The sequence below is a fragment of the Elaeis guineensis genome, chromosome 4, assembly GCF_000442705.2.
Source record: "Elaeis guineensis isolate ETL-2024a chromosome 4, EG11, whole genome shotgun sequence".
Lineage (NCBI taxonomy): Eukaryota > Viridiplantae > Streptophyta > Magnoliopsida > Arecales > Arecaceae > Elaeis > Elaeis guineensis.
In genome coordinates, this window is record NC_025996.2 from 52921035 (window position 1) to 52993123 (window position 72089).

Sequence of the window (72089 nt, forward strand, 5' to 3'; positions counted from 1 at the left end):
ACAGATTGTACATTAAAGTGATGGATGAAATCTGCAAAGGAGTTATTGGTATGGCATATAGGGTAGGTGAACTTATAGAGGACACGATGTCGAGAACTATAAAATTTAATAGGCTATGAAAAAAAATTTAAAATTAGCATGCAATGATTGTACCTATTGTGAAATATATGATATTATCATGAACGATATGGAGCCTATCATCGAAAAAGTAAGCACATTGAAAAAGAACCTACTTAAAGAACAAAGTGTTACTAACAAAAGTTGTACTTAGTTTTCAGTAGCTATGATGCAATGTAGCAAATCAGAAAAAAATAAGTGCTAATAGTGTTATACTTAAAGATCCCCTAATTTCAAATTATAAAAATCAAAAGAAATTGAGAAGGTTCAAGCACCTGATGGAGGTTGTATCAAAGAAATGGCGGATATGTAAGAAATATCATCAAAAGAGTCATAATATTTAAACAAACAGGGCTAATGTAAGTAAAAGCTATATATTTTTAAATAATTAATATTATACTTGGATGGAATCCTTTTCTTATGCTTATAGTGTTATTATATTTTTATGTAAATCAATGATTTGGAAGCATACATCAATGGTGATTCATATGAGGAAGAGCAATTCGATAAGCATGTAGGTTCACCAGTGTTTTAGATCATATATCTGTAATTCTATCATGATGGGCACTATTTTGACTTGAATAGATATTGTATGTAAGTGATGTATATAATATGTTCACTCATTAAGATGTAAAGAAATATGATAGTATATAGTTAGAAAAGAAATTTGATTGCACGTAGTTGTGAATGAATGCATTATATGTACACCATAATATGATTTATTCCATTTGATCTGTATGTTTAATATTACATTGACAATTTTGAGCTTCAAATAATTAGTCTAAGTATTTTTTGCAAGTGGTTCAGCATAAAATTTGTATGTTAAACACTATTTTCCAAAATAAATATAAATTCACCGGAATAAACCCAAACTTCTAGTGAAATAGATAGAAACCCCATGAAAATAAATACAAACTCGCTAGGATAAACACAAATGGGAAGAGGATAAACACAAACTTCCCTTATTGCTCTCTATTGTATAGGATCCCACAAAGGAATAAACATAAACTTTATTAATAAATACAAACTCCATATAATAAATATAAATTCCATATGATAAACACAATTTTCAGATAATAAACATAAATTTTATGGCGATAAACATAAATTTATTAGAATAAACAAAAACTCATGCCTCTAAATTTAGGTCACCTAAAGGTCCTTTCATGATAAACAACAAGAGCGAAGGATAAACATAAACTTTTGGTGAAATAAACACAAACACCTTGAAAATAAACACTAACTAGTCAGAATAAACACAATTAGAAGGAGGATAAACACAAATTTCTCTTGTTATTCTCTATCCCGTAGACTCCCATGCAGGAATAAAAACAAACTCTATACAATAAATACAAATTTCAAATAATAAATACAATCTATAGCCATAAACACAAACTTGTCAAATAAATAGAAACTCAACCCCTAAAATTTTGGTCATCCAAAGGTTCTTTTCATGATAAATAACAAGAGATAAGGATAAACACAAACTTCTGATAGAATAAATGCAAATCTTATAAAAATAAATATAAACTCATCAAAATAAACACAAATGGGAGAAAGATAAACACTGACTATGTTTTTTGATTTTTAAAAGTTTTTAGCAACCAAATATTGTCTTTTTGTGACTACTTTTTTGGTTGCTAATTGCATTATTTGTTGTAGTGTGTCCTGTGGGCTCCCATGTAGGAATAAATATAAATTAATATAATAAATATAAACTCCATATAATAAATATACATCCAGATAATAAACATAAATTCTATGATGATAAACATAAAATCATTAGAATATACATAAAGTCATCCCCCAAAATTTAGATCATCTAAGCGTTCTTTGATAATAAACAATAAGAGAGAGGATAAATACAAACTTCAAATAGAATAAATATAAATACCTCAAAAATAAATACAAACTTATCAGAATAAACACAAATGAGAGGAGGATAAACACAAACATAAGGGAAGTTTGTGTTTATCCTCCTCCCATTTGTGTTTATTCTAACAAGTTTATGTTTATTTTTAAGGTGTTTGTATTTATTCCACCAAATGTTTGTATTTATCCTCCTCTTTTATTGTTTATTATGGAAGGACCCTTGGATGATCTAAATTTTAGGGGATGAGTTTTTGTTTATTTTGGCAAGTTTGTGTTTATTCTCACATGGGAGCCCATAGGACAGAAAGCAATAAGAGAAATTTGTGTTTATCTCTCTCATTTATATTTATTCTAATAAATTTATTTTTATTTTTGGGGTGCTTATGTTTGTTCCATCAAAAGTTTGTGTTTATCCTCCTCTTTTATTGTTTATCATAGAAGGATCTTTGGATGACCTAAATTTTAGGGGATGAGTTTTGTTTATTTTGGCGAGTTTGTATTTATCACTATAAAGTTTATGTTTATTATCTAGAGTTCATATTTATTATATAGGATTTGAGTTTATTATATAGAGTTTATATTTATTTTTATGGGGTTTTTATTTATTCCATTGGAAGTTGTGTTTATTCTTCTCTCTTGTAGTTTATCATGAGAGGATAAATTCATCTATTGAATAAACATAAATTTACCTGCCGAGAGTGAAGATTGATCCATTTGACTTATTTGACCTACAGCTGACAATACCTCATGCATGTAGGAGTGGATACCGATCTTCGACCCATCCAAGCCATCCAACTCAAAGCGGACAATACCTTACGCACGCCAAAGTGGAGACCGATCCATCTGATCCATCTGAGCCATTTGAGCCCTTGACTATAACAGAGATAATAACCTAAACTCAATAAATATATAATCACACCAACTATAGAATAGAAAAATCAAATGGTTTGTCGATGAACATAGTTGTAGCAATGTGTCAACAAGTTCAAAGCACCATAGATAACAAACTCAAATATCATCAAATCCATTACAACGGTCAGAAGATGAGACAATCGATTCACCTACTCCAAAATATATTCATACATTGAAATAATAGTTTCATTGCAGCAATAACATTTTCGTAACAACAAAAAAAGGTTCGCACCAGTTTATTCATAATACAACTCAAATGTTTGATAGAATACAAATATATTACAAATGTACACAAATGAAGGGTGGAGCCAACACATATATGCTCACAAAGCTGACATAAAGTAAACTAAGATGATGATACCGCTTTGCAACCCTTCATGGTCTCCTACGCAGTATCTCTAATACACAACTCTGGCACACAAGCATCCATAATCATGATTCGGGCTTCCATCATTATATTCTCCATAAAATGTATGATATAGATGGCACAATCAATCTTACAAAATAGCATATGCCACAATCCAAAAAAATAAATAAATAGTATGGTGCATTAGCAAGCATGATGTATAGTTTGGCACGGACCATTATTTGATACGGTGCATTAGTGGCATGAATCAATTTTGGCATGAACCAAGTTTGGCATGAACCAATTTTTTAGCATGAATCAAATTTGGCAGGAACCAATTTTGGCACGGACTATTAGTTTGCATGGTATGTTAGTTGGCATGGATATTATTTGGTATAAAACATTACTTGACACAAAATAGCTTAGTTGACACATACAATTTCATTATTTGGCACATTTCATTATAATGAAAATAAGCATGCCATTTATATGCATCATGCCTTTTATGTGTATCATATAAAGACATTGGCAAATATAATTATAGTACTTACCCATATCTTGCTATGGGTAGTCAATAAAATGGAGCAGCCAACTACCCATATCAATAGAGTCTCACATCTCATGCTATCTCAGTCAACCAAGTCACCTACAAATATAAGATTGCAAATCAATCATATTGTTTGCAATGCATTAATATACACAACATTTCATAAACATGGTTTATTATTCACAAATATTCTAGTGACTGCTCTATACTTTGCACCAGTCATAGATATATAGTGCCTGAAACATGTGCCCTCTAGATCTACGATAAGCAAGTGCTTGTGTACTGATGGGCATATAGGTATAAACATCTGCTTGATTTCAGCCAATGAATGAGACATGAAGTCTCACATAACTTTATCAAAAATCTTCCACGTGCCTAGCATCCTGCTCTAAAAGGGAAAAAATAAAACATATGTTAGAGGACACAAAGTTAGACCAAATCATGGCATTGCATGAAGAATGCAAAATAATTATTGTAAAAAAAAAGTCATAACATAAAGCATGACTACAAATGCATTGATGGATTGGTCAATGCAAGCTGCTGTAGGGGAGACCAAAAAATATCTATAACCAATATAGTCCATTGTAAAAAATAGGAATTAACTTGTATATATCTTATTTTATTCAAATTAATATATAATCCTTACATCATCATTGATTAATTGCCGGATAGGATGTCATGAACCTGCAGTTGATTGATGACACTAATACCATCACTCCAAACTAATGGCCTAGATAGGGAAATTAGTGGGAAAACTAGAGAATCTTAGTTTGAAAGACATTGAAGTAAACTTAAATTTTCATAACTGATGACTACATACCAATCAATTTTTTGTCTTAGAAAATCTAGGACATGCCTACATTCCCCATTATTCAAAAGCTACAAGCCAAGAAAGTCACGACTCGTCTCAAAAAATTCATGTATATCTCATGAGTATGTTGGATGTGAATGAAGTATGAATGTTGTAGTAAATTACAACTCTACTTACCACAACATCATCCTTTCTACAGATTGAATTCTTTCTGGGCTTCCTTGTAGGAGCTGGAGTCTTTGAGGGTAGTGGGATGAAGAAATCGCACGGGAGATGGGAGCCCCTAAGTACTCATTGTGTAACTTGTCTCTCAATGGTTGTGGGTCTGCATGCTTTTAGGGTATTGTTAGACTATCCTCACTCCCACATTTAATAGGCAACACATCTGCCTTAACCTTATGAGTGCTTCTCTTTGCATCCTTTCCCCCTCCTTGCTCTTCAATGCTACCTGCAGCTCAAAAATCAATCTCTATTGGTCAGCAACAATCCTCCAAAGCTCTATCTTCTCATCATCCTCTCGAGCCCTCCTCCTCTTGACCTCCATACAGACACACCAGTATTTATGCACGAGCTGCAACTAAGGATAAATAGATAGATTAGAGATAAATTATAAAAAAAATAATGCGAGAGGTAAATATCACGATAGTGCTGCCTGCATTCTCAAATATACTCCTCTTCTTAGCTGTCCTACTACTCGTTCTACCTGTATTCCTCTCTATCTGGTAGCTGGAAGTAGGAGTGGCAATTAGGTCGGGTTGGATCATATATGGATCAGATCAATGTGGGTCGGATCAGAAAATCGTCAACCCAAACTCCGATCTATTTATTAAACAGATCAGAAATTCAAACCTGAACCCAACTTATTTATTAAACAAGTAATCCAACCCGATCCATTTAATCTATTTATTAAATAGATCAAATTAGGTTAAATAGGTTAAATAGGTTGGATTAAATAGATCAGAAATAGATTAAGTAGGTTTTAAACAGGTTAAATATGTCTGAAATAGATTAAATAGGTCCGATTATATGGGTCAGAAATAGCTTAAATAGGTTTTAAACAAATTAAATGGGTTATCTGACTCAATCCGATCAAAATATTAAATGGGTAAAATGGGTCAAATACCTAAAATCCAAATCTAATCAAATATTAAATAGATTAAATGGGTCGGTCTGTTTATGATTCAAACCTATTTAGCCTCAATCCAAACCTATTTATGGTGGGTCGAATGTAGGTCGGATTGGTGGATCGGGTCATATTTTGCTGGCTCTAGCTCGAAGGTCCCATCTCAACGAGTAACACCTTATCCTATATTGCTCGTAGTGTGTCTCCAATTTGAAAATGAAGACAAAACCATTAGTCCCCCAATCTTGCAAAAAAAATAAACAATACCAAACATCAAAAGTAATAATACATCTTTCTCTTTTAGGTCCTTCAAAATCTCTCCACAATGGGTCCATTTCTTGAACTAGGTTTCCTCTAGTTGAGGATTCGAGGAAGCCGATCGAAAGTAGTTGGTTTGACTATATCGATTCTCTCAAAAAGTCAAACTTAAAAAAAAAATAATCAATTATTGGATGACATAATCAATAATTACGTATATAAATTCAAAATGATAATCCTCATAAAATAAGTAGATAAAGAAATAACTTAATATTTTTCTTACCATCAAAACTGTAATGCAACCATTAATGTAACTGGTGCTCTCCTTCACACCTCTCTCCCTTCTCTTTACCTTTTCAACAACCTCCATAACGAATTGCATCAGATGCTCATGGACTACTATGGCCCATGCATACCAGTCAATCTCCTTTATAAGGTCGATAGAGGAGAAGATTCATGATGTAATGCTAAGATTCAATAAAGAAAAAAAAATTATATCTAAATGGTACGTAATAAGCAAGTGCACTGTCAATCGGATGCCAGTAGAAGATGAATCAGATAATAATATCTGGATCCTATCTTTCAATGCATCCCTCCTGACTATCGACACTATAAAATGTATAGTCCTAACCACACTTTAGGGAGCCTTCTTCATATCAATGGCTACCCCATTTAAAGGTAGCTCCAAAATGTGGGCGACATCCTTAGGATGGAAGATTAGCATCCGCCCTCCCAAATAGAAACCCCTTATACTCTCATCCCAGTAATGGAGAAGTTGGTCTATAACTGCCCATTCTTATTAGGAGTTATATCCTAAAATCAATCGTTTGACGATTGAGCTAATTATAAATGTATATGAATTGATTAATAATAAAAATTATTTGGTATTTTTCATTACAAGATTACATTTTCTAACGAGCTCCTATATTGTGATGAAATCTTTAGGATTATTTTGACCAAATAAAGAAAGAATTATTGTGTAGTCCTTAAACTGGTTCGTGACCAAATGATACACTATTATTAAGACGATAGCGATATCAAGTGTAGGTCATTGTGTGCCTTATGTATTGGTTGTTCTCATAATCAAATGGTATGGAGATACTGGAATAGTATGCAGGTGAGATGTAGGAGTATATCGTCACTGAACGTGACCAACTGTGGAGTACTCTGTTGTTAAGAATAGCTTACGAAGGATATGGATATAAGTATCCCTCTGACTTGAGATCACCACGGTGATTTGCAAGCAACACACTATATTTTGGTACTGGACTATCTGAATTTTTAATTCAGTGATGGAAGATTTTTAGGTACAGTCAAGTACTAGTCAAGTTAGTGCATGAGTCAAGATGGGATTGATCCCTCCAAATTAGTAGGAGTTAATGGATCAATGTATTTCAATTTAGTAAAACCTGAGTCTGGATAATCTCTGTGATGGATTTAAAAGGTTGAAATACAATGTGGATGACTTATTTAGGGTTGACAGTTAAACCCTAGGTCTCCTTAAGCATTAGGATCAAAGGAATAAATTATACGGTAACCATACACCAGTAGGTTCTTGAATATTGCTTCGCCATCATTCGACCTATCCAGACGTCGGTTCCCATTGCTATATGGTTACATCGATTGGTTCATAAATCTATTTCTGTGCTATCGACATAAGTTTGAACCTATGGAGTCATACTCAAAAGAAATTTTTGACTGATTATGTGGCTGATCAATGATTTAGAATCGTTCAGGGGTTTAATCATCAATTCGATTGATGGTTAACCTTATGCAAAAGTTACAATGAATTTATTCACTGGGTGTTAGTGAATTAATGATAGATTAATTAGCAATTAGATTGTCAATTAGTATAATTTGATTGAGCAACGAGGATTAAATAAAATCTAATTGAATTAGATTCAATTAGGTTTGACCCAAATAGGTTATGAGATGGCCTAATCGCTAAGGAAGAATTATCTCTGATTTGATCATAATTTTGGTTCAATCAATTCTTAATTTGATTAGAATTTGATAAAAAATTTATGAACCTAATTAGATTGAGTTTTATCTATTTATTTGGGCTTAACCAAATATGATTTGGTTTGAAGTCAAATAAGGAAACCAAGAGTCCATAAAAGATTGGACTCTTCTTTCCTTGCACCACCCTATTCTTGACGCCATTTTTTTCTCCATGCTAAAAGGTTTTTGGGTGAGATTTTTCTATACCAATAACATTTGATGTTGCTTCTTTCTCAATGCCAAATATGGTTGGGTTTTGATAAAAGGAAAGGTTTGAAATTTGATTTCAAAAATATTCCTTATCAAGAAGAGTTTGTTTTCATCCAAACCACTCCACACGTCATACCTTGTTTTCTCTTTATTTTGTGTGATATTTTGAGAGGAATTTTTGGTGGGGAAAATCAAATGGAGATCTGATTTACCATGAAAAATATTTGGTTGGGGCATCCAATATTTATTTTTAGCATGGAATTGAAAGAAGGAGCGACAACCCATGTAAAGTCCAAACATTGTTGGACTCTTTAACCCTAACAACTTGATGCCAAAATAAAAGGGGTTTTATTCTCTTTTGTGTGTGTAAGAGAGAAGAGAAAGTGGTCTTCACATGAAAAATAGAGGAGAGTCCTCTCCTCTTTGGGTGAGGGAAAAACCTAGAATTCTAGGATTTGTTCCTAAGAGTTTGGGAAGAGAAAAAAAGAAGAGAGAAGAGCATCTCCTCTCCATACTTCTTTTTCATCATCATCTCCTCCAGAAGTCCTTCTTCAACCTCTAAAAAGATTCAAGAGATTTGAATAAAAGATTCAGATCAGTCGACAAGATGGTCTTTATACGAGCTAGTACTCCCGAGGAGATCGATCAGATTGGAGTTTTGAGTGGATTTTCGTAGAGGCCGAACATGTGTGCAGTTGTAAGCAACCAATGAAAATCTTCTTTATCATATCTCTCAGCAATGATGATCGTCAATCCACACTCAGGTATTGAGTTCTGAACTCAAATTATATATAGATTTGATCTACTACTTACATCCATGCATGCAGATTTTATCTTCTGATTTTTTCAGATTTTATTTACAACATATCATGTCATAGATCTTAGAGTAGATTGATTTGATGATTAGATCATATATATATTAGATTAATATGATTAATCTAGTTATTTTTTACTGTAATTTATTTAAAAAAATTTCGAAATACATGCATATAATGGCCTACATTTTTTAATAGTGATATCAGAGCCTAGATTCATGATGACTTGTTATATGTGCATATTAGATCTAAAGTTAAATTTTATTTAGATCTAATATGTGATATCTTAGATTTAAATTTAATTAATGATAGATCGCATAAACTGAAATAAGATTGTCCTGCTGTAGGATTTATCCATTACAGTAAAAAGATTATCCTAGTTTGTTTTGATCTTTGATAAAATCTAATTTTATATATTACATATGATGTTTATGATCTGATTTAAATATGATCTAAGATTATGATCAGATCTAATTAGATCTAAATTCAAGCATGTATGATATGTGATTAGATTAGATGATCCGATTAGCAAATACTTGGATTGGATTGATCGCCAGGCCATCGGGTCATAGGAGCAAGAAGGATTTAAAGGCTCACTCTTCTCATTCGATAGGATGCTCTTATGGTATGTAGGGGTGCCATATGATTAAATCCTATAAAGAAGAATATGAAAGGAAGAACTTACTTTTCTGCAAAATTTTAGATCTTGAAATCTTAGGTTTGTTGCGTGTGATACAAAGTTGTATAAAAAATAAAATATTTAATCTATATGATTAAAATTATTTAATCATGAGAAAATAAAATTTGGAATCATAAAAGGTTTAGATACGATCTAAAAGGGTGTTTATGATTGATTTTATTTTAGGATTATACAAGATTTTTCAGATCTGAAACTTTTTGAAAAGTACTCACATAATTATTGAGCTGACCCAGTTTTGAACTGAATTGGCTCGGTCTCCTTGTGTAGCTGGCTCAGTATTGATTGAGTCGATCCAGTTTCAAAAATCTTTGCATAAAATTTATTATACTTTATTTACAAAATAAAAAGTTGAAATTGTTCAAAACTTAATCTAAACCCATGTTGATGTGGAAACTTAATTAAAAAATAGTGTAGAATCAATTAAATTTAGAATTATAATTTAAGATCTAATGATATTGCATAAAATATAAAAAAATAGGTTAGTTTAAATTAGATCCTCTTAATTAGATTGGATCTAATGTTAGAATCAAAGAGTTAACAGACTATGTAGAGAAATTGATTAAATCTAATCAAAATATGAATTAGATTAAATCAAAATTTCTCTAGAACCAATACAATAGTTGTAGATGGTCAAGTTCATATCTTTGATTAGATCAAATAGACTTTGATTGCGGCTCAGTGATTGAATCCGAACTATTAGGTTGGTCAAATCAAAATTAATTAATCAATTGATGTCTAAAAAAAGTTTGACATTTTGACTGATAGTTTTTAATTGGGAGTGGCTTACTGGGTCATTTTGATGGTGTCCAAGGCAAGCTTAGCATATCCTTCCATCGATCTACTTATCTGACTGATATAGTTAATCAGCTTTTGATTAGGTTGCTCATTGATTCATGCTCACCCATGCTACATAGGTAAATCAGTGTGACTGATTTAGGTGCTCCTAGATTGACCTGTCTGTAGTCCTCTTCATGACTTGGTGAAGTCAGTGGGAGGATTGTTGATTAGCTGGTCAAATCTCTTCTTTAAATTAATTCTTAAATCTTCTAAATTATTAGGTCCCTAAAATGAGATAGTTATGGTGATAGCTAAATCATAGCCTCTCATTAAGTTGGATGATAATGGATCCATTAATATAATGATCATTGGAGGCCCAAAGACTTGGTGCTCATCTGTTATTGGAATTATCATTCATAATATGATGACTCAGTCGAGTTTCTCTAGCAAGTAGTTAGGTTGGCCGGCCAAAGTCGGACCTGATTATTTGGTAGTTAAATTCTTGAGTATGATCATGTGAATGGTTGGACCTCACCAGGACTTGCGAGAAGACCAAAGTCAACTAAAAAGTTATTTAGAGAAAAATTAATTATTAAAAATTATTTACTGAAATAATTGATTAAGAACCTACCCATAAATGTACATGGGTGAGCCGGCCAAATTCGGGCTCATGTGTAATTGTATAGATTCTGGTACCCACTAAGAAATTAAAATAATTTTTCAAATTGGAGGTAGAGACTACCAACTCAACTAAAATTGTAGGAGAACCTTTAGACTAAAGTCCAAGTCTTTAGGCTTAATCAATTCATAAACATAGAGATTTTATATTTTTCTTTCAGTTATAGCTAAATATCCATTGCTCCATTCACTGTTTGACAGTGACAAAATTTATAGGATCCAACTTTGATAGATGGTATCGGAAGTTGCAAATAGTTCTAAAGCATGAATGGATCATATATATGATTATGGATCCAGCACCTGATGTTTCTGCATCCAACGCACATCATGTGATCAAAGGCACTTATTAGAAGTGGTCAAATGATCAAATCACCATATGGTATTTTTGAGAGCAGCGAAGAACACAAATTTAGTTGTAAATTTGATGATGCTCAGTAAGAAAAGATTCTTCAAATATTGAAGGAGTTCTTTTGTACCTCTGAAGATGTATCTTCAATGGGGCAACAATTTTTTGAGAAAGAACAAAAAAGATGCAAAAGAGTCGTGCTTGGGCTGAGAAGTCCGAATTGATAAAAGAGTCTAAGGTTAACCTAGTCTGACAGAATCACTTGACTTGAATAGACTAAGGAAGAGAAATCAATAGAGGGTTGCTGGATAAGGCACTTATATGATAACACCTTATGATTTTTCTATCTGTGATACTACTATCTGAGTATTGGATATCGAAAGTTCATGCAAATTGTTGCAACGACTTCAGATTAGTAGAAAGATTGAAAATAATAAAAGATTTTGAATGTTGGAGTTGAAAGTCATGTTTCAGTTCTGATTTTAGGAATTCACAAGCAAGTCTTCGATTCTAATAATATCATTTTCGGTGATTGTCACCATTGTTCATTTTGACGAATATAATTTTTGTAGGCTTTCTGGCTAAGGATAGATTTACATTGTCAACATAGAATAATTTTTGTGATATCATTGTAGATGATGTCAAAATCATGTGTGGATAACTGAGAAATGGTATTTATGAATTATCATAGCCTGTTAGTGTATAGTACATAACAAACAAATACGCTAGAGTAGATAATGTCACAAATACCTACCTTTGATAATTTAGGCTCGACCATATCTGCTACATACTAATGTATTGGATTTATGAACATGTTTACCATAAATTTGGATTATTTGAAATGTTCAAATAATTTCTTAATAAGGTAGAAAAATAAATTGAGAAGAGTATTGAAACTCTTCGGTCAGATCAAGGAGGAGAATGCCTTTTGATGAATTTTTGACATATCTAGAAGAGAATAGGATTCTCTCTTATTGAAATAGACTTTGTTAGATATAGTTCGATTTATGATGGGATTTACCAGTGTGCCAGTCTCTTTTTAGGGTTATGCTCTTAAAACTACTTGTCATGTTCTTAACTAGATTTCGAATTAATCAGCCGCAAAGATTCCATACGAGATATGGACTAGGCGTAAGCTGATACTCTCTTACCTTAAGATTTGAGAGTGTTTATTTTATGTCAAATATTTGTAGACCGATTAGCTTAGATCTTGATCCTATATGTATTATTTTGTAGGATAACTTCAAAGAATCTAGGGGATATAACTTCTACCTTACTAAAGAACAAAAGTTGTTCAGCATTCTTTTTATAAAAGGAGTACCTTGGAGTAGAAACTGATACTTTTAATGTGAAACTTATGAAGTTCGACAGGTAGAAGAACCGGTACAATCTAGTGAACCCATAGAACCAGATTTGATTAGATCAAACCCCAGAACCTATCGTAGAGGCACCATTAAGAAGATCCAGTAGAGTATCGCATCCGTTGGATAGATACTTCAGTTTCTAATTTCAGGATGTGATCCTGTTGAACTCGGTGAGAACAACAAGGATCTAATCACTTACATGGATGCCATGCAGAGGTCCAACTCTGATTAGTAGCTTGGAGCTATAAAGTCCAAAATAGAGTCCATAATGGTCAACGGTGTATGACACTCGTTGATCCACTCGAAAGAATAAAGCCCATAGGGTGTAAATAGATTTTCAATAAGATCAGAAGGTACAGACAAGAAGGTGGAGACCTACAAAACTCATCTGGTTGCCTAAGGATATCATCAACATTATGGTATTGACCATAATGAAATATTTTTTCTAAGATAATCTAAACATTTCGAAGTTGGAACATATATTTTGATAAGTGATCAAAATGTATGGCTTCATTGAGAATGAAAAAAAATATTGTAAATATAAATAGGTTAATAGTTTTGTGAATGTATTTCTTATTTTATATGTGAATAAAATTCTCTTAATAAAAAATGATATTCCTTACATTACAAGGAATAAATATTTCACTGTTATCATTATTCTCCATAAAGATTTGAAAAAAGCATCCCTCATCCTAGGGATAAAAATCTATAAAGATAGATCTAAAAAGCTGCTTGGGTTATCCTAGTCCAACATACATAGAATGTTTATTATTAAAATTTATTCTATCATATACACCATGTATAAGATCGGATATGATATACTCACTAGGGATAGTGAGTGGATACCTGCAAGATCCGGATGAGAATCACTGATAGGTCATCCTAAAGTATTTGAGAAATACTAAGCACTGGTTATTTGATTATGGAGAATCTGGCTTAAAATTTGTAGAGTATGACTTCAGTTTTTAGTTGGATATAATAGAAAGAAAGTATTAGAATATATCTTTATCCTAAATAATAGAGTAATCTATTGAAAAAGTTTCAAGCAGAGCAATGTAACCAATTCAATTTACAAGGTAGAATGCATTACAGCATCTGATGCTTGCAAGAAAGCTATGTGATTGTAGAGGTTCATTGGTAAGCTAGAAATGGCACTCTCTAATGATGGTCCTGTTGTATTGTACAGCACCAGAGATATAGCTCATGCCAAAGAGCCGAAGTCCTATTAGCTTATCAAGCATTTTACATCGCTACCAACTTATTTGAAAAATTTGTTGAGGTGATGTTGAACTTTAGAATATCGATGAAAAGGAGAATCTGACCAATCCATTTATTAAAACCTCGATATCTCAGAGTTTTGAGATGATAAATTGAAGATGGGTATATAATATTATATTGATTGGCTTTAGTCCAAGTGGGAGTTGTTGGAAATTATGTCCTAAAGCCAATCGTTTAATAATTTTGTTAATTATAAATGTATATGAATTGATCAGTAATAAAAGTTATTTGGCCTTTTTCATCATAAGATTATATCTTCTAACGAACTTCTATATTGTGATAAAATTTTTAAAATTATTTTGATCGATAGAGAAAGATTTATCGTGTAGTCCTTAAACTGATTTGCAATCAAATGATATGCTATTATTAGGATGATAGCGATATCAAGTGTAAGTTATTGTATACCATATACGTTGGTTATCCTCATAAAAAAATGATATGAAGATACTGGTATGGCATACAAGTGAGATGTAGGAATACGTTGTCACTGAATGTGATCAATTACGGAGCACTCTGCTGTCAAGAGTAACTTACGAAGGGTATTGGTATAAGTGTCCCTCCGACCTGAGATCACTACGGTGACTTGCAAGCAACTCACTATACTTTGGTGCAGGACTATTTGAATTTTTAATTCAGTGATGGAAGGTTTTTAGGTGCAATCAAGTACTTGTCAAGTCGGTGCGTGAGTCAAGATAGGATTGACCCCTCCGAATTAGTAAGAGTTAATGTATCAATGTATTTCAATTTAGTAAAATCTGAGCTCGAATAATCCATGTGATAGATTTGAAAGGTTGAAATACAATATGGATGATTTATTTAGGATTGATAGTGAAACTCTAGATCTCCTTGAGTATTAGGGTCAAAGGGATGAATTATACGGTAACCATACGCTAGTAGGTTCTTGAATATTGCTTCACCATTATTCGATCTATTCGGACATCAGGTTCCATTGCTAGATAGTTACATCGATTGATTCAGAAATTTATTTTTATGCTATCAATTTAGATTCGAACCTATGGGGTCACACTCAAAAAAATTTCTGACTGATCATGTAGCTGATCAACGATTGAGAATCATTCAAAGATTTAATCATCAATTCGATTGATGGTTAATCTTATGTAAAAATTATAATAAATTTATTCACTGAGTGTTAGTGAATTAATAAAAGATTAATTAATAATTAGATTGATGATTAGCTCAATTTGATTGAGCAAAGAAGATTAGATAAAATCTAATTAAATTAGATTCATTTAGGTTTGATCCGATTAGATTATGAGATGACCTAATTGCTAAGGAAGAATTATCCCTGATTTGGTTTGGATTTTGGTTCAATCAATTCTTAATTTGATTAAGATTTGATAAAGAATTTATGAATTTAATTAGATTGGGTTTCATCTATTTATTTGGGCTCAACCAAATATGATTTGATTTGGAGTCAAATAAGGAAACCAAGAGTCCATAAAAGATTGGACTCTTCTTCCCTTGCGCCACCCTATTCTTGATGCCATTTTTTCTCCACGCTAAAAGATTTTTGTGTGAGGTTTCTTCATGCCAATAACATCTGATGTTACTTCTTTCTTGATGCCAAATATGGTTGGATTTTGATAAAAAAAAGATTTGAAATTTGATTTCAAAAATATTCTTTATCAAGAAGAGTTTGTTTTCATCCAAACCACTCCACATGCCATACCTTGTTTTCTCTTTATTTTGTGTGACATTTTGACAGGAATTTTTGGCATTGGAAAATTAGATGGAGATCTGATTTACCATAAAAATATTTGATTAGGGTGTCTAACATTTATTTTTGGTGTGGAATTGAAAGAAGGGGTGACAACTCATGTAGAGTTGAAACATTGTTGGACTCTTATACCCTAACAACTTGATGCCAAAATAAAAGGGGTTTTATTCTCTTTTGTGCATATAAGAGAGAAGAGAAAGTGATATTCACAGTGAGAAACCCTTGGGCAAGAGTTCATGACATGAAAAATAGAGAAGAGTCCTCTCCTCTTTGGGTGAGGGAAAAATCTAGAATTCTAGGGTTTGTTCCTAAGTGCCTGGGAAGAGAGAAAAAGAAGAAAGAAGAGTATTTTCTCTTCATACTTTTTTTCATCCTCATCTCCTCTAGATGTTCTTCTTCAACCTCTGAAAAGATTCAAGAAATTTGAAGAAAAGATTTAGATTAGCCAACAAGATGGTCTTCGTGCGAGCTAGCACTCTCAAGAAGACCGATCAAATCGAAGCTTCGAGTAGATTTTTCATAGAGACCGAACACATGTACAGCTGCAAGCAACCAACGAAGATCTTCTTTATCACGTCTCTTAGTAGCGACGATCGTTGACCCATGCTCAGATATCGAGTTCCAAACTCAAATTAAATGCAGATTTGATCTATTGCTTACATCCATGCATACAAATTTTATCTTCTGATTTTTTCAGATTTTATATACAACATATCATGTCATAGATCCTAGAATAGGTTGATTTGATGATTAAATCATATGTATGTTAGGTTAATATATTAATCTAGTTGCTTTTGCTATGATTTATTTCAAAAATTTTTGAAATATATATATGAAATCGCCTATATTTTTCAACAGTATGATCACTGGGATATCGAGCATGTAATGGAAGGGTGTTCATCATATCAACACCTTATAGGTATTCGCCAACCGCTTTTAGATACCCTGACAAACTTGGCATATCTCCTCTGATAGTAATGACAATCGATCAACCGGGGAAGAACTCTGTTTTGCTTTTTTGAGATTCTAAAGCTCCTCTCCTAGCTCCTGGAGGACTTCACATGTGCCATCTATAAAAAATAATAGAGATCACTTATAAGTTATTTGCATCTTACTACAAAAAAATATAAACAGTATATTAATGAATTAAGCATCTTACTACAGGAGAGAGGATACTTTACACTTACTATAGCTCTTAATAACAATATATGATCTTAGTATCCCATCTTCACATAGGCCTACTGAGTAAAATTGATATCTAAATATGGCACTATCATTGCTGCATACATGCATGTATATATATACATGTATATTATGATTGGAAACAAATATATATTAGGATTGGATCCACACCTATTTACATATTAAGATTAATCAATGTGCACATATATAAATATTTATTAGTGCAAAAGGGCCCATAGAGGCATAGCATGAATAGAAGATTATATAAGACATTCAACTTAGATATTTCAGAACGTAAGAGGCATAGCATGAATAGAAGATTATATAAGACATTCAACTTAGATATTTCAGAACGTATACATACATATATACAAATATATACATATATACATATGTGTATGGATGTATGTGTATATGTATATCTTATTTTTTTATTTTGGAAAATTAATTTCTAAAAGATAACAATATTTAGAAGATCTTTCCAAAGGTAGTTAAGAAAATAACCACAAGTGTTGGCCAACCGATGAAGTACAAAATTCTCATCATTCTCTGAACCCTCTTAGATTTTTTCTCTAGGACATTTGCTTCACCTCCATCCCTTTAGCAGTGAGGCAAGTAAATGCTCTATATTGCACCTTCCCCACAGCCGCGTCCCCCCCCCCCCGCCGCCCCCAAAAAAAACAAAACAGGAGCTAGTGTATACTTTGTATATTATCATGCATTTCAAATTACTATACAGTGCTGCAGTTTTTGGGAAGCATAACCATTATTTTCTCATGACATTTGAAGAACTCGAATTATGATGCAACATGAAGCTCCAACTCCTAAACAATTGGTAAGGTATAAATAAGAGCAGAATGAACCCAGTGCAATCGGAATCATCCTTTCATAAAGGGAATAATTGAAAAATCATGCTCCAGCAATAGTAACAACTTTTTATTTCACCCTAGCAACAATTTGATAAAAAAAAACCAATATTTCTGCTACATTTTACATATGTACCACTATAATCAACATTCAGATAAAACAGCAGTCCTACTTAGAGTAATTCTTTGGCTTTCAAGTAGACAATGAATGGATATGAAAAAAAAAGGTCATGGACAATCAACCAAAAAATTTGATACATAACTTAGCTATTCAGTTTCGGATCTAGACAATCGTACAACTATACACATTTAGATCTTCTACTCAGCTCCACCTATGCCCCAGATAAAATATTACATGAATGTTCTAACAAAAATTTGAATACCTTTGAATGAAGTCGGATGTGGGGTTGGAGAATTCCTGAAGCGTCAGAACTAATGCTGATGATGGTGGGGTCTGAGGAAGTCTTAAGAAGAAGGGCTGGCAGTGGTGGGGTGGTGGCGAAAGTCCCAAGAAGGACAATCGATGGTGGTGGGTGGGATTTGGGGAAGTCTTAAGAAGGCTTGTGGTGGTCAACTGGTGGAAGTGTGGTTTGGAAAAGTCTCAAGATGAAGAGCCGATAGCGCTGGGGTTAGGAGAGAAGAAGAGAGCTCAGATCGACAGGTGAGGGGTTTGGGAGAAAAAGAGGACAATCGACAGGTGGGGGGTTTGAGAGGAGAGGATGGCCCACAGATGGGAGGTTTGGGAGGAGAGGAGGATGATCCATAGGTGGGGGATTTAGGAGGAGAGGAGGAAGGAGAAAAGGAGGATGACCAACGGGTGAGAGGTTTGGGAGGAGAGGATGACCGATGAATAGGAGGAGAGGACGACCAATAAGGGTGGTGTTGAAATTTTCATAATTTTATGCATGCAAAATTTTTAAAACATATGGGTAGAAAAAATTAAAAAATTAGATTAAAACTATTTTAATCTAAGCATGCATAAGATCAAATTTTAAAATCATACAACAGAATCTACATATGTGAGATAAAATTCAGATATAGAAATCAAATAAAATAAAACATAAGAAGAAAGATCTAATATCCATACCTTCACACAGGTCGATCTACATCGTAAACTGATAATTATGGATATCTTCAGAAGGTCTCTTGAAGCTGCACAAGCATCTGATCTCTATGAATATCCACACGAGACTTCCATCTGATCAAAAGCTTCTTGATCTCATCGGAGTGCTAGTTTTCTTGTAGAGATCACATCTTGATGGTTGAAGAAGATTCTTCTTTTCTCTCAAGACCTCTTAAAGAAGAAGAAGAATGGAAAGATGAAGATCTCTACACTAGAAATCATGAGAAGAACTCTTTCTTCTCTTTTTTCCATGCATAAGGAACTCTTTCTCTTGTGTTTCCTTTTAACATGCCATAGAAGATAACCTTTTTCTTCTTTTGCTTTTCAATGCCTCAAAGAGACTCTTCCTCTTCTTTCTTTATGCCTTGAAGGATCTGATCTCTCATCAGATTTCTTCATGTAAAAGGCCCTTTAAAACTCACGCACAAGAAGGAAGACCTTCTTCTTTTTCTTCAGCCCAAGAGGAAGACTTTCTTCCTCTCTCTTTTTCTCATGCCAACAAGAGACTTTACTTCTGATTTTCTATATAAAGATCGGTAGCAAACTCACGTTAAAAGGCCTCCTTTTATTGTCATGGATTAGGGCATTAAGGAGGGTGGGGGCATCCAACTCTTGGATGCCTCCTTATTTTAGGTGTGTAAGAGAGACTAGGGCCGGCCTTTTTTTTTTTGCATGTAAGGCTGCACGAAAAAACTCCTAAATAATAGGTGTGTAAAACCTCATGGAAAAAAGGAAGGGCATGGTTTGTTTCACGCAAAAGCAAGGGGGTGTGAGGTGTCATGGGCGGCTCTTCATGGGGCTTCCATAAGTGGCATTGGGAGAGAGGGAGTCCTAGTCAATTGAAACTCCTCTTTAGGTGGTTGATTTAAACCAAATCAAACTTTAATCAACCCTAATCCAATTAAGATTTGATTACACCCAAATAGATTGAAATCTTAAACTGATTAGGAGCCCAATCTCTCTAGATTAAATCCTAATCTAATTAGAAATTAAATGACACCCAAATCCTAATCAAATTAGGAATTAATCTCTCTTGTAATTGGATTATCTCATAATCTAATTAGACTTGATCAAATCAAATTCTAGGCAAGTCAAATTGAATCTCATTTAATTAGACTTGATCCAAGTCCCATTGCTCAATCAAATTGAGCCAATTAGCAATCCAATTGCTAATTAATCCTCCTATAACTTACTAACTCTTAGTAAATTACTTAATTATAATTTTTGTATTAGATTAATCATCAATCATATTGATAAATAAATCTTATTATGATTCATAATCGTAACTCAATTTGATCAATTTAAAACCTCTTTTGTGTGTGACCCCATAGGTTATATTTTATCTGATAGTGAGATATATTGTGATCTCTATTATACTATCATCCAAACTTCTTTCAATGGGCTAGAACCATTCTAACTCTGCCCATCAAGGATCATCGATAATCAAGATGATGCTCGTGGGTCTCACAATCCATCAGTGACTCTAGCAGTATGTAGTGAGAATCTAGTAGAATAAAAATGATGAATCTCTAGGTACAGTTATCGTGTAATTTAGTCCCTCTGTTGTGAGTTTCGATCAGATGGTAGATCATGGATAAATCATCAAACCTCAACATTGATCATATGATAGATTCAATTAGCTCGAGTCTGACTATGATTCTCATGAAAACTTTTTTTTATCAATTACACTGTTATAGCCATAGAGTTAAGGATTCGACCTCTTAAATCTCATAAGACTACTCCCTTCTGCTAAAGTTGATAGATCCTATCTAGATACGCATCTTTCTCTTATAGTAGATCAATTGTCACCAACATCTACTACATGGACTCATTGAGATCATATTTCTATGTAGTCAAATTCCAGTAGCCTCTGTGGCACCGCAAGTCAAAGGATCAGTTACACTACTGCAACATCGAGAAAATCACTAACGAGTGAGCAGACATCTACATGACTTCTCATATTGGTCATGCTCAGTGCTAGTTATTTTCTAATAACTATTTGTACTCTTGCTCTAGTGCTCCTACACCACAGACTTGAGACTCATCTATTCGAAAGAAGCGATCTGTGCATTGATCTGTCCAGATCAATCATTATCCTCATAATGATCCTATAATCAGGAGTAATTTAGGAATTAATCACTAATGATATATATCTCAAATTTTTAACTCTTTGAGAGTATATGTTATCATCTTGTTAATCTTCTGGATGACTCATGAATACATACAATATGAATGGTTATAAAACTGTCTGTTAAGTACAAAATTATATCCTAGAAATATGATATGCATTAGTCAAGATAGGCTTCTAAGGCATACATCTAACATATGGAGCTTCTCCTTTAAATGATAGTAGTGGGGTGAAGAGAGAGCATCGGTGGTGCAGTGGGGCTCCTTTAAATTGAGAGAGAAAAGAAAGGAGAGGAAGAAAGGAGATGGGATTTCAAATACCAGAGAGGAAGAGTGGGAGAAGAAGAAAGAACAAAGGCTGTTGTTTGAAATGATAGCTCTTGCATGCACATAGGATATTGTCCTATCCCTTATAAATAAGCTATTTTTTAAAACATGCCACCTCAGCTAGACGGCCATGGGAAGGGCTCCGTTAGCTGGTAATGGGTGCATGGAGATGCACGTCGATCGGATGAATGTGCATGTGATTGGATTTGGACTGGGATCTGTTCGATCTGATCTGACTCGATCTAATCTTATGTTAGGTTGGATCTAGTTCCAACATTAGGATCCATTTTAGGCATGGTGACTATAGCCGACTCATCGGGTATCCAATCCAAATGAGGCAAATGTTGCCTAATCCGACTAAAATCCAAAGAGGATATGGGTTCTAGATAAAATCTCAAAGTGGATTTGGGTTGGGTAATGATATATTCTGTCCCCAACCTAACTCGATATAATATTAATCCAAATTCTTCTTCTCAAAATTATAATTATTTATAATATTTATTTGATGATTTCTTTACTCGACCCAATCGATCTAACTCGACCCCTTTTATCTGATCAATCTGACCCTATCTGACCTAAGGTGGGTACTGGGTGAGTATAGATATGAAATTTTTAGTTATAAAATGAATACTGGTATTGGCTGACCAAACTTATACCTGATCCGTTATCATTCCTAACTCATTTAGTTGCTTCCTGGAATGTTACTTGATGGAAATATTATTTTGACATATTTGGTTTAATCATGAAAAAGTGGCTTATTTAATAGTACTTATGTTTAGTTAAGCTTCCACTTTTCTTAAAAAATATATAAAATACCTATTATATCATTCATAGATATAAGACTATACATTTTCTCCATAATAATATTATATTTTTATTAATATAAATATAATATTAATATATATGTATTAATATTTTATTAATAAATTTTTAATATTTTAATATAATAAATTGATTAATATATAAATATAATATTTAACATAAAAATATATTAATATAAATATTAAATTATATTATTATAAATATTAGGAATATATCACTATTTAGTATTTCTTCTTAACCATCCATTTATATTTTGCAGAATTTCAGCTATGAATTTTAAAACGATATTTTTAGAAAGTATTGTTGCAAACTTCCGACTTAGGTCAGGTTGGCTAGAGTTGGGTGGTGATCAGCAAGAGCATAGCGATCGAATCTATAAAATAAGTTTCTGACCGAAATTGACTCTGATAGGGATCCTTCGATGCTCAAGTTAGAAATTTGTAGCAGAAGAAAAGGAGTGTACAAAAGAGAGATTGCATATCTTGGAGGTCCTCTGATTATTCCTATTTATAAGTCAAGGTGGGAGCCGTAAAAAAGAAAAATTATAGGCCATCTCGGCTCCTTTGGATGCATCGTTCTGAAATTTTAGCCTGATTTTCCGAGCTTAGGCAATTGTGGTTGCTTTATTTGGCCCTTGGCCAGCTGCTCTCAGTGGTTACGTGATTTGAAAGGAGTGTGTGGGAGTCTTCTATCAATCTTTTCTGATATGATGGCCAAAGTAGAAGTCAGAGGGAGCATGGATTAGCGACATGCCATACGTACCATTAAAGATAGGGGTCGACAGTAGATACATGGGTTGGAAGCCATCATAAGGATCATTGTCTAAAGCCTGAATCAATGACCAATGCAAGGAGAAAGTTGACAGTAAGGGTCGACGGTCAATGTGCAAGTTGGCGACTGATGCACAAGTCTGAGGTTGACACTTGAGTCAATCATGATGAAGGTTTGCTGGTGTCTTCGATTCGAGTGCTAGATTTTCTTTCCATAACATATGCCCCATACTCCCTAGTTCGAGCAAGAATTGAGTCGAATGTAGGGAGTATAATCAGATCAAGTTTGTCAAAGACACATGTCGTGTCTCTGTCCTTTGGACAAAGTGGCACATCTGTGACTTTTGAACAGGTTGAACAATCACGAGGGTTTGTGGAATTTGTGAAGAGACGCCAGGTAGTGGTTATTCAAGATTTGGTCAGATTTTGAGGCATCATGCATGCCTTTAGAGATATGCTCATAAATGTGCCTCCTGAGAATATGATATCAGTCGATTCAGCTATGTCACACGGAGGTCATCCAGTGGTTTTAGATGAATCAGTGTGGGATCAGGGCTATCCATGGCTTTTATGAATAAGGGCATTATTTCCATCCTCCGTTATTTTCATTGCTTTCTCTCTTTCATCTGCCACTTCTTCTTTTGCAATGATGGTGCTCTTCCGAATAGGTTCAAAATCCCTCAGCAACTAACAACTTTTCATTTAAGAAGGCATTTTTCATTATAGTAGGTTTGTTTCCGAGTTCCTCCCTGGCTATCTTTTTATTGATTTTTGCCTCCCTTTGGTAGTTTATTCATTGGCCTTTTTGTTTCTTCTTTCCTTCTTCCTTTTCTTAGGCTCATTGGTCTCTTAATCTTAGGATGGGTGGTTCCGAAAAAATGGTAGTGGTCTGGTCTCCCGATCCTTCTTCAGGAGGTGATCCTGTGGAGCCAGATGTCAGGCATTGGTCTGAGGATTTCATGCCTAGACAATACCATTTGGCACTGAATTTGGAGGATCTTAGTTTGCTTTAGGCCCAATTTGGGATTCTATCTGAGTTTGAGTTAGAACTTCCTAGTCCAAGTAGTTGGATTTGCAACCCTCTCTATAGCTTACTTGCTCTATACAAGAAGTTATTCAGGGTTGGACTTAGGTTTTCACTCCATCCTTTCATTGTTGATCTCTTCAAATTTTTTGATATAGCCTTGAGTTCGATGGTCTCGAATTCCTGGTGCTTCATCAACGAGTTTTTGGCTTCTTACTTTCTGGCTGAGATTTGGCCATTCATTTTTTTTCGATCTTTTTATCTTTAAGAGGCATCCTTATGCCAATGATTGGTAGTACATCTCTCCTCAAAAAATGGTTGCTCCCTTGATCCAAGGTACTTCTTCTTCTGTTCATGGTTGGAAGGAGCGCTTCCTCTATGTTTCCTACTTTTCTATTGAAAACTAGGGATTCGTTCACTAAGGCCGACCTAAGGAGTCTACCCTCTGATTCCCTTTACTAGGAGATTAGGAGATAAAGTGCTTTAAGACCTTGTGCAGGCATAAGATTCTGTCATTGTCGCAACTGTTATCAGAGCAGACTCTCTACAATATTGGTCTCAGTCCGGTCGATCCTCAAAGTGAATATTGGTTTGTCTGATCCAACTCTGTCATTCTTTCTTCTCCCTCTTCTCCTCTTTCTTTCTTTCTTTTTTTTTTTGACTTGCTTCGCTTTTGTGTAGAAATAAGACCTGAAGAGCTAGAGGAGTTGAAGAAATTAAACTTGAAGAAGAGCAAGGCTCGACCTCAACTTCTGGTGCAACTAGCCCGAAGAGACAGTGCCAGGCCTCAGCTATCCCAATGAAGAAGCCTACCAAGGGGGGTCCTCCTCCTCTAACCTGGGTGGTGCTAGTTTCTTTAGTGCAAGCTCGGGCACTGGGAGCTTGCCTGCTACCTCCGACTTTGGGTCCTATCCCCCAGGCTTCAGCTCCATCTTCCCGAGCTGAGAAGGTTGGTTCGGCACTAGTTGCCCCCTCCAGTAGGGCATTGAAGATTTTTTTGGTCTCATTGTCAAGCTCTGCCGTGGAAGATCACTGGATGGCCTGTGAATTGCTTTGGGGGATACTCCTTCTAGTGGATGTCGAAAGATTGGAGAGCCAGAGCTTTGGCATCCACTAGAGGGATGCCATTGATTCTTCATCTAGGTGAGCTTTTTTGGCCCTATTTTCTCTTCTGCATACCTTCAACGACTGATTGGTTTATTTTTGTAGCTTGTCCACTACGTCATCATTTTTAATGATTCCATTAAGATGGCAAGGTTGGAGGCCATCAATGCTCGTAATGAAGCTAAGGCCCTCCAATCTAAAACTGACGAGACCGAAGTGGAGGTAAAGCATCTTAAAAAGGCACTAAAAGAGTTGAGATCATGCAGGAGATGATTGAGACGGCAAGAGCGATGGCTGAGGCTGTGCAGAAAAAGGTGGAGCATCAGGCAACCTAAGAGAAGATCTCTAATGCTGAAGAAAAGATGGCGGGACAGGTTGCTGGGGCTAGTAGGCTGGCGGTTGAGGCATTCCATGCCCCTCAGGAGTTCACCAAGGAAAAGATCGAGTTTATCGAGGAAGCTTTCTTCCTCAGATAAGATTTGCTTTGGCAAAAGATAACTGCTCGCCTCTCCACCGGTCTGCATCATCATCATCAATATCATGTGCTTTCTTCCCCAAGCTCTTCGTTTCTACCTTCTTCCCCATCATCACGGGCATCAGCATTCCCCCTCAGATCTCCCTCTCAAGTGCTTTCCTCCTGACAGATCTCTGTAAAAGAGAAAGAAATGAAAAGAAAAAGAAGTGAAAAAAATATCAATCTACACGGGAAAAGGTCTTGCCTTTTAATTTTTTTATCTTTTCTTTGTTTTCGTTGATTTTTTTCTATATTTTCCCCTAATTTTTCCTCTGCTTTATCCTTTCTCAAGAGTCTTGATTAGGTGTGAGGCTTGATCAGAGCAGCTGCAAAAGGGAAGTTTAGATGATCATGGATCATCTGTTTTTTCGTTCTCAAGAGTTTCAATCGGGTGGGAGGCTTGGGGTGATCGGATAGGGAAGTTTAGATGATGTCAAGGGTTTTGTGTTGGGAGTTATGTATAAGAGTTTAAAGGATATAAATGCATTATCCTAGGAGTCTCAATCGGGTGCCGAATAGGGAAGTTTGGACGATGGCAAGGGTTCAAAGTTGAGAGTTATGTATACGAGTTTAATATAACTACATTATCAATTGTTATAAGAGTTTATATGAGTTTAAAAGGATATAAATATATTATCAATCAATTTAAAAATAAATATGAAGTGTGCTTTATTGATTAAGGGAGTTTGGCTAACCAAAGATCTAGAGTTTCTACATATTTATTTTATAAATTACAATATATATATATGTGTATATATATATATATGTATGTATGTATGTATGTATAATCAGGTCTGGATAGTGGGTATCTGAGAGTAAATCTCAAATCCATTTGAAATTTAAATGGATTTTAATTTTAAATTTTAAATCCATTTCAATTGCTAAATGGGTTCTATTAGAATTCGAGATAGATCAAATATCCAAAAAAATCCATCCGACTACCATCCTTAAGCTCATTATAATACTAGATAGATATGGGATTAGCTTATTGCATTTCGGGCCTATGTATTGTATTTTTAACATGATATTTTTAGATTTTTTAGATAGATTTTAAGAATTTATATCCAAACATATAATATATAATGAAAAAATATTAGAAGATTAAAAAATAAAGTTGATAATATTAATTGGATGACACTAATTCATCAAAAAAAGATTTTTAAAATCTTTTTAAGATTAATTTTAGAATATTATATTTAAATTTGTTATATATGGCCCAAAAAACATTTAAAGACCAATATAAATAAAATTGATAGTTTTGGTTATATAAAATTTTAAGATATACATATTTGGTTTAAAATATTAGTCATGAGAAAAATAAATTTAAAATTATAGATTATATTTACTGATTGATTTTAAGATTTAATAGTTAATAATAAATAATCTATTTATGGACTTGAATCTACTTAAGACATGATGGGCCAAATTGGTTTAGTGTTATTTTATAGATTGTGCTCGAAAGGTTAGTAGTTAAGGTTGGATTAAAATATGGAGTTCATTTTAGAATTGAGTTTGGATATATTACTGCTTTAACTAGGGGTGGTTGATAATATTTTAGATATAAAATAATATTTTACTATATTCAATAATTTGCATATACAACAAATTCTAAATTATTTAATTATTTTTAAAATATAAAATTTACATGCAAGATAAATTTAAAATCAACTAGTCCTACACCGTGCAATGCATGGGAAGTTGAATAAAAAAATTACAAATAATAAAAAAAAGAATATTTTTATTAAATTACATAAAATAAAGATGAAATACAGTTAAAAATAAGAAAATTAATTTTTTAATAGCGCTAATTGAATGCAATGAATTATAAAATAGTTAATAATTTTATTTAAATATCATAATTGAAAGTTGTCAATTACAAAATAGTTAATGAAATATGATCAAAATATTTTAATTTACCTTGATTTATTTTTTAGACAATTCATATGCAGAGATTCCTACAAATAATGAAAGATCCAACACTACAGTGAAAATGGTCATTAACGACGCTATTAAGGTTATTTTACGACGCTAATAAGCGTCGCCAATTTCTTTTACGACGCTTCAAAAAGCATCGCCAAAGCGTCGCCTATGTAAGAGTGGAGACGAAAAGCACCGACACTTTTTAAAAGCATCGTTATTTTTTAATGACGCTTTAAAGCGTCGTAAAATTAAATTATAACGACGCTAATAAGCGTCGTTAAACTGTTTTAACGACGCTTATAAGCGTCGTTAAACTGTTTTAACGACGCTTATAAGCGTCGTTACTAACGACGCTTATAAGCGTCGTTAATGACTCCGCGTCATCCACTCTACCAAGACGCTTTTCGAAGCGTCGACTTTTTTGTTTTTAACGACGCTTATAAGCGTCGTTAAAATTATTTTAACGACGCTTATAAGCATCGTTAAAGGTTTTAATAGAAAAAAAAATACAGGTTTTATATACAAAAAAAAAATACATACATTCCTGTACAAAATTATATCAATTATTCTAACATAAACCTGTACAATCACCACCATTCACACCTGTACAATCACCACCATTCACACCAAAAGCAAACTTAAATAGCAAATTTAACCAAATCAAAAGATATTATTTTATATAAATAAAAATAAAGTACTAATCGTCCATTACAATCAAGAGTAATATAAATAAAATAAGAATACAATAAAAATAAAATAATATCAATCCGCAGGCGGATGGTCGTCGTTGTCTCCACGTGACGTGCCACTATCTCGACGGGTGCCTGATGTGCCAGGAGCCTACAAGAAACATATCAAAAGCATGATTTGCATATCTATAAATAAAAATATATAAACCATTAAATTAATACAAAAATATATATTAATAATATGTGTTTACCTGAGATGGACCATACATCTCTAATAAAGATGTAAGCCGATCAATCTGTCCCCTCATGGCCTGCATCTCGGCACGGCTCTGTCGCATCTCCTCCATCTCAGCGGCACGACTCTGTTTAATCTCCTGTATCTCTGCCTCGAGTCTGCGAACGTGTGAATCCTGAGCATCTGTTGCAGCATGCTGCGTATATCTACTAACCTCAGATAACTGAGTGGGGGTGACTCCTACTCCATAACCCCTCACTCGACCGTAGCGCTCTGGTCCCATCAACTCTGTGAACACCTCGACCTCGATACGGCTCTGCTGCGTAGATGCTGCGGACTCGTCGTCACGCTCCGCAATGAGAGATGTAGCCCTCTCCTGTATTTATTTTGAAAACAAGAGTTATACATTAATAGCTAACAAAATTAAATTTAAATCATTGCAAAAAATAGAATATTAATAATGCCGTACATATAAATCTCTCGACTCATCTCGAACAAAAGTACCATCATGATAAGTATGAGTCATCTGGTAAAACTCCACTTGTCCGGGTTTCCTCCCATGCTCATCCACCTACACAAATAATTTCAATTTTAAGCAAATAGTTATAATAATTTAAAAAAATATATGAGTATCATGATACAGACATGGTCCACGATACATAATGATATTAGTTATATAAATATTTTAACATAAAAATTAAAAGTTAATTATGAAAGTTTAAGGAACATACAAACTCCTGTCGGAGTCGTGCATAACTCTTCGACCCCGATGTATGAGGAACAGACTGAGCTGCTCGTGCAGCTCTACCAATAGCAGAATAAGTCTGTAAAATAAAGTAAAGAACTTGTTATATGTATAATATATAATAAAAATTAATATTTTTATAAAATATTTAGAAAAAAAAGATAATGAGCAGATAATATATCTGTGCCCTCTCGGAGAACCAATAATGAACCAACTCCATCCACTGATGAGGGGGTACATCAGGAGGACAATTCCTAGCAACCTCCTCCTCTGTTATACCCTGTCTCATATAGTCCTTCTTCAATTGTGCTCTATATTCTTTCCATTTGCAGTTGAGAGACTTCATTACAAAATCATGAGTGGATGGAGGGAGAACAAACTTGCTCTATAAAAAAAAAATCAAAATAAAATAAATTATATAAGTGATTAACAATTAATATACAGTATGAACATCAATTCATTACCTCTATAACTCGGAGGAGCTCAACTTTGTACGTTGGAAGCATGTCATTCCATTTTGCATAGCCCAACGGACATAGCTAAGGCCTCCGAGCAACAGTCCCCAAAAATAAAGTCAATAAGCAGGCAGCTTTCTTAATTGGCTGACCTAGCTGATTGCACTCCACAACAATTCTCTCGCCCTCACGCATCTGCCACACATCTCGTACTACTGTGGATCCGCGTCTGGGGCGTACTCTCCCGATCCGTCTGCAAAAAATACATACAAGTAACTATATCATAAATATACATAAAATAAAATAAAAATAAAATTACATGAAAGACAATATATACCCTGCACGTGTATCTCATCATCTGGCTGATGAACAGGAGGATCGTGCTATGCTGATGATGAAGGACAGGGCTCAGAATGCTGTGCAGCTGAACTGGCCTCAGGCTGCTGTGCTGAAGAAGACGTACCGGTCTCTGTCTGTGAAAACTGAAACTGCACACCAGCATATCGTCCCCTACGACGCATGATGTCACCTAGCATTTATATAAATAAAAGATAGAATCAGTTAATATATGGAGTAAAATAATACAATAATTAATGCAAAATATATACATCATAAATAATTATTACCAATAACAATCAAGCAGTAGTTTTTCTTCAAATTCTATTCTAACCAACGTCGTCGTAGCATTTAAATCATCAGCTGGCACAAAATTGTAGGACATACATTGTGTATAAGTGTCATCGTCATCATCCTCCACTTGGTTTCCCATATCATATAAGTCTCTAGGTTTTGTTTTGATGACAGTAAACCAATCTTTATCTTTTGCATCTTGTACATAAAATACTTATCGAGCTTGAGATGAAAAAATGAATGGGTCATCCTTCAATAACACACCAGTGTGTATCAACCTTGAAAAATTTACAAGTGTAAATCCATTTGCATCTTGTTTCAAACCTCTTGGTGAGTTTATGTCTATCCAATCACATCTAAACAGTACTACTTTAAATTTTCCATAATAATCCAACTCATAGATATCTTTAAGTGCACCATAATAGAATTTTCCATCCGCTTCCACTATAACACCGCTATTCTGTGTTTTTCTAAATTTCTCCCGTTCTCTAGTATGAAATTTAAAGCCATTAATTATAAAACCGTTATATCTATTCACAATCTTGTTAGGTCCTCGAGCAAGAGCTATTAGTTCATCTGAATTATTTGTCTCCATCATCTTTGATACCTAAAAAAAAATGATATGACGAAGTGCTGTTGAGTTATCTGATATTAAATATGTATCAAAAATTAATGTATCCCATAATTAAATGTAAATCACACCTGATTCGAAAGCAACATAGGGAATAACTCGACCAACCATCACTGTTCAATCCTTGCATTAGGATGAATGTTATGATTGGCTTATCTCTGATAAATTAAAAATTCACTGCATAAAATATAAATATATCATTTAGAATATTATATCTAATATAAAATTTAAATTTTGATGTCATTCCTTAAATATACTAACCTGCGATGGTCAGATATTATGTCACTATGAAGTAACACATAACGATGTGCTTGTGCTAAAGATTTTTGATCAAGTACAATACTTTCAGCTCTTCCCAAGAATATTCTAGCAGTTAAGAACTTATACAGTTCTGCATTCTTCACAAAGTCATTATGCCATTGAGGTCGACTAAAAATAGTCTCTACACCTTGAAGATATCTTGAACAAAATGTCAAATATTCATCCGCAATATATGCTTCAGCAATCGAGCCTTCGGGATAGGCTCTATTTCGCACATAATCTTTAAGACGCACAAGATACCTTCAAGAATTAAATATTTATTAAAATATCAGTATGCTGTTGTTTCTAATAAAATTATCAAAAGATTTAAAGTTTGCAATAATACCTCTCAATAGGATACATCCATCTATAATGTACCGGTCCACCAACTTTAACTTCTGAAGCTAGGTGAATGAGCAGATATACCATAATAGTGAAAAATCCAGGAGAAAAAATCTTTTCCATCTGACAAAGTGTAATTGCAATATCGGATTCTAACTGATCAAGTTTTCGAGGATCAATAACTTTGGAACATAATGCCTTAAAGAATGACGATAATCGAAGTACAATTGTAACAACTTGTTTCGGCAATGACGATCTTAAAGCTATTGGAAAAATATCTTGCATCAATATGTGACCATCATGACTTTTAAGATTTGAAAGTTTTCGATCCTTTAGATGCACACATCGTGAAATATTTGATGCATATCCATCAGGTACCTTGATACTTTTCAAAACTCCCAAAAAATTATCCTTTTCTCGAGCAGACATTGTGTAACATGCAGGAAGCACATAAATTCTATCATTAGCAAGTATTTTAGGATGAAGTTCCTGTCGGATACCCATTTCTTTTAAATCAAGACGTGCCTTCATGTTATCTTTGCTCTTTCCATCAAGGTTTAAAATGTTCCAAGTAAATTATCGCAAACATTCTTCTCTATATGCATGACATCAAGATTGTGCCGAATAAGATTATGTTTTCAATAAGGTAAGTCAAAAAAGATACTTCATTTTTTCCATAAATGTTTACTGGGCTGTTGTGTAGATGCTATCTGTGTGTCTTCTTCATTTTTATCCTCAAATAATTGTCTGCATCTTGAAACACCTCTGCATCTATAGTACTGATACTGACTTCCTCTGGTAACCCTTCATGCACTGAGCTTTCAACATCATCCCTTCTTCTTTTTTTAGAGGACTTTGAGTGCTTACCATAGCTATAATTGATGCCATCCATTTGTCTATGAACATCAGTTTCAGAAGGTGGAATAGGGGCACATCTCAATTCTATAGTACCATCAAACAAATCTTTCTGAAATCGAAATGGATGATTTGCTTCCAACCATCGACGATGTCCCATGTAACAAAATTTACCTCCATGTTTTAACCAAATTGAATGTGTTGAATCTCCACAACAAGGACATGCGACCCGTCCCTTTGTACTCTAACCAGATAAGTTGGCATATGCTGGAAAATCATTAATAGTCCATAACAAAGCTGCCCGTAGTTTAAATGTTTGGCCGTTGGAAGCATCAAATGCATCAACACCCTCCCACAACTGTTTCAATTCCTCTATTAAAGGCTGTAGGAAAATATCAATATCATTGCCTGGACCCTTATCTCCTGGAATAACCATTGACAAGATAAGTGATGATTGTTTCATGCACATCCACGGTGGCAAATTGTAAGGTATCAAAACGACTGGTCAAGTGCTGTAGGTAGAACTCAGGGTCCGAAATGGATTGAAGCCATCAGAAGCTAAGCCAAACCTAACACTGCGAACATCAGAGGCAAAATCATGATGCCTATCATCAAATGCTTTCCATTGAAGACTATCTGCTGGATGTCTCAACATTCTATCTTTTGTACATCCTTCATCATGCCATCTCATTGATGAAGCTATTTTTGATGATGCATAAATCCTTTTCAATCTAGGTATAAGAAGAAAGTAACGCAATACCTTGGCCGGTTTCTTTTTACTCCGCGTTGCATCTAATTCATTCAGTACATCGTCTCGATCTTCTTTTTGTGTTATCCATCTTGAAGATCCACATACATTGCATGACTCTTGATTAGCATTTTCACCCCGATATAACATACAATCTTTCGGACAACTATGAATCTTTTCGTATCCAAGATCCAATTCCTTTACTACTTTTTGGCTTCATAATACGATGGTGGTAAACGAGTGCTTTCTGGAAATACATCCTTTAATAACTTGAGCAGCATGGTAAAACTCTTTCCAGACCATCCATTCAAATATTTTATATGAAATAAATGTACAAGAAAAGAAATCTTAGAAAATTTCGTATAACTCGGATATAATTCTTCGTCTGCATCTTTCATTAAGGTGTGATAACGAGCTGTTTCATCATTAGATGTATGTATAGGCTCCTCAACATGCGTACGTTCCGTATGATTACATCCATCAAACATCCCAACTGTTTCTTGTATACTACTGGATTCTCCTAAATTTTGAACACCAAATCCAAAAGCATCTGTGATCAAACCCCTTATATCATCATCTCTTGCAGAATTGTCTTGTAGGCTAGTGGATCCAAAATGAGTCAGGGGTTGGTTACATGATGATGGCAACATAGATTCTCCATGAAAAATTCAGTCGATATAACCTCTTAAAAAACCATTCCATACCAAATGTTCTTCAACATTTTGTGGATCTAAAGAAGAACTATTTACACATTTCCGACATGGACATAAAATCTTTCCATTCAAACTACTTTTTTCCATACCAAATTTAATGAAGTCATGAACTCCATCTAAATATTCTTTACTATTCTTGGTTTATTTATCCAATTTTTGTCCATTGTAGGATAAAAATGATCGAACTTATAATTTATCTAAAAATAAAAAAAATTATACAATCTATATTAATGCAATGAGTAAAAAATATCAGTCATTTCATAAAATCTAAAAAAATAACAGCTAGATAAAGTTTACATAGTAAATGCTTGCTATCATCAACTAATAGGTAAAGAAGGTCCTATCCCATTCAGAAAATATATTAATTCTATAGATCAATTACAGAAATCAAATGATATGCAACAAGAGCCGAAAAAAATTTCGGCAGCATTTCCTCTTAGTTCTTCCGTATAGGAAGAACAAAAGGAAAATATCATCCGAAATTTGTTTCGAACCGTCAGCATACCATTTGATTATGGTAATGACCTATAGAATTACTCACATTTTTCAAACTGTCCATACTGGACAATCAATTGATCAATGTACATAATTCTTTTATCCGTACAAAAATAAATAAATGTACGGATACAATAGAATATGTACATTAATCAAAAGATGGGTCTATATTTCTATGCAATGCAATTTTTTTTAAAATTAATTCATAATTAACATTGCCTGGCATGAAATTCACAACCATCACAAAAACATCCATGAAAATCTACTTAGCATGGATTTTAAAATTAAAATCCATGCTAAGTACTTTTTTTTTTCAAAATGAACAGCGTGGAACAGCTGCCTACCTAGCAGAAGAGTATTGTAGCTATAACGAGTATCTATGTTACCTTTAAGAGAAATCATTACATAGGAAATGTGGAATCTGCTAATATAACATTTTATAATAAACTTAAGATTACTACAATGATGTATTGTTCATGTTATTAAGAAAAACATGCCAAATGTAAACTTTAATTTAACTCTTTTAGCATCGTATAAATAAATATATTTTAATAGTTTCATATCAAGAAAGAGTTAGTGCATTGATGAAGTTTCATGATCATAATTTTTTTTAAAAAAATATGAAACTAAAATTAACATGAACAAAGAATGCAATTTATTGGTTAGATTGCATTTTGGAGTCTTTACTTTGTCAAGAGAAACAAACCAATCGATTTTTTTCGCTATTATATAAATAAGGGTACTTGAATGGTCTTATATTAAGAAAAGTTTAGTGCATCCATGAAGTTTTAATATCATGCTTCATTTAAAAAAAAAATATGTGAACTAAATATGCCATAATATTAACATAAAAATATCTAATAATTGATTAAATTGTTAACTTTCTATTCTCGATAGACACCATATAAAAAATTTACTGTATAGAATGGATTCCAAACAAAGTCATTTATCCTCTTGATATGATATTTTAAAGTAAAACTTTTGGTTCAAAATGCACAATAACAAGGCATAGATTAGATAAAGAACAATTTTAATCCAATTAATTGGACTTAAACATACAGTTAGTCTCTTATTCAATTGATAAGCAGAGATTGATAGCTAACTTTATGTTCAAAATTCCATAAGAGCAGTTCATTTAGATTAACCTATCCTTCTTAGATGGTCATGTTGCCGTTTGTTATAATTTATTCAATCAATTTTTCTCCTACAATAAAAGGACTTCATGGGTTTGACATCCTGCTTTATCATTTCATGTGCTATGGAACAGGGGTGACAATTTTATCTATATTTTTTTAAAAAAATATATAATAAAAATTATATGATTATAAAATTATATTATGATATTTTTTTATAGTATTTTATTATGAAGGATAGTTTGTACTGACAGATAACCACTGGAAGCAACTGTGTAGAATGTCATAGTGAATATTCTATAATTGGAATTGATGGATCACGTGAGGCAGGAACCAAGTGGGAACCTAAAGGACCTTGCTGAACCTTACAACAAGGATCAAGAGAGCAAGAGTACCTTTTTTAGGCACTTTCATCATAAGGCAATTTTACAGGACATGTTATGAACATGCAGCTGCTAAGGGCTAGCCAAAAGAGAGATGGGAATTGTACACTCTACTGATGATGCATACGAGCTAAATGGATGCAGGGAAGGAAAGTACGGATAGTTCATAGTGAAGCACTCTGCACTACTATATTGGGTAAAGACAAAGCAACATAAAGATCAATCGACCACCATTCTCAAACTATACTTCACAGCCGCATCTTTATACATTTAAATTTAAACTAGGGGAAACATGTGTTGCAACGTGGAGCAGAGTTGATGGCTAATATTTGGAAAGCCACATAAAACAAGAACATGGATTAGATTGATAGATTCAAGTAAGAGGACAAGATCAATAGATTCGAAGTAAGAGGAACAAGAGAAGCCAAACATGTGGAGATGTGCAATACTCATTAAGCTGTAGCTCAAGGTAAATATAATGCGCAAAAAGTGTGGTTAACCACCAATACCACCCCCACCACCACCCGCCGCCTGTGCCTCTGCGCTCCCGATCCCACCCCCACCACCACCCGACGGGCTGCGGCTTCTCCGCGCTACCGCGGCCCACCTCTCCCCACGATCTGCGGCTTCTCTGCGCCACCACGCCCCGCCGGAGCCACCGCCCACCTACCCCCCAGCAGCCCACCCCCTCCTATGGCCCGCGGTTTCTCCACGGCACCAACCCCCCACCTACTCGCCCCCCCCCCCTCACATTACCAAGAAGATACTGCTTACAAATATGAGGAAAAAGAAACGAGACCCTAACAAGAACAAGTCAAGCCAGCAACTTAAAAGCTTAAATGACGAAGAGAAAAAGGGAGGAGAAGGACCAACCTCGGAGGAGAGGTACTCGAGGACGGCGGCGAGGAAGATCGGAGAGCACCGGTGGCAGAGATGGGGTCGGCGGAGGAAAGGATGGAAAGGGGCGGCGGTAGATAGATTAGGGCACGGGAGGTTGGGGTATTAAACGAACCTAACGACACTTTTTAGCGTCGTTAAATACTGGCGTAAAAAAGCGTCGGCATTTTCTTTATTTAACGATGCTTTTGCTAAAAGCGTCGGCGTTGACAATGCTATAATTTTACGACGCTTTTAAGCGTCGTTAAACGACGATACTTTTTAAAAGCGTCGGCAGGTCAGCGCAACTTGCCGACGCTTCCCAAAAGCGTCGGCAAAAAATAGTCGCCATATACCCTTTTCGTTGTAGTGCAATGAACATCACTGCAATAGAGTAAGTAATTAAGCAATAATATGAAAGAAATAATTATAGACCATTGTAAACACAAAGCCCCTAAAAATTATAATATGTAAACATAAAATCTATTATAGATGAGAACCTTATAAGAGTAAAGTTTATATTGCATAGCATTGGTATCATAAATTATGGAAGCCAAAATTAACAGTGTCAACTGTTAGCTGAAACAAACCTTTTTAGTTTATATTCTAAAAAACTTCTTTGAAGATAACATTTCTTGTAGATTTGACACCAACGTCTTCATCTTTGGTAACCAAAATTTTCAATCCTCTTCTTCTTCTCACCCTTGATATTGCAACATAAAGCTGGCCATGACTGAAAACTGATTTTGGAAGATACAAACCAACATTGGAAAGAGTCTACCCTTGGCTTCTATTTATAGTCATTGTGAAGTATACAGCCGGTGGATATTGTCTTCGTTGAAATTTAGAAGGCAATCTAGAATCAGAAGGAATCAAATTCACTCGAGGTATGAATACCTTTTCACCCATGTTGCTCCATGAAATTACTTTTCCTTCAATTACATATTTTCCTAATGTGTAATTACCAATCTAGTTCCACTGCACAACCCTTTCCGTTAATCAATGTTCCTAAGTAACATAATAGGAATTCCTCTTTTCAGCATCAATTTGTGGTTAGGAATACCTGAACATCTAATGCTATTCAAATATTCAGGTGTAGCACATCTTCATTTTCTTCATTTATATTTGATTTGGAAATAGAATCCGAGCTTAAATATATCTTCTCCTCAACAGGCATCAAAAACAAAATAGATTTATTGATCTGTTCTACTACTTCAAGAGTAGGAGCAAGAATAGCTCTCTCTTGAAAGAACTTTGGATCAGTCATATTCTCCAATAAAGAAGGATACGTGCTGTTGACTATATCAGCAAGTGGATTGTTAGAATTTTTTATTAAGATATCATCAAGAATGGCAATAACAGCCTCACCGTCATTTGGCTCTCCTTCTTTTCCATCTCCTATTCTCAATATCCACTCTGAAAAATTCTGAATTCTAGCCAAATCAGAATTTGAAGATCCACTCGCAAGTCTCATATTTTTTGTCAATTTGAGGATCTGACAATAATTCCATAAATAAGAAGAATTAATGGTTGAATTTACAATATCTTGCCTGCTCCCTTTTGGAATTACGGGAAGAATTTGTCTAAAATCACCACCGAATACCATAACTTTTCCACCAAAAGGATCTTGCAAACTGTTTGGATTGGAGAACCTCAAAATATCTCTTAAAAACCTATCCATAGCTTCAAAACAATATTTATACACCATAGGTGCTTCATCCCAAATAATCAATTTGGTAACGGTTAAAAGTTCAGCAATAGGACTACCTTGCTTGATGTTGCAAGTGGAGTCTTCATTAATTATCAAGGGTATTCCAAATCTTGAATGTGCGATTCTACCACCTGGAAGAAGCAAAGATGCTATTCCACTGGAAGCCACAGTTAGAACAATCTCTCTTTTTTACCATAAAGCAGTTGCTAAAGTTCGATAAATGAAGGTCTTTTTGGTTCCTCCATAACCATAAATGAAGAAAACACCACCTTTATTGCTTAACATAGCATTCATGATTTTTTCATATACTAACTTCTATTCATCAGTTAGATTAGATAAAAGATTATTATGCTCTTCTGTCAGTTTGGATCTATCATAACAAAGTTCATCCTAAATCAACCTGTTTTGTCCTTCTGAAATATGCACATCACTTGGAAAGGGCATAAAAGGATATTGCTTAAGACTCCTTCCATTATTTTGCAAAAGCTTCTCAATTTCAATCAAAGTATAATTTTGAAGCTCGTCATTGGTTAATTGTAAATCTGAAAAGGAGTGAATGTAAAAAATTAATGAAGAAATCGATAATAGATAGAAAAATCTATAAATATTAATGTTTAAAAATAATATATATAGTCTATGAATATTACCTTCATGTTGAAGCAAGATCCTTTGTTTGTAAAGAATATCATCAGCCAAAAATCCCCATGTCTCTTTCTAAACATTTTCTAGTCTAGACATAGTATTGGACAATAACAAACACACAAATAAAGTCCTAAGATAATCAGCTAATCCCCAAATACTTGCTTCTCATATTCCATCAATAAACTCTTTATCATCATCCAACAATACTATTGAGAAACATGCATCTCGAAAAAATTTATATAACACCCCATTAAAGGTTCGGATGTCTTCATAGCATTTGGACCCTCTTACTATATTCAACAAAATCCTCATATAATACAATTCACCACTTCCAAGAGGAACATAAAAGAGTCTTCCAATTGAGAAGCCTTGTTGTCTTGGGAACCATTTTTTGGGACCTTATTTCCATACAAACTCATTTGAAAATTCTACATAGGAACTCCCTAGCTTCCATATATTTCTGATTTGCTTCAAACCAAGCTAAGAACATTGATTGATTAATTGAAGGCCTATTCATAATAGATCTAATGTCTTCATGATCATTAAACACAACATACTGCTCATTTGAAAGGTGAAAAGATAATCTTTCAATTGGAGGATCTCTGATATGAATATCAAATTTAAATATTCTCCAAGCTAACTCGCATGGAGAGATATATCTACAATCCAAATATATTTTTATCTCATCAACCTCATTTTGCTGATCATCATTTTCATTTCTTTGATAAAAAGCTGCTGTAACACGATCATGCCCTTTATTGATGTATTTGAAAAGATATTTTATTAATCTTGATTGGTTGCACCATTCCACATTGATATAAGCTGAGTACTTCATGAGAAGCTTTGGATTACATGGAACCACGAATTTGTTGTTGAGAAGAACTCCATTTTTCTCAACTATTCTCCCATCATCTCTTCTGCTGTAGATAAAAAATCCATCTTCCCCAATAATTGTTTGTGGAACAAATTTTTTTAGGAAAGTGTTTGGATACCTATTATCTTTCATACATGGAGAATTCAAATTTGCTAAACCACAAGGACCATGCATCATAAAATTACTAATAGCTTCAAACAACTCGGGATTGATTTCTTTATCAGGAATTTCAGCAACAATGATCTTATCAAGATCTTCAATTGTGGAAAATTTAAATTCAGCAATCAAAAAAAGCAATATATGAGCATGTGGTAAGCCGCACTTTGGAAATTCAATTGTAGCTATCACTGGAAACAAAGTGAAATAAGTATAAAAAATATGTAAAGGATGTAAGAATCATAAAAAAAATATCTTGAATGATATATCATATTAATAAATGTTATTCTGATAAATAAAGATAGAAATAATAATAACTTTAAGGAATTCAAAAAAGAATATTGAAAAAAAGCATACCAGCTCTTGCTTTACCAAAAAACTGTCGTTGCCTCAAATCTCTAATTAGTTCATCCAGTTTTATTTTAAAAACTCTACAAAGAATATCAGGTCTATCCTCGGGTCTGAGAGCTTTATTTTTGAAGAAATCTTACAATTTCTGGCTAATTTGGATTGCAAGTAAAAGTTATAAACAAATCAGGATATCCAACCCTTTTTTTTGAAGAAATCTTACAATTTTTGGCCAATTTGGATTGCAAGTAAAAGTTATAAACAAATCAGGATATCCAACCCTTTGATAAATGGCGTGGCATCTTGATAATTCTGAATCATGTATCGAGCCCCGTCAGTAAAAGAAGAAGGTAAAATTATTCTCTTCCTACATGAAGAAGATTTAGTTCTCCTCTAACAATAGCTTCCATAAGACCCTTATAAATATCAGCTCTTAATTGCTTTTGATGAAACCATATGTAAGGTAGCCTTGCTGATTCTATCATTGAGTAGGCATCCATTAAAAATTGTTTGAACAAGTTTCTAGATAACAAAATAGTCTCTGCTTCACCATTTCTATCTTGAATCTGGAACGCAAAGTATTCTCTCATAGAGACAGTTTTTCTCTTGTTGGATGCTAAACTTCTTGAATCTCTTCTAGAAATATCATCTCGATAGCCATCTTCTCCATAAGAAAATAAAAGAGGGTACTGCAATGCAAGGTAAGCAGGATGAATTTCACTAATATTGTGTATCCAATGTCTCCTACAATTAATACTGCAACTTCATCAACTTCAAGAGCATTGTAAGTCCTAGCATCAAAAGATCTCTTTGCAATCAGCCTCAATTTCACATTGATATTTTTATCTATATTAAACCTATCTCTAGCCATCCTGAATGATTTAGCCAGCACATTGTGCTCATCTAACATTTTCTTCAGTTCTTCTACAATAAAAGGATCATAGTCCCCCTCATTGTTGTCTCTCTAACTGAAATATAATAATTTATATGATTGTATTAGAACATAAATTAAGATATTTTAAAAAAATTATGCATTCAATGTCAAAAATAATTATAATGATAATTTTTGCACATAAGAGTTAAGCAGGACATATGAATTAATTTATATATAATTATGGTAATAATATATATTTGTATTCAGACTATAATAGAGTATACTATCAAATCTAATTTAGATGTTCACCAAAATATGAAACAAACAAAATATAAAAGAAGAGAAAATATTATAAAATTATGAAAGAAATAATTTGTTCTATACCTTGCTCCATTAATTCTATTCAAAACCTCATTTTTAGTATCAAAGATGTATAGTTGAGCAAACTTGGGAGTTGATCCTAGAATTGGTAGCAAACTACCAATTAAGTGATAATTCTGGCCATAAAATTTAAACTGGTAAGGTCCACGATGGCGATTTATATTTGTATCAATTTTTCCTCCCAACGATGTCAAAGCATACATATTGTTGTATCCTCGAATTAATGCTCTGAAATGTTTATTCAACCTATCATTATTTTGTAATAGATTCTTCAGTAGTTCAGGAGGATCCTTCAACATAGGAAGCTGAATTTTTTCTTGCATACAACACAGAGAAAATAGGACTTCTTGCTTGACGTCTCTTATCTAGTCTTTCCTCGTACCATAATAAAGCATCACAAGACTTGCATGGCCATGTTGGATCTCCAATATCCCAATAAACTATATGATAAAAGATAAATTTTACTTTAGAATCATATAATATTAATTTAAGAAATAAATGATGATCATAAATATATGATTATGAGGCTTACCTTCAGTACATGTTTCAAAATTTTGATTGTTAGGCAGTTCAGTAAAATCATTTCCTGCATAAATATTTACCACTATTTAAACCTTGAAAAGAAACAAAAAAAAAGATGCAATAAACATAGAAATATCAAATTGAAAATACCTCCAAATATTGTTTCAAAATCTGTCTCGACTACCACATTAGCAAAATCATAATTACATGGTTCATCTGTTTCAAGACATTCTAAAAAATCAAGCATTCTTGAAGATAAGGATTGAAGAATTATGCTATTATGCATGATATACTTTTCACTTCCAACTCGACTTGAGTTTCAGTCATTATAGTGCTGTTAGAAGCGTTGATTCCACTAACCAACTCAGTCTGAGATAAAGATGAGGCAATAAAAGAGTTCTTCGAAATGATGGATGATCTCAGCTTAAAAAAACCATTATGAGATTTAATATTAGAAGAGCCATATTCTGTAACATAGTTTGAGAAAAGGAGCAATAAGAAACAACTATCCGATGAAACTTTCCATATAAAAATAATAATTCATAATTGATGAATAACATAATTTATAATATTAATAAATAATGGTAAATACCATTAGAAATATCTCTTTAGGAAATTCTTGATGTATTATTTGAAGATAGTCTCTCTCGAAACTTGAATGAAGAAGCAATTGAAACTGCACAATTAATTATAATTAAGATATTTCATGAAAAATAGATCCAAAGTGCAGAGAAATAGCAGATATAATATAACCAAAACTTTGTGAAAAATTTGTTATGGGCAATGACAATGAGGTATCATTAAATCTTCTCTTGAAAGATGTATTAACTACTTATTGAGAAAAGTTATGATTGATAGATGAAGAAAGATTGAAAGCATAGACTGGAGAAGGAGAATTGCCTGCATCAAGACATAATTCATTTAAAGATATTATGTATAAAATATAATTCATAGGTATATAAAATGAAAGAATCCACTTACGTTGGATAGCATAATGCCTTTTAGAATGGGTTTGCATCATAATCATTTTCCACATTAATCTAGCTTATTTGCTATTTTCTTTATCCATTTGAAATATCTCCATTCGCTATAAATTCTCTTTCTTTCGAAGAGACTTACATAAATGCTGCTCAATGGCAAAACTATAAATATATTTTAAAAGATAAATAAAAATATAAAGAAACGACACTGCAATCCATGGCTACTATTGGTGCAGAATTCCGTCGAAGTCGGAGAAGCTGGAGCTGGGATGACCGCGGCCGCCGTCGGGACCTGCAAGGGAAGTCTAAACCGGAGTTGGGGGTGCTCCGACAAGACCCTCCGATGCTCAAGTCAGTACTCTGCTTCAACAGAAATGGAGTGCTCGAGTGAGAATTTTAGCAGAGTTTCGAGATAGAGTCTAGAGCTTAGAGAAGAACGTATCTAGGAGTCCCTTTTTATAGATGGAGAGTGTAACTGATTGACAGTGACGTCTGTAACCGCCTGGTAGTGGGCCGTTCAGAGCCACGCAGAGTTTGTTACGAAGAGTGGAGTGGTGTCCGTTGTCGCGACTTGCCAGAGAGTGGTGGAGCCCAGAGAGTGGAGTGGTGTCCGTTGTCGCGACTTGCCAGACAGTGGTGGAGCCATGCGGAATCCATTGCAGAGAGTGGAGTAGGGTAGTGGCCATTGTCGTGACTTGCTAGAGAGTTCAGATCCGTCGGCTGAAGCTCGACTGGGATGTCTGATGGAGCGGAATGGCTCTCTATCCCATCGATCTAGGAGAAGCTCGGATATTTTCGAGATTGCTGATGAGTCTACTATTGTCGGATGCCTCTGGCGCTGATGCTACAGGCGGGAGTCATCTGCTGTAGAAGCTCGGATGGAGACTTTCTGTTGGTGAAGTTCGGTAGGAGTCCGATTGCTAGAGAAGTTCGTCTGGAATTTACCTGATGTGGAAGCTCATCCGAAGATTATCCATCGGAGAAGTTCGATTTCATGAAGAATCTGGTGGAGGGTCGACCGGTGATGGACTTCGGATGGCATTGGGGAGGTTCGTCCGCTGGAGGAGTCTGGGGATCCTGTGGAAGTCTGGATGGCGTTGTTGAAGTCTGGCTGATGCTATTGAAGGTTGATAGCTGGGGAGGTTCGACAGACACGGAGGTGATCGATCGTTGTAGAAATCCAGCTGCTGGAGCCCATCTGTTGTAGAAGCTCATCCGAATCCATCCGCTATGGAAGTTCGGACGGAGTCCGATTCTTGCAGAAGGCTGAAAGGAGGCCGCTTATTGTAGAAGCTCGATCGGAGATCGGTTATCGTGGAAGCTCGGAGTGGTGACCTAGCCGGTGAAACCTGTCCCGTTGTAGAAGCTCGTCCGGGATCCGGAGTAGATATCCGAAGTAGACCGCCTGCAGTAGAAGTTCGGAGTAGACTGCTTGCTATAGAAGTTCGGCTCTCGCAGGAGCTCGGGTGGAATCCAGAAGGTGGTCGACCGTCGTAGAAACTTAGATGAAGTTTGGTTACTGTAGAAATCTTGTTGTCGGAGAAGCTCGAATATTGACGAAGTCTGGAAGAAGTTCGGAGTAGGGTCGTCCATGGCAGGAAGAACTCTGGAAGGGATTCGGAGAATAGTTGTTCATTGTAGAAGATCGGCTGATAGTGAAGCCCAAAGAGCCTTTGGAGTGGCCTGGTAGATGAATGGAGAAGCTCATTGTCGGAGAAGTTCGGATGGTATTATGGAAGCTCGGACGGTCGAGGGGGTTCAGAGAGACGTCACACAAGGTCGGAAGTTAGAAAAGTCTTGGAAGGGTCGGTCTTTTACAAACTTTAGCTGGAGGTATTTTATACCCAACACTAGTCCCCCTACTTTCGAGTTTGGGTTTCGAATGAAGGAAGTACAAAAAAAATTTTACAGTCGAAGTTGCCCCCCTCGATTTCCCACTCGGTGGTTGCCAGATATTTTGGTATTTGGCGCACTGGTGCCGGAGTCTTTTCAAATAAAGCGATCTGAAAAGATTTTTTCAGAATTTCTGCTGGGGCGTGGCTCTAGATATGATGCAATAATGATTTTGTCAGCTGTCACCATTTTTAGCCATCTGCCATGGTGAGTGGGACACGCGGCGAGTGTAGGTCGGTCAGAGAAGATCCGTAATCATTATTGCGTCGGACCTCGGGGTCTATTTAAACACGTCCTCCTCCTTCAAGGGTTTTACTTTGCCTGAGAGAATTCCTCGTCTTCTCCTCTTCCCCGAGAGCTCCAATTTCCTTTAGCATCCTTCTTGGCCTTAGGCATCCTCCGGGTCGACTTCCATCATCCCCGCCGTCTTCCTGCACTCCTCGGGCCAACCTAGGTTAGTTTCGAAACTTCTTGATGTTTTTCTGTTCTTTTTTCTTTGTATTTCGTTTGTTTAGCTTCCTCGAGAGCTTGTTTGCTATTTTTCTCAATTTTTTTGGGATTTTTGTGGCTTCCATTTGATCGAAAATGTCTTTCGATATTCCTCTTCTAGCGGTTCTAGGAGTTCGTCAGCCCTAGTTTCTCAAAGTCCTTATACCGTAGACGAACCCGTAGTTAGGATCGAACCTCATCCGGTCTTTGCGTCGGACACCATCCCCAGCTCCTTGACTCCGGATGAACTCTCACTGATAAGGATCAGTATAGAGTTCCTCCGGAGTATGAGCTGGAGCTTCCCGGGCCAACTGACCGAGCTAGCGCCCCTCCTTCCGACCGCTTCTGTCTGTACCAGGAGGCCTTCCGTGCCGGACTTTGGCTTCCACTTCTGCCTTTTGTTGTCGCTCTTTTTATTTTCTGAATATTTCTTAGTCTCAGTAGCGCCAAACTCCTTTAGGTTTTTGATAGGATTTCTTTCCCTTTGTCGCCTAGCCGAAGTCTAGCCCACCCTTTCTTTATTTAGGTATTTTTACACCTTCAAATGTCACCGTTCGGCAAAGGACTGATGGTACTTCTCCCTCCAGTTCGATAGAAAGGGGTTGCTGAAAGGCGCCCCCTTTTCTATCCACAACTGGAAGGAGAGGTTCTTCTATGTCCGATGCCCGATCTTAGAGCTAGGATTACCCCTTTGGGGCTCTCTGAGGGATTCCGTCCGTCGGGCTTCTAGCCTGGAAAGGGACGACCTCGAAGCCTCCAAAAAGCTCGAGGCCTATCAAGCCCCCCTCCTCTCAGAACTTCTGAAAGAATAACTCTTGTTCAACGTCGGCCTGAGTCCTCTTAACCCTGCGGTACCATTATTTTTTTTTTTTGCTACTTTCTCTTTTTCTTATTCCATCTCTGAGCCGTGCTAATCTTCTTTTATTGCAGACATAGATGCAGGCATGGCTCGGAGGTTAGCCCAAGGTCTCAAGACCCACAAGAGAAAAGGCACCTCGACTTCGGGGTCGGCGAAGAGGGCTAGGACAGAAGGGATAAGCTCGGTCGTGCCTGCTCAGGTGACCGTTGCCGTCGACATCCCTTCCGACGTCGAACCTGAAGTCCCCCGAGCCCCTTCAAAGAGCCCCCGATCGAGGATCCCACTCCAGAGGCCCATCCTGAGGGGGCACCGGGGCCGAAGGGAGGAAGAGAAAGAAGACCCTAACCCGTAAGAGCCGCAGCCACAAGGCTGCCGTCGAGGGGGCCGACGGCTCCGAGGAAGACCTGAGGGAAAATCTCTTAAACAACAGAGATTTAATAAAGAGGCTGGTCGAAGGGTGCATTCTGCCCGAGGTCGTCCAGAGGATCGTCCTTACGGATCCTGAGCTGTGGGTCTGGGACTCTCTGGGATCTTTCCTCGAAGTAGGATAATTCACTTTTTTCCCCTTCTTGCTTCTTTACTTAATTTACTCCTTAGCTTTTATATTGACTCCCCGGCCTCTCTTGCAGATTGGACACCAGCTCGTCACCAACATCGAGGCGGTGAAGATCGCCAAGAGGGAGGTAGCTCGGGTGGAGGAAGGTCGCCTAGCTGAGGCCGCCCGTCTCGAGGAGAAGATCGTCGAGGTCCTAAGTCTCCAGGAGGTGCTGGAAAAGAAGGGACAAACCTCATCCGATCTGAGAACCGCCTTGGAGGAAAGAGAAAAAAGGTTGAAACTGAGGTCTCCGAATTGAAGGTGCAGGTTTTCGAGCTGAAAGCACGGATCCCATCCCTGGTCTCGGAGGCAGAGGCCCGAGCAGTGGAGGAGTTCAAGGCCTCCTCCAAGATGGAGGATCTACAGGTCCAGTTCGGCCAGGACACCTTCATCAAGGGCTTCGAACTCTGCCAAGAGAAGGTGGTCGGAAGGTTTCCCGAACTGGACCTCGGCTTCCTGGATGAGGCGTCCGACGATGAAGCCGGACCATCCGAAGCTGCTGTCGGTTCTCCTCCAGTCGGGACCTCATCGACCGCTGCGGCCGTCGCTGCCGATCTTTCGGGGATGCCAACCCCTTCACTTCTGCCCCAGAGGTCCGAAACCTCTAGTTTTGTATTTTTCCTTTATGGTGACTTTTCTTCATTCTCTTGTACTTGAAAATTATTTAATCAATGAAATTGGATTCTTCTTTACAGAGAGCTCCCTTTTTTTCTTCTGTATTCTTTTCTTTCTCTTTTATCTTCTTGTACTAATTTGAGTCGTGGTGCTCTTATCTTCCAATGACAGTGCCCTGTCGAAGCTCTTCCCCTGCTAGAGGGGAATCCTCTGAAGTCGATGATTCGAGACCTCCGAAGGAAAGTTCGTCAGTTGACGAAGAAATCCAAGAAGCTAGAAGATGAACTTCATCGATTGAGGAAGAGCCATTCGGAAGTCACTGCGGAGGTTATTCGCTTTCAGGACCTCCACAAAAAGGGCCTCATGGACTATACCCGGAAGAAGGCTGACTTCGTGACGGAGCTTGAGGAACTCCGAAAACGTGCCAGCGATCGATCTTGGACTCAGGCTTCCAAGATCAGTTTCCTTGAAGTCAAGCTGGCGGCTGCACGGGAGAAGATCGATCAGTTGGAAGGGAGCTCGTCCTGGCTCACAATCCAAGCCGACGGCGATCGAGACTGGTCGAAGAAGTTCTCGACTTTCAAAAGCAGCTGCAGGATGCTGAGGTGAACTACAACGCCTACTGAGTCGGCTAAAGCGGGCAAATAAAGGACTACCGAAGAAAGCTCCAGACGGTGATCGACGAAGTCGCCCGCCTTCGGAGGCAGTTGTCTGAGAGAGTCCAGCTTGCCTCTGCACAAGGCTCTGACGAGCTCGCTCCTTGAGGGGGACCATGGCAGAACTGTCTGTGGCCCTTGGGCGAGAGGAGGCCGAACTGCAGCGACTGAAGATTCAGCTGGTCCACGAGTAGTAGGCGGTCAAAGATGCCGAGGTGGAGTCCGAGGTCCTGAGTAAGAGGCTTTGAGAGTCGGAGGGTGAGAGCTGGCGGTTCCACCAGATGTACCGGGATATGCTGCTGAGAAAGATGGAACTAGAAGAAGAAGTCAAAAACTTAAAGCAATTCCTAATAAGGACTGAAACCGAGAGCTTGAAGTCGGAAGAAGCTGGGCTTCCTTAGAGCCCCCTTTTTTTTTATCTTTCATCCTTCCATGTATTCTTTTTCTTTTCTTGTTGTTTCTCTTTTTTGGCCTTCAAGGCTTTGTAATGTCTACTTCACTAATGAAATGAAAAGAAAATTTTCCATTACCTTGTCCATTCTGATATTGAGTTGTCGTTTACCGAACTTCTTTTGTCTATTTTTCCTTTGCCTGTGTTGAGTTTCCTCCTGACGACTGAGGGTTTTTGATAGGAATGTCCTTCCTCATTGAGACGAGGTCCCTCGTATCTTTGCCGTAGTTAGTTTTTCACTTATAGCTGGTGTAGTTCGTCGCCTTTCCTTCTTATCTCCCTTTTTATTTTATTTGGGCGAGGATTTTCCCTTTAGGTGAGGGTTTTCTCTCTGCTCTTAGCTGGGTTGTGGGGGCATAGAGGAGCCGTTGAGGAGGCCTTTCCCCTCATCCGGTCCTAATCGATCGGGTCTTTGTTTGTGTTAGAGCGAGGTTTTCCTTCTGTTCCCAACGTAGCCAATTTCAGCTCATGCTAGGATGAGGTCTTTCTGCTGTTCCTAACAAATCTGTGGGGGCACATAAGGGCCATTGCGAAGGCCTCTCCCCCCATCCGATCTTTAAATAATCGGGCCTTCGACTTTGCTCATATTAGGATGAGGTTCTCCTCCTGTTCCTAACAAGGCTGTGGGGGCACATAAGGGCCGCTGCAAGGGCCTCTCCTCTAATCCGATCTTTAAGTAACCGGGCCTTCGACTTTGCTCATATTAGGATGAGGTTCTCCTCCTATTCCTAACAAGACTGTGGGGGCACACAAGGACTATTGCAAGGGCCTCTCCCTCCATCCGATCTTTAAGTAATCGGGCCTTTGACTTTGCTTATGTTAGGACGAGGTTCTCCTCCTGTTCCTAACAAGGCTGTGGGGGCACATAAGGGCCGTTGCAAGGGCCTCTCCCCCCATCTGGTCTTTAAGTAACCGGGCCTTCAACTTTGCTCATGTTAGGATGAGGTTCTCCTCCTGTTCCTAGCAAGACTGTGGGGGCACATAAGGGCCGTTGCAAGGGCCTCTCCCTCCATCCGGACTTTAAGTAATCGGGCCTTTGACTTTGCTCATGTTAGGATGAGGTTCTCCTCCTGTTTCTAACATGCTTAATTTCGATTGTATGAAGGAGTTACTTCCTGTCGTTATAAGCTCATGCTAAAAAAAAAATATGCAAATATGAAACTTTTATTTAAGACAAAGCTATTGGTAATACATTCGCAGATTTTTTGAATTCCATGGTCGCGAAAGCTCTGCTCCCCATCGGGGTCCTCCTGAGATTGAGTTGATAATCCCAATCGGAGGCCGATCTTCAGGCTGCTCCTCCCTCCTTGGCGGCTCCGACTATGGCAGGGCCCTCGATCGATCTTTCCTACCTTCAAGTCGGCATCGAATGAATCTGTCGAGTCGATCTCATCTGATGAGCTCTTCGATCTCATCTCGAAGCTAAATGCACTCCTCCGTGTCATGACCATGGTCATGATGATAGAGGCAGAACTTGTTAGAATTGCACTTTTCGGGGTGTGTGCGCATCCTTTCTGGCCTTGGCAGCTGCTCCCTAACCTTCATCAGTACTTGAGTTTTCGATGCATTGAGAGGGGCATAGCTGTAGAATCTTTCTGGGGGAGAGCCCCGTCGAACTCTGCGGTCCGGGCTTCTCTGCCTACGAGCCCGAGGAGGAGTCTGGACTCACTTGTGTCTGGAGGGAGTTTGAGAACGTGGCCGAGCTTCACTCGGCCCTTTTTCAACTGCGGGCTTGCTGGAGTCTCTCGCCTGCCGCACCTTCGCGGCCTCCTCGTCCTTCATCTTGAAGGCTTCTTCTACTCGGGCATATCCTTCGGTCCGAGCCAGCAAATCAGCAAAGTCCCTGGGATACTTCTTTTCCCGAGAAAATAGAAGATCGTTCTTTTGAAGACCGCCCTTCAGGGCGGCCATCGTGATCGATTGGTCCAAGTTTCGGACCCCCAACATGACGACGTTAAATCAGTTGACATAGGTTCAGATGGATTCTCCCTCCTTGTGCTTGATGTTGATAAGGGACTCCAAACCTCTCCGGAGATGCCGGCTGCTAACAAAATGAGCTGCAAACTAGTGGCTCATCTGATCAAAGGAGAAGATAGTACCCGACTTCAGCGTCGAGTACCAGTTCCTTGCTTCTCCCTTCAAGGTAGATGGGAAAGCTCGGCACAGGATGGCATTTGACGTGCCATGGAGCAGCATCATTATCCAGAAGGCCTCCAGGTGGTCAACCAGATCTGAGGTTCCGTTGTAGCTTTCGAATTGGGAGAGCTTGAAGTTTGGCGGGTTCGATTCCTGAATGATCATTTGAGAGAAAGGAGGGTCAGTACAGATATCCTCACCATAAGCAGGGGGAGCGTGGTGGAGCTCTTCGATCTGTCGGTTCATCTCCTAGAGCCTTTGATCTAGGAGGTCCTCTCGACTGCGAGTCTCGAGGATCTTCTGACAGAATGGAGGTAGGGATCCTCCGGGGGTGGAATCGTGATCAGACTGAGGGCTCTCCACCCTCTGCTTCCCCTTTTCGGGGAAGACAGGGCGACTGGCCCAAGTAGCCCACCCTATTGTCGGATTCTGGAACTCCAGCGATGCTCTTTCCATCCGCACTGATGCCTGCGGCTGTTGCTGCTGCTGCTGCATGGCTTGCACTGCTTCAGTGAAGCCTCTGACCTGCTGAACCAGTAGGTCGAACTGCTCCATGCCGACTGCCGTTGTCGGAGGAGGAGGAGCCTGAAAAACTGAAGATGAGGTTGGAGCTTACGGAGCTTGCTGAGATCTGCCGGGAGGCCATGGATTGCCTGATGGATGCCTTTCGGGGAGGCATCTGGTAGAGATCTAGAAGGAGGAGAAGAGGATGTCGGAGAAGATGATCAAAGACAGTCCCATTGAGCACTCTTTTAAGAACAAGGGTACTGCGAAGACACAGGGCCCTTCCTCTAGCGCCAATTCTGTTAGTGTAGAATTCCGTCGAAGCTAGAGAAGCTGGAGTTGAGATGATCGCGGTCGCTGTCGGGACCTGCAAGGGAAGTCTAAACCAAAGTTGGGGGTGCTCCGGCAAGACCCTCTGATGCTCGGAGTGCTCGAGTGGAAATTTTGGCAGAATTTCGAGATGGAGTTTGGAGCTTAGAGAAGAACGTATCTGGGGTCCCTTTTTATAGATGGAGAGCGTAACTGATTGACAGCGACGTCTGTAACCACCTGGTAGTGGGCCGTTCAGGGCCACGCGGAGTTTGTTACGGAGAGTAGTGGCATCAGGGGACCGTTCAGGGCCACGTGGAGTTTGTTACGGAGAGTGGGGTGGTGTCCGTTGTCGTGACTTATCAGAGAGTGGTGGAGCCACATGGAATCCATCACAGAGAGTGGAGTAGGGTAGCGGCCATTGTCGTGACTTGCCAGAGAGTGGTGGAGACACGCAAAATCCATCACTAAGAGTGGAGTAGGGTAGCGGCCATTGTCGTGACTTGCCAGAGAGTTTGGATCTGTCGGCTGAAGCTCGACTGGGATGTCTGATGGAGCGGAAGGGCTCTCTATCTCGTCAATCTAGGAGGAGCTCGGATGGAGACTTTCTATTGGGAAAGTCTGATTTCATGAGGAATCCGATAGAGGGTCTACCGGTAGTGGACTTTGGGTGGCATTGGGGAGATTCATCCACTGGAGGAGTCTGTAGGATCCTGTGGAAGTTCGGATGGCATTGTTGAAGTCTGGCTGACGCTATTGAAGGTTGACGGTTGGGGAGGTACGACGGACACCGGAGGCGGTCGGCCGTTGTAAAAATCCAGCTGCTGGAGCCCGTCTGTTGTAGAAGTTCGTCCAGATTCCATCCTCTATGGGAGTTCAGACAGAGTTCGGTTCTTGTAGAAGGCTGAAAGGAGGCCGCTTATTGTAGAAGCTCGATCGAAGATCAGTTGTCGTGGAAGCTAGGAGTAGTGACCTGGCTGGTGGAGCCTGTCCCGTTGTAGAAGCTCGTCTGGGATCCAACTACGAAGAAGCTCGATTGAAATCTACCTGTAATAGAAGTTTGGAAGAAATTTGTTTACAGTAGAGGCTCGAATAGAATTCGCTTACAGTAGATATCCGAAGTAGACCGCCTGCAGTAGGAGTTCGGAGTAGACTGCTTGCTGTAGAAGTTCGGCTCTCGCAGAAGCTCAGGTGGAATTCGAAAGGCGGTCGACCGTCGTAGAAACTTGGATGGAGTCTGGTTACTGTAGAAATCTCGTTGTCGGAGAAGCTCGAGTATTGACGAAGTCCGAAAGAAATTCCAAGTAGGGTCATCCGTGGCCAGAAGAAGTCTGAAAGGGGTTCGGAGAATAGTTGATCACTGTAGAAGATCGGCTGATAGTGAAGCCCAGAGAGCATTTAGAGTGGCCCGATAGATGAATGGAGAAGCTCATTGTCGGAGAAGTCTGGATGGTCGAGGGAGTTCAGAAAGACATCACACAAGGTTGGAAGCCGGAAAAGCCTTGGAAGGGTCGGCCTTTTGCAAACTTCGCCTCGAGGTATTTTATACCCAACACAAATCTTCATTAAATACCTCATCACCGAGCCTCTTGGTCGGAGTAAGTTTCTTAAGAGGGATCATACCACTCTCATTTTCATCTTGTTCAAAAAAATGGGTTGAAGTAATTTTAAAATTTTACAAACTAATTAATCATCTCATCATATATAGAAAAGATCTTAGACATAACGATAATAAATCAATTTAATTTCTAATTCAATAAAGTAAGCACTATCGAACCTTATCAAGACTATTTTCATTTTCAAAATCATTATCAAAACTTTGAAACTATTTTTGTTCAATACAATCCTATTGCAACAAATAAAATAATTAAATATAAAAATCAATAATATAACATAATGATTAAATAGATAAGCATGCAGAAATTATGAACATATAAGTAGAAAAAAAATAATATTTTATCGAGGAAGAATAAGGAGCAGCTCTAAAAGACTTAATAAGTTCTTCATCTGAAGAGGCTTTCATAACAGAATATGTGTTGAACTCTCCAGTTAAGTTTTCTTACTTGATTTGAACTTTGAACAGATATTAGTTTCCAATCAAGATAAAAATTTCATCCGGACAAACACTGACATCTTTCCCATTCTGACAAATAAAATTTATTAATAGAGTTTATGGATGCAATGAATTATGAAATAGTTAATAATTTTTTTAAATATCAGAATTGAAAGCAATCAATTACAAAATAGTTAATAAATTATGGCTGAAGTATTTTAATTTACCTTGATTTATTTTTCAAACAATTCACATGCAAAGATTCCCACTAAGTTGGAAGCCTCAGGGTCAAATATCACAAAAGAAGTATTTCCAAATTCATCAGCAACCCATACTTGGATCTTGAATCTATATATATTACAACATATTCATATTGGGTCATAGACACATATTTTCAATATAAAATATCCTTTAAATAATTTAAGATTAAGCATACCTTGGCACAACATTCCTGACAAGACCTGGACATTTCCAGCAAAAAAATCTTCCACCATCAGGCTTTACTTTGACATTGTGTAGCTTGCAGGCAGTATACTTTCAACGAAGTTGATTCTTTATGCCTTCTATAGTTGCTACAGTCATAAATTTTTCAGTCTGTATCAACAGTCAAATTAAATTTTAGATTACATATATAAGTAAATTAAAAGAGAATGAAGCAAGTAGAAGCTTATATGCTATCAAACAAAATTTTAATAATCAGTTCTAACTTTTTTAGAATCTAGGATCTCATCTATAGTCATCCATTCAGTCTGATGTAAGAAATCTTCTACTATAGAGTATGAGATATGATTTGAGATCTGACTTGGTCTCTGAGAATATACTTGGCCTCTACCAAATATGCTACAAAATTAGAAATGAAGTTTATAAAATATGAGTATGAAGCAAATAACAAATCAAAATGTTATAAAATTTCAAACTAACTAATTTCAGTCATTGAAAGGACCTATTTTTTAAATCAACCAACTCAGGGCCATCACCATTTATGATTAACTGTCACCATTTATGATTAACTGTGATTCATAAACTGTATTTATAATTTGAACAATGTCTGTACATTATACTATATATTAAAAAATAAAACAAAAATATTTTAAATAGAAAATCAAATCAATATTATAATAATATGTAGTTAAATATACTAAACCTCTGTATAACTTTATCCGAGCATAGGTAATGAGCACAACATTAGGACCGTCGGGACTTTTTTCAAGAAAGGAAATAGCATCCATAGCTAATTTATCCCACAGGCACCATTTCACCTTAATTTTGCTGTTTGAAAAAGATATTCATAATTCAGAAGATATATTTTTAGACAGAGAACAAATTCTCATTTTGAAATACTTACCCCAAGCCTTCAACCTCAAGTTCTATTTTCTTCTTAGATTTTCCATCCTTCGTTTTATCTTCTATGTCTCCCACCCCAATAAGCAAACCAATAGCATCTAAAATCATATGTAATAACATATAATATCAAATATCATTATCATATTAGAGATGATTAGCATAACAATAATAAACATATAGAGCCCATTGTATATACCAATTAAATAAGGATCGATATTCCTTTTCGCGAGCATTTGAAACAATATCTTCAAAAGACATGAATGAATAGCAAGTAAGAGAAATCTTGGGATCTTCACATTGATGAACAATGGCCTTGTATTGAAAGTTAATTTTGTAACGATTCATCGTAGTTCTAAAATTTTCAGATAGGACTCCTACTAAATAATGATCCAGCACATATACACCGTCTTCTATCAGCAAGGGCTTAAATTTATAAACCAATATGCTCTTCACACTTGCATGAATCTTATCACCCTAATGAAGTAGTTAGAATGATTACACAACAGAAGTTAAGCCATATATACACAATGATAGAAATGCATCCGGTCGAACAAAAAAGATACAAGAAAGAGAGAGACCAGGTGTGTTAACCCAACCAACTTTGGTGATAATTCATTAAAACACTGATTTAATAATACTAAAATCTTAATAGTTACATACCAATTCATCCAAAAGCACCATTTCAAGGCTGCATTCTTCCCTTTTCATATTGGAACAGAATGGAACCTCCCACAATCTTATTATTCTAACCTTAATCTTCTGTGGTTCACCTGTAGTAGATATATCCTTGATATGATGAATTCTTTGGACCATCATCGAAACTGCAATTTTGCCAAGGGATCATCATTTCATAACCTTTTATGCATATTTGATAAACATAATCTAATCATGGCATATTGATATCACATCAGCCAATTATCCCAAGATAAATCATGTTATACCTTTAAAGGCTATTATCTTGAATGTATTCTCGTACCATCCTAAGAACTCTTGTGGTGCTTATTTACTCTTAAGCCCATTCATCTAAATACCCGGTTTTCATGTAGGATCTTACCAATTTGATTGGAGGAGAAAAAATAACATAAGAATAGGTGCACAGTTAGAGTGTTAATCACATGAATAACCTTGACATCCACAGAAATTACAACTTTTCATTGCATACAGAGAGTATAATCAGATTATATAACCAGAAGATGATGTCTTTGGATATAATCATACCTATGCTTGATGCCAGTCGAAGAGATTCTCAGGGGAAACAGAGAAGAGTTCTCAGGGAAAACAAAGAAGAAGTTTCACCAGCAGGCGCAACAGGTTCAGTAGAGCACGCATGCCTAGAAAAACTTGACAGCAGCAGCAGGCGCAGTAGGTTCAGTAGAGCACGCACGCCTCACGACAGAGAAAAAGGGGATGACACAAAGGGATTCTTCACTTAAAAGGGGACTCTCTCCTGACTTTTTTGAATTTTTCTAGTATTTTTTTCATCTGTTTTTCAGGAAGGAACAACGTGTAATTTATAGCTCTATTCTCAGTATGAAAACAGAGTTCTGTTCGTAAGTTGAGAATCTATTCTTAGCGGACGTTTTGAAATTTTATTTCACCAAGATTTTTTTTTTAATTTTGAATTTCAAATGCAAATCTAATGCACCCTCAAGATAATCAGCGCGAACAGAAATCTGTTCATGCTGGAAATGAAGATTTTCAGTATTACTTCCGGATAGGGCCTAAGTGCAAGCGAATAAGTAAATTAAAATATTGCTCTCGAGAGGATGGATGTGGTAAATTATTCCAGATTCGAACAAAATTTTCATTCCTTCTTTTTTTTTTTTTGAATTCAAAATTCAAAGGACCAAATCCATGTGAGAACAAAAAATCTGTTTCACTGAGATTGTTTTTTTTTTATTTTGAATTTCAAATTCAAAATCTGATGCAAACAGAAACCTGTTCACACGGAATTTTTCAGCGTGAACAGGTTTCATTTTCAGTATCAACCAGTTTTTATTCGCCTTGCTGTATTTTTTTTGGTTCCCTAATTTTTATATTTGAATTCAAAATTCAAAAGATCAAATCCATGCTCTTCAAGAACCAAAAAAATCAGTAACCTCCAAAAAATGATAGATGGCAGATTACAGAAATTTGTTCACGCTGGAAATGAAGATTTTCAGTATTACTTTCGGATGGGACCTAAGTGCAAGCGAATGAGTAAATTAAAATATTGCTCTCGGGAGAGATGGATGCTGTAAATTATTTCAGATTCGAACAAAATTTTCGTTCCTTCATTTTTTTTTTTTGAATTCGAAATTCAAAGTACCAAATCCATGCGAGAACCAAAAATCTGTTTCATTGAGATTGTTTTTTTTTAATTTTGAATTCCAAATTCAAAACCTGATGCAAATAGATAACTGTTCATGCTGAATTTTTCAGCGTGAACAGGTTTTTGATAGCTTCGTAGAATTTTTTGGGGTGCGTCAGATTTATTTTCAGCATGAACAGATTTTTGTTGGCTTTGCTAATTTTTTTTTTGGTTCTCTAATTTTTTTTATTTAAATTCAAAATTCAAAAAATCAAATCTATGCTCTTCGAGAACCAAAAAAATCAGCGACCCCCAGAAAATGATAGATGGCAGATTCTCTCAGCCATCATACCTCTATTTTTATATGTTGGGTGGATGTCTGGCCAGGACACCACTCCCAAGACCTTTTCAGTACCACGCGATGCAGCAGGAAGAAAGAAGAAACAAAACAAAAGAAAAACAATCAAAAATACGTGGATCAGCCACAAAAAGGCTCGCCTCCATGGGCATGCAAACATCACTATGAAAAAGAAATTTTACAAGAAGAGACCTCACCCTCAACCCTTGTACACCCAATTCTCTTTCACATGAAGTTCCCCTCACAAAAGCTCTCTCTCTCTTGGAGACCCCCCTGAACCCCTAAAGAGCCTGGCGACCGCTGTCCAGGAGTCTCCTGCTCCTCTCTCACAGCGCTCTCGCTCCTCTCTCTCTCTTCTCGGTTCGTACGGCAGCGAGAAACCCGAACACCACTTCTCTGTTCGTCTCAGGCCTTTTTAAAGGCTTAAACGGGTTTAAAACTTGATTAGAGACGGATTAGGAGTCCTAAACAAAGCCAAAAAACCCCCCGGACCGTCAGATCAAGACCGGGAGCCCTCTGGGCCCTTAGATCGCGCTCTGGTCCATGGAATAGTGCCGCGGACTGCGAGAAATGCGTCGGAAACACCCACGCGGTCCACAGACCGCGCCGTGGACCACCCGATCCACGGTGGACCGGGGCAAGGGGCCAGCAGGCCTGGGTCGCGCGTCCCATGCGGGCCTGGGCCTGGGTCACGCGTCCCGCGCGGGCCTGGGCCTGGGTCGCGCGTCCCGCGCGGGCCTGGGTCGCGCATCCCACACGGGCCTGGGATGCGCGTCCCGCACGCCGCCGCCTGCGGCCGTGCCGCTGCCGCCGGTCGCCGGCGGTCCTTCGCCGCCTCGATTCTCGTGCCGACTTTAAAAGCTCGTATCTCCTCCATCCGAGCTCCGATTCAGGTGATCTTGGTCTCGTTGGACTCCGTTTTTCGCCGTGAACCTCGCTGTGGGCTCAATGTGGGCTGAATCTCGAGGTGTCAAATCCTAACAATCTCCACCTCGACTCGATATTCGGCCTCCTCCAAACTCCGAGAGCTTCTGGATCTCCTCACCCCCATGCCCTGGGACAATCGCCTGCTGATCATGGATGGGCAAACATGGGAGTCGAGCCAGGCTGCTCGATCCCATCTCCGTCGTATGCTGTGCTCCTCTTGACCTGAGACTTGCTTGGGGCATCATCCTGCGGCAATAGGAATCTTACCTTGCGACGTCGCCTCTCATCCTCCCGAGTCTCTTGTCTCGTGCCCGATCCACCTCCTGGAGCTCCACCTCGCTCTGGGCTCTACCTGGCTCCCGATGCTCCACCTCGCACTGGGCTCCCTGCCAGGTAATAATATCCTCTGCTCCCCTTCTTCTCCTCCAGCACAATCCTATCGCCGCGTAGCACCCTCAGGATTCCTCCACCAGCTACCATCCTGTAGCCTCTCGAATCCAGTCTTCTAAGTGAGATAAGATTCTGCCTGAAATGGGTATGTATCGGACCTCCCCCAATCTCCTCACTGCACCGTCATGTGTCCTCCAGCTGACCGTCCCAATGCCTCTGATCGCACAGCTCAATCCATCCGACAGATATACAGTGCTCTCACTGTTCTCCAGGGAGTCAAACTGCTCCTCTCTGCAACACACATGATAGGGGCATACAGAATCTAATATCCACTGCTGGGAAGAAATAGATACCTCGTCAGATATCTCAAAGACATCTCCATCTAAATCGCTGTCGGCCGTCGCTACAGCAGCCACCGTCCGATTTTTCTGTTGAGGGCAATCTCTAGCTAGATGCCCCAACTCCTCACACCGGTAACATCTGGTTTTGCTCAAATCCCTCCTGGACTTAGACCGCCCTCGTTGCGATCTCCTGTCGCTCTGTCTACCACCTCCTGCACCTCCAGAAGCCACCAAAGCTGAGCTATCGACTCCTGAGCTCGAAGCTAGGTTCTCCCTCCTGAAAACCTCGTTCTGGAGTATCGCCGCGGTGACCTCGTCCATCTTGATAGTGCTCTTTCCCACTAGAAGAGCAGTCACCAAGGACTCGTACGAAGGGGGAAGCGACGCCAGCAAAACCAGCGCCCTGGTCTTCTCCTCAACGTTCTCACCAACGCTGAGAAGGTCGGTGAAGATCTTCTGGAAGTGGCTCAGATGCTCCTGCACGCTCTGTCCCTCAGTCATCGGTAGTTGGTAAAACTGCCTCCAGAGGAAAAGAGTGTTGGTGAGAGACTTCGCCATGTACAACTCCTCGAGCTTCGACCACAGCACCATCAGGAAAGTCTCGCTCAGCACATGGATCACCACCTCATCCGCTAGGTACATGCGGATGGTACTCACCGCCTGCATCTGTAGCCGTTTCCAATCCCGCACCTCCAAGGTGGTCGGCTTCTCATCGCACAAGAGAGCATCGATCAACCCCTGTTGGATGAGCACGTCCTTCACCCTTGCCTGCCACAAGGAGAAATTGCTCTTACCATCGAATTTGTTGATCTCCATCTTGATTGTTCCTGTTTTCTCCATCTTCAGTCTTGCTTACCACCGCTGCAATCTGCGTCCTTATATCGCCTTTCTCTGATACCACTTGTTGGGTGGATGTCTGGCCAGGACACCACCTCCCAAGACCTTTTCAGTACCACGCGATGCAGCAGGAAGAAAGAAGAAACAAAACAAAAGAAAAACAATCAAAAATACGTGGATCAGCCACAAAAGGGCTCGCCTCCACGGGGCATGCAAACTTCACTATGAAAAAAAAATTTTACAAGAAGAGACCTCACCCTCAACCCTTGTACACCCAATTCTCTCTCACATGAAGTTCCCCTCACAAAAGCTCTCTCTCTCTTGGAGACCCCCCTGAACCCCTGAAGAGTCTGACGACCGCTGTCCAGGAGTCTCCTGCTCCTCTCTCACAGCGCTCTCGCCCCTCTCTCTCTCTTCTCGGTTCGTACGGCAGCGAGAAACCCGAACACCACTTCTCTGTTCATCTCAGGCCTTTTTAAAGACTTAAACGGGTTTAAAACTTGATTAGAGACGGATTAGGAGTCCTAAACAAAGCCAAAAACCCCCCCGGACCGTTGGATCAAGACGGGAGCCCTCTGGGCCCTTAGATCGCACTCCGGTCCATGGAATAGTGCCGTGGACCGTGAGAAACGTATGGGAAACGCCCACGCGGTCCACAGACCACGCCGTGGACCACCCGGTCCACGGTGGACGGGGCAAGGGGCCAGCAGGCCTGGGTCGTGCGTCCCGCACGGGCCTGGGCCTAGGTCGCGCGTCCCACGCGGGCCTGGGACGCGCGTCCCGCGCGCCGCCGCCGCGGCCGCGCCGCTGGTCGCCGGCGGTCCTCCGCCGCCTCGATTCTCGTGCCGACTTCAAAAGCTCGTATCTCCTCCATCCGAGCTCCGATTCAGGTGATCTTGGTCTCGTTGGACTCCGTTTTTCGCCGCAAACCTCGCTGTGGGCTCAATGTGGGCTGAATCTCGAGGCGTCAAATTCTAACATTATATAATATATAGGTGCACAGTTAGATTGTTAATCAAATGAATAACCTTGACATCCACAGAAATTACAACTTTTCATTGCATACAGAGAGTACAATCAGATTATATAACCAGAAGATGATGTCTTTGGATATAATCATACCTATGCTTGATACCAGTCGAAGAGATTCTCAGGGGAAACAGAGAAGAGTTCTCATGGGAAATAGAGAAGAAGTTTCACCAGCAGGCGCAGCAGGTTCAGTAGAGCATGCACGCTTGGAAAAATTTGACAGCAGCAGCAGCGTAGCAGGTTCAGTAGAGCACGCATGCCTCATGACAGAGAAAAAGAGAATGACACAAAGGGATTCTTCACTTAAAAAAGGAGACTCTCTTCTGATTTTTTTGAATTTTTCTAGTATTTTTTTCGTCTCTTTTTCAGGAAGGAACAACGTGTAATTTATAGCTCTATTCTCAGCATAAAAACAGAGTTCTGTTCGTACGTTGAGAATCTATTCTTAGCGGGCGTTTTGAAATTTTATTTCACCAAGATTTTTTTTTAATTTTGAATTTCAAATACAAATCTAATGCACCCTCAAGATAATCAGCGCGAATAGAAATCTGTTCATGCTGGAAATGAAGATTTTCAGTATTACTTCTGGATAGGGCCTGAGCGCAAGCGAATGAGTAAATTAAAATATTGCTCTCGGGAGAGATGGATGCCGTAAATTATTCCAGATTCGAACAAAATTTTCATTCCTTCATTTTTTTTTGAATTCGAAATTCAAAGGACCAAATCCATGTGAGAACAAAAAATCTGTTTCACTGAGATTGTTTTTTTTAATTTTGAATTTCAAATTCATAATCTGACGCAAATGTTCACGTGGAATTTTTCAGCGTGAACAGGTTTCTGATCGCTTCGTTGAATTTTTTGGGGTGCGTCAGATTTATTTTCAGCATGAACCAGTTTTTGTTCATCTTGCTGTATTTTTTTTGGTTTCCTAATTTTTATATTTGAATTCAAAATTCAAAAGATCAAATCCATGCTCTTCGAGAACCGAAAAAATCAGTAACCTCCAGAAAATGACTGATGGTAGATTACAGAAATCTGTTCATGCTGGAAATGAAGATTTTCAGTATTACTTCCGGATGGGACCTGAGTGCAATGAGAATGAGTAAATTAAAATATTGCTCTCGGGAGAGATGGATGCTGTAAATTATTTCAGATTCGAACAAAATTTTCGTTCCTTCATTTTTTTTTTGAATTCGAAATTCAAAGTATCAAATCCATGCGAGAACCAAAAATCTGTTTCATTGAGATTGTTTTTTTTCAATTTTGAATTCCAAATTCAAAACCTGATGCAAATAGAAACCTGATCACGCTGAATTTTTTAGCATGAACAGGTTTCTGATTGCTTCGCTGAATTTTTTGGGGTAAGTCAAATTTATTTTCAGCATGAACAGATTTTTGTTGGTTTTCTAATTTTTTATTTGAATTCAAAATTCAAAAAATCAAATCTATGCTCTTCGAGAACTAAAAAAATCAGCGACCCCCAGAAAATAACAAGATGGTAGATTCTCAGCCATCATACCTCTATTTTTATGTAATATATAGGTGCACAGTTAGATTGTTAATCACATGAATAACCTTGACATCCACAGAAATTACAACTTTTCATTGTATACAGAGAGTATAATCAGATTATATAACCAGAAGATGATGTCTTTGGATATAATCATACCTATGCTTGATACCAATCAAAGAGATTCTCAAGGGAAACAGAGAAGAGTTCTCAGGGGAAACAGAGAAGAAGTTTCACCAGCAGGCACAGCAGGTTCAGTAGAGCACGCTGTTGCCCAGCTATGCAACCTAAGAGGGAAGAGGTGAATTGGGTTTTTAAAAATTTAAAAATTAACTTACAACTATGAGGATTATTTAACAATGAGCAGGATAAATGTGGAGAGTGAAATTTATGCAAGGTGTAGAAGTTGGATGCAAGAATGCAAGAAGATAAAAAAATTTAAAAGGAGAGCAAGTAAGCACAACACAAACAAAAAGATTTATAGTGATTCGGTGCCAACCTTGCACCTACGTCCACTCCCCAAGCTTGGGAATTCAAATCCACTAAACCGTATTCAACCCGAATACAACGTCAGAACCTCTGACTCTAGCTATTCCAAACTAGAACACTTATTTTTTAGGTACAAGCCAACCCAATACAATCCGATTCAAGGTTCGGATCAACTTTTCCACGTTTTGGAACCCTTCTAAAATAAAATATCAACTCAAAATAGAGTATAGCAGTTAATCACACAGAAATACAGATGTAGCTCCTTTAATGAGCAAATAAAGCTTTAAATACACTTTACACAATAAGAACGAAGCTCTTCTGATTTCCCTCAAGGTGGTTGAAGACTTGAATGAGCTCTTGAAAGATTGGTGAACTTGAAATAAAAGCTTCTTTAACTTCAAGAGGGCTCTTGCTTGAGGTTGAAAATGAATGCTTGAGAACCTTTTCAAAAATCTTGTTGATTCCCTCCTTTAAGTGTCTTTTATAACTTCAAATAATAGTGGAGAGTAATCTGGGCTGAAATAGAACCGTTAGAGCATATTAAATGAGCATTAAATACAGCCAAAACGAGTTGAAAACTAGCCGTTGCAGATTTTTTTCGTCACAGGGGTCGACTCATGCTCATGAGTCGACTCATGGGATCGACTTCTGTGGCACAGAACAGAAAATGACTATTCTGTAATTTTGGCCTACATAGCAGCAGAGATCGACTCATAGGATCGACTCATGCTCAGGGGTCGACTCATGGGGTCGATTCACAGAGTGTGCCAGTCAAAGAACTCAGCGTGCCATTCAGCCCCTTTTGCCATGAGTCGACTCATGGGGTCGTCTCAAATATATAAACAAGATTTTCTTTCAAAATACATATTCAAAAATATTAAAATTGCCTCCAATAGATTACAAATCTTGTGTTCTTGCTCTTGAGGCTTCCGAATCAGAACTTGGTAAAATTACAATTTTGCCTCTGAAATACAATAAATCTTTTTTCAAGCCAAAATCATTAGTAATCCCCTCAAATGCTTTGTAATCATCAAAATCAATTCAAGGAGCAACAATCTCTCCCTTTTTGATGATGACAAAATACTTGAGCAAAAGCATATATAAAGCATTGAACATGAATTTCAAATTTATGAAGGTGCATCACTTCAATATCATAGCCAAGTATTTGAATGAAATGCATCATAAGTAGTTTGAAAATCAATTTGAAATTTGCTTATAAGTTCATTTGCTTTGAAAATTAGATCAAAAAGAAGCTGACGATTTTGGTTCTTTGACACATTTGCTTAACAATTTTGCTTATTACTAATTTTTTTATTGCTTATTGCTCATTTCAATGCTGAAGGTTCAAGGGGGTTTGGGTGATCACATGGTACATAACGCAAATATCCCTACCAGATAGAAGGTCATGTCTACCACTCCTAGTGACAAACAGTTTGGTTACCAAGTGATGTAACAGCCTCATTTCAACAGAAAGAATTTTTGCTTTCAATTTATTTAGACTTCCAGTATAGGTTCTCCCTAAGATAACATTAATTCCTTCTTTTTAATAGAGAGCTCCATATTGGTATAGCCTTCACAAGGCAAATGCAATATCTATCCCAAATATACTGGATCAAGAATAACATCAATACCTTTTACTATAGATTTCACTGTTCCATTTCTATAGCTCAAATTTAAGTAAAATTTTCTGACTAGATCGACATAAGTATTTTTCTTTAAAGAGTAGTAAACTTTTCATCCTTGATACTTAATCTTCGATCCAATAGTGAACCCTTCTTTTTCAAAAAACTTGAAATCAATATTTTTCTCGGATTTCACTTTTCGATCAGAGAGAGGTACCTTATTTGGGCTGATTGGGGACTGAGTGGAAGTTGAAGCAGGACCTGGAGTAGAGATTAGTGTAGGAGAGGGCTCGGTTGCTAATCTCTTTCTACGCACACTATTTTCCAACCCACGAACGGATTTCCTTCTTTACGGTAGCTTCATTTTGGGAGCCATTAGGTCAAGAGAGACTTGAAAGGAGCTTAGGAGACTAAATGTGAGGCAGAGAGGAAAAAATTTTGGAAGGAAAAAGGTAAACATTTGAGGAGTTAAATCATCGATTTGGAGAAGAGGGGATGATTCTAGGGCAAGCTCGAACCGCCCCAAATGAGGAAAGGAGAGGAGAGGAAGTTGGTTCCTTAACAGGTGATTTGAGGAGTGAAAAATGGTGGGAGGAGATATTTGAGAGAAATTTTTGGTTTGAGGGAGAAGAGATGGAGAGCTTTTGGTTCGGTGGGAGGAAGAAGACGAAGGGCTGAGTCGGCTCAAAGAAAAATTCCTAATAAGAAGAGAGCACCCGAAGGATTTTGATAAAATTGTAAGTTTACCCTAGGGTCGACCCTGGAGGTCGACTCATGGCACAGAAAAATTCAAAAGAATGATAGGATAATTTCGAAAAAATTTGAAACTCTGAGAGAAGGATGTTTACCCAAATATTGATCATGTGAATAATAGTTTTGAGCTTTTGAGCTCTTACGAAAAATGAGAATTAAGCTCAATAGATTTGGTTCAATGAATTTTTGGCATTAAGAATTTGGAATCAAAGAGATACCTAAGCTGATGGATCAAGGATTCCTAGTTCTCTCCTAATTTCACAAAATCTATCTTCACTTAAGGCTTTGATAAAGATGTCAGCCAATTATTTTTCAGTACAAACATAATCAAGAATTATATCTCTATTTTGGACATGTTCTCTTATGAAATGATGCCTGATTTCAATATATTTTGATCTAGAATGCTGAATTAGATTTTTAGTTAGATTTATAGTACTGGTGTTATCACATCTTATGGAGTTTCATTGAGTTTGATGCCAAAGTCTTAAAGTTGTTGCTTAATCCACAAGATTTGAGCACAACAACTTCCGACTGTAATATATTCGACCTCGATCGTAGACAGTGCTACCGAGTTTTACTTCTTGCTAAACCAAGAGATTAAGTTAACTCCAAAAAATTGACAAGTTTCACTAGTATTTTTTCTATCTAATCTACATCCAGCAAAATCGGCATCTAAATATCCTATCAAGTCAATTGATGAGTCCTTAGAATACCATAGTCCTAGAGTTTGTGTACCATTTAAATATCTAAGGATTCTTTTAACTACATTCAAGTGAGATTCTTTCGGATTTGATTATAAGCGAGCACAAAGACAAACACTAAATATAATATCTGGTCTACTGCAGTTAAATACAATAGAGAACCAATCATACCTCTATAAAATTTTAAGTCTACATTTTTACCTCCTTCATCCTTTTCAAGCTTACATGATGGGCTCATGGGTGTACCAATTGCTTTGGAGTTCTCCATTCTAAATCTTTTGAGTAGTTCTCTTGTGTACTTGCTTTGGGTGATGGAGATTTTTTTCTTTGTTTGTTTAATTTGGAGTCCGAGGAAGAATGTAAGTTCTCCCATCATGCTCATCTCGAACTCCCCCTGCATGAGCTTAGCAAAATCTTGACAAAGAATTTTATTAGTAGATCCAAAAATAATATCATCAACATATATTTGTATAACTAATATATCATTTTGATTTCTTTTAATAAAAAAGGTTGTGTCTACATTTTCTCTTGAAAAATCATTATTAAACAAAAATTTGCTTAGCTTTTCATACCAAGCCCTAGGTGCTTGTTTCAAACCATATAATATTTTATTTAATTTAAAAATATGATTAAGAAAAGTATGATTTTCAAAATTTGGAGGTTGTTCTACATAAACTTCTTCAGCAATATATTCATTTAGAAAAGCACTTTTGACATCCATTTGGAATAACTTAAAATTCATAAAGCAAGCATATGCAAGTAGAAGTCTAATTGCTTCTAATCTAGCAACAGGTGCAAAGGTCTCATCAAAATCAATTTCTTCTTCTTGATTATAATCTTTTACAACTAATCTCGCTTTATTTCTTATCATATTTCCATATTCATCCAATTTATTCCTATATACCCATTTTGTGCCAATTATTGAATAATTTTTAGGTCTTGAAACTAAAGTCCATACATTATTTCTTTCAAATTGATTAAGTTCTTCTTACATTGTATTTATCCAATTATAATCTTTTTCAGCTTCATCCATGGTTTTAGGTTCAAGATGAAAACAAAAGCAAAATGATTGAATGCATCTCTAAGTGAAGAGCGAGTTCTTACACCATGTGTAGGATCGCCAATGATTAATTTCTTGGGGTGATTGTGATCATACCTCCTTTCTTTGGGTAGATCATTTGTACCTAGAGGTTGTTCTTGTTGTTCTTCACCTTTCTCATCCTGTTTGTCTTCATGTTCTTCATCATCTTGAATGGTTGAGTCTTTTAGAGTGATCTCTTTCTTTCCTTCTATAAGAGGATCTGCATCATCAATACCTTCATTCTTTCTTGAAGGAAGATCGTTAATTTCATCAAAAACAACATGTATTGACTCCTTTACTATTAAAGTTCTTTTGTTGAAAACTCTAAAAGCTTTGCTAGAAGAGGAGTAACCAAAAAAAATCGCTTCATCGGATTTTGCATCAAATTTTCCTAGTCTTTCTTTACCATTGTTCAAAATAAAACATCGACAATCAAAAATATGAAAATATGTAATGTTTGATTTTTTTTCTTTTCAAAGCTCATAAGGAGTTTTTTTTTAAAATTGATCTAATTAAAGTATGGTTTAATATGTAACATGCCATGTTAATTGCTTTCGTCCAAAAATATCTTGGAAGATTGCTTTCACATAGCATGGTACGGATCATTTCTTTAAGAGTTCTATTTTTCCTTTCTACTACCCCATTTTGTTGGGGTGTCCTAGGTACTGAAAAGTTATGGTCAATATCTTTTTCATCACAAAACTTTTCCAAATCTTGATTTTCAAATTCGGTTCCATGATCACTTTGAATATTTTGAATTGAAAAATCTTTTTCATTTGTGACTTTTCGATAAAATTTTGAGAAAACATGAAAAGTTTCATTCTTATATGCTAAGAAGAAGACCCATGTAAAACGAGAGAAATCATCAATAATCACAAAATTATATCGTTTTTCACCTAGACTAGTAGTTCTAGTGGATCCAAATAAATCCATGTGCAATAGTTCTAATGGCCTAGAAGTTGAAACAATATTTTTAGATTTGAATGAAACTCATGTTTGTTTATCCATTTGGCATGCATCACAAATTTTATTCTTTTCAAAATTTAATTTGGATAAGCCGATAACTAATTCTTTTTTAATAAGTTTTGAGAATGAATGCATGCTAATATATGCAAGCCTACGATGCCAAAGCCAACTAGTCTCATTAATCTTGGTATTCAAAGCTACTAGGCATTGCATGTTTATTTTGAAAAGATCATTCAAATCTACCATATAAACATTACCATGTCTATGCCCAATAAATTTAATGCCTTTATTAATAGGACTAGTTACAATGCAAACTGAAGATTCAAAAATAACTTTGTATCCTTTATCATAAAATTGACTGATGCTTAATAAATTATGTTTTAAACCATCTACTAATAAAATATTTTCAATATACTTGGAGGGAGTGATACCAATGTTACCTATACCGATGATCATTCCTTTGTCATTATCTCCAAAGATGACCATCCCTCCATTTTTAGCATCAAGTGTGATGACTTGGGATTCATCACCAGTCATGTGTCTCGAGCACCCGTTATCAAGATACCATCTCCGGTTTGCTCTTTGGGATGCAAGACACATTTATACATAAGAATCAAGTTTTGACTTTAGGTACTCAAGTTTTCTTGAGTCCTTTTTGATTAGTCATAATGGTTTCTTTTGGAACCTATATTTTTTTACATTAAAATTTTCAGATTTGTTAGAAAAAATATGAATAGGATTTGTGTCCTATTCTATCATATTTAAAGCAAGTTATATTTGAAAACTTGTTGTATGATGAGTTTACAAAGATATTTTTCAGAAATTTTTATTTTTTTTAAAGAGTTATATCCAAGATCGGCTTTATCATAAATGGCCTTTTGATTATCAAGTATCATGTGAAGTTTATTTGAACTTAAAGTAAACTTTTCAACCATTGATTTTAATTTGACAATCTCATTTTTTAAGTTTAGATTTTTTTGAGATAGGATTGATTTTTTATTTGAAATACTCTTATTTTCTTTTAGTAAAGATTGATTTTTTTATTTTAATTCTTTGTTCTTTATCTTTAGCTTCTTTAGTTCATCAATTAGGTCATAAAATGCTTCATGAAGTTCTTCAAAGATAAAGTCAATAGGAGTTTCAGTATTTACCTCATTTTATATGTCATAAGGCACAAGTTGGCTTGTTCATTTGAGTCTTCTTCTTCGAAACTTGACTCATCACTTTCGCTCCATGTAGCCATCATGACCTTCTTCTTGTACTTCTTGAGATCCTTCTTCAATTGTGGGCATTCAGACTTAAAGTATCTCGATTTCTTGCATTCATAATAATAAGGGGTTACTTCTTATCCTTCTCTTTGCTATGTTCCCCTTTTGTAGGTGGTCTCTTCCTCATTCCTTATCTTCTTTTCTTTAAGAACTTCTTAAACCTTCTAGTAATGAGGGCTATTTCTTCATCCTGCTCTTCATTTTCTGTATCATCGGATTCTTCATCAGGTTGAGCAGTGGATTTGAGGGCGATTATCCTCTTCTTTTTGACATCTTCTTCTTGGTATTGTTTCATACTTAGCTCGTAAGTCATTAGTGATCCTAAAAGCTTCTCCAAGGGTAAGATATTCAGATCTTTGGTTTCTTGGATTGCAGTCACTTTAGCCTCCTAAGTCCTTGGTAAAGATCTAAGAATCTTTCTTACGAGATCATTGTTAGAATAAGACTTATCAAGACTTTTTAGACCATTAATAATATCAGTAAAACGAGTAAACATCTCAGTTATTGATTCATCATGCTCCATTTTAAAAAGTTCATATTTATGCACAAGCATGTTGATTTTTGATTCCTTCACTTGATTAGTTCCTTCATGAGTTACTTCTAATCTATTCCATATTTTTTTTGCTAACATGTATGTTGAAATACGATTAAATTCATTAGCATCTAGAGCACAATACAAAATATTCATGGCTTTAGCATTTAGTTGAGCCATTTTCTTATCAATCTTATCCTATTCTTTTTCGGATTTGGTTGATTCCACACCATCAATTATTTTAGTGGGTGTGTGTAGTCCATTTACTATGATACTCCACATATCATAGTCAAGTACTTGAATAAAGATTTTCATCCGAGCTTTCTAATAGGTATAATTTGATCCATTGAAAAGTGGAGGTCGGTTTGTGGACTGCCCCTCGACTAGTGAAGTGCCAACTTGAGTTGCCATAGATCTTTAGCTCTTTGATGGTTAAATTAAAGTAGGGCTAGAGCACCGAGCTCTGATACTACTTGTTGCCCAGCTATGCAACCCAAGAGGGAGGGTGAATTGGGTTTTTTTAAAATTTAAAAATTAACTTACAACTATGAGGATTATTTAACAATGAGCAGGATAAATGTGAAGAGTGAAATTTATACAAGGTGTAGAAGTTGGATGCAAGAATGCAAGAAGATAAAAAAATTTAAAAAGAGAGCAAGTAAGCACAACACAAACAAAAAGATTTATAGTGGTTCGGTGCCAACCTTGCACCTACGTCCACTCCCCAAGCTCCTACTTGGGAATTCAAATCCACTAAACTGTATTCAACCCAAATACAACATCGGAACCTCCGACTCTAGTTATTCTAAGCTAGAACACTTATTTTTCAGATATAAGCCAATCCAATATAATTCGATTCAAGATTCGGATCAATCTTTCCACGTTTTGGAACCCTTTCAAAATAAAATATCAACTCAAAATATAGTATAGCAGTTAATCATACAGAAATATAGATGTAGCTCCTTTAATGAGTAAATAAAACTTTAAATATACTTTACACAATAAGAATGAAGCTCTTCTGATTTTTCTCAAGATGGTTGAAGACTTGAATGAGCTCTTGAGGGGTTGGTAAACTTAAAATAAAAGCTTCTTTAACTTCAAGAGGGCTCTTGCTTGATGTTGAAAATGAATGCTTGAAGAACCTTTTCAAAAATCTTGTTGATTCCCTCCTTTAAGTGCCTTTTATAACTTCAAATAATGGTAGAGAGTAACCTAGGCTGAAATAAAGCCATTGGAGCACATTAAATGGGCATTAAATGCAGCCAAAACGAGCTGAAAACTAGTCGTTGCGAAATTTTTCCGTCATAGGGATAGGGGTCGACTCATGGGGTCGACTTCTGTGGCACAAAATAGAAAATGATTGTTTTGTAATTTTAACCTATACAGCAGCATAGGTCGACTCATAGGGTCGACTCATGCTCAGGGGTCGACTCACAGAGTGTGCCAGCCAAAGAATTCAGCGTGTCGTTTAGCCCTTTTTGCCATGAGTCGACTCAAATATATAAACAAGATTTTCTTTCAAAATACATATTAAAAAATATTAAAATTGCCTCCAATAGATTACAAATCTTGTGTTCTTGCTCTTGAGGCTTCCGAATCAAAACTTGATAAAATTATGATTTTGCCCCTAAAATACAATAAATCTTTTTACAAGCCAAAATCATTAGTAACCCCTTCAAATGCTTTGTAATCATCAAAATC

General features: G+C 36.9%; 1 long non-coding RNA gene and 1 pseudogene across 1 annotated transcript; both read right to left on the reverse strand.

Annotated features, from left to right (window-relative positions):
- Positions 1 to 28617: 28617 nt before the first annotated feature.
- LOC140856970 (uncharacterized) lies at positions 28618 to 29719 on the reverse strand. The gene is made up of 3 exons (XR_012140477.1): positions 29328 to 29719; positions 29066 to 29167; positions 28618 to 28972 (listed from the first exon to the last, which is right to left on the reverse strand). It is a non-coding gene; the product is annotated as an uncharacterized lncRNA (long non-coding RNA).
- Positions 29720 to 37496: 7777 nt separating this feature from the next.
- Positions 37497 to 54444, reverse strand: LOC140857343 (uncharacterized; annotated as a pseudogene).
- Between the last annotated feature and the right edge of the window lie 17645 nt (positions 54445 to 72089).